Source organism: Emydura macquarii, unplaced genomic scaffold, assembly GCF_026122565.2.
Source record: "Emydura macquarii macquarii isolate MOO-44397 ecotype Brisbane River unplaced genomic scaffold, CSIRO-AGI_Emac_v2 contig_3316, whole genome shotgun sequence".
In the NCBI taxonomy this organism is placed as follows: domain Eukaryota; kingdom Metazoa; phylum Chordata; order Testudines; family Chelidae; genus Emydura; species Emydura macquarii.
This window is the reverse complement of record NW_027133453.1, coordinates 1-71569: the sequence shown is the minus strand read 5'-3', so window position 1 is coordinate 71569 and position 71569 is coordinate 1. Positions and strand designations below refer to the sequence as shown.

Genomic DNA, 71569 nt, shown 5'->3' with positions numbered 1-71569 from the left:
ATTTTTTACCCCACTGTATTTTTTTTCTCAACATAGGTTTGCTCGGTTATTTCAATACTGTGACTGAATAAGTAGCAGCTTCTTTTGAAAGTCTTCACCTCCTTCTACATATAAAGTATTTTCCATTGTAGAATCCTTCTCAGGGCAACCGTCACGTCCTTGTTCCTCAGGCTGTAGACCAGGGGATTCAACACGGGGATCACCACCGTGTAGAACACAGAGGCCCATTTGTCCTGGTCCATTGAATAGCTGGAACTGGGCCTCAGATACATGAAGACTGTGGTTCCATAGAAGATGGTAATGGCCATCAGGTGGGAAGCACAAGTGGAGAATGCTTTGAGTTTCCCTTTGGTGGAGTGGATCTGCATGATGGTAGACACAATGAAACTATAGGAAACCAGAATTTCCACTGAAGTGAATATACCCAGAAATATAGCACATATAGAAAGCACCTTTGCATTGATGTGAGTGTTGGAGCAGGAGAGTTCTAGAAGTGGGGGGATGTCGCAGAAGAAATGATTGATAACATTAGAGTTGCAGAAGGATAATCTAAATGTAGAAATTGTTTGTATCATAGCATTCACAAAGCCAATGAGATAAGAGCTGGCCACCAGCTGGGCACACACTCTTGGGGACATGAGGACCATATAGAGCAGCGGATTATAGATGGCCACGTAACGGTCATATGCCATCAAAGAAAAACATCTGTGCAATGCAGCCTGGGAAGGAAATGCTGTTTTTCTCTGCTAAGAAATTCACCAGCATTTTAGGAGTGACAGCTGAGGAATAACTGAGATCTAGGAAAGACAAGTGGCTGAGGAAAATGTACAAGGTGGGTGTGGAGTCGGGGGTCAATCTTGATTAATACAATTATCCCAAGATTCCCCAGCAGGATGATAAGATACATTGCTAAAAACACCACAAAGCACATGATCTTCATCTGTGGGCTGTTTGTTAATCCTGAAAGAATGAACTCAGTCATCATGGTGTGATTTTCCTTGTCCATGTCCATAGCATACATACCTGACCTGTTCATATAAAGGTGGAATTGGATGAATAGAATGGAACTGAAAGTTAAATTCATAAGAAATACAAATTTGTTTCCCTAGAATTATCACATTTTGACAGCGGAGTCAATCATAGAGTAAGTCACATAGTGGTAGCACGTCATTGCCCTGGGTAATGAGCTCCTTGAGGCATTTGAAGGCCTCTCCATTGGAAGCAATCAAGGAAGAAGCAGCTAAGCCATATTGCTTTGGACACATATTTCAGGCAAACTTTTGCTGTGCATTGATTATTAGGCCCAGATTTTAGGCTTTTCTCCATCCAGCGTTACAAGGGCTAAGGGACTTAGCTAAACTGCCTTTTCAGCATTGACTTGGGTGCTTAGCAGCCTAAACCTCATTGAGACTGAGTCTGCTAAATGCTTATGTCATTTTTGAAATAGGTATTTAACAATTTACATCCCACCCCATGACTGCTCTGGGCCTACAACTGGAGTGGAAGGGGCACCCAGCATCTGTGGGATGTCTAGCACGAGCAGTGGTGCTGTGTTCCTACTGCGAAGGTTCCCATTGATTTCACTAGGACCTGTCTCAGACTCCACACAGATTTAGGAAGTGGCTGTGCTTTATTCACCAGTGCAAGAAATGTATTGGGAGCGGGGAGAGTAACCGCTCACCCTCACACACCGACAGAACCAATCATAAGTTGATGCACGAGAGACATGTAATGTTAGCAATTTGTCTAGCAACTAGCTGTAATGAGACAGAACCAAAACTGTCACATCTGTCTCAGAGCAGGCCCTTGGCAACGCCAAACTATTCCTTTAAAACAGTATTCACTGGGAATTACATTTTTGCTTAGTGAATTGTTTGTCAAATGAGCCTGATTTCCTTTGAATAAAGTTGGTGTTTATAAGTATTTGGACAGTAGTTTGGCCAAATCATATTCATTTGTGTGTTGTTCACAAACTGCTCACTCTGACTATTCAGTCTTTGCTATTTGTTCTTTTGTGAGACAGGACACCTAAGCCATATGATGTACTTCCCACTCCCTGCTTGAAGGGAGGAATATAAAACTTTTTCATCCACAGAAAAATGAAAGGTGGAAAAGTGCTCTTCCTGGGGCCAGTTTCCAGAAAAAGAATTTGCAATAAAATCTGTGGAAAGTTTGGGGTTTGCAAACATTTTCATGAACGCACGAATGGTCATCCAAATGCTGAAATCACACAAAACAAATAACAGAACCCAATGGATGATAGTGACCCAAAGTTGTTACTTTGGTTGTAGAAATATTCATCAGTCAAGCATAGGAGCTGGGCTAACATGGGTGAAGCAAACAAATGTAATTTTGTAATTCTCTTGTTCCAAGTTTACTTCAGTGAGTGGAGATTCCCCTAATTATTATTGTGCATGATTTATTCCCAGTTTGTAACTGAGTAATTACGTGTGTGCAACAGTGAAATTCAATTTACAACTTGCATCATTTGCAGAACTTTTTTTTTTTTTTTTCCAAAGGCATTTTAATTATGCCCACTGGACCATACTCTAAGAACCTCTAAATGTTAGCATGACATGCTCATGTTAGTGTTTATCTGGGATAAGAGCAAGATTATTTAAAAAAAAAAAGTTATCAGACCCTGAGTCCTACTTCAAAAGTTACTAAGTTACCAACAATCAAAAGAAATTGTTAATTGAATCTGCAACCTCCAGAGTTTTGAAGCTCCACTAGATTGCAAACATGCAAATAAAGTATGGAGATTCCATCTTTTGCAATGATTTGTTCTGACATTGCTGGAACCCAGCTGTGCTTGACTAGACATCAGAGCATTTCACCCATATGTTCCATAAGTGCTTAGTATGATTTTGGTATATTTTAGCAAGGCCATGGGGTGCATATGATGCTTAGTATATCCAAAATGTTGACTGTAAAGTTGGTCATAAAATTTTTGTTAAAAGAAATTTTGTCATAAAATGTTATTTCAGTTCAAATGATTTTTTTCCAATGAAATTATATTGATTTGAATGAAAATTCCCATTAAAACAAATTTTTCCAAGACAAAAAGTGCTTTTTGAAATTTAATTTCAAGAAAAAATTAAAACTTCTGGCCTTGGAATCTATGAATCTATGAACCATGAGTCTCACAATGTTGTTCTATTTTTAAGCTTCTTGATCCTTGATTGGGGGGGCTACAAAAATACAAATAATAGATAAGAAAAATGAAGACAATGATGATGTTTTGTCCTTTTTCAAAATGGCCACCGATTCCCATCAGAGATTCGACTGAAGCTACAAAGCTGCCCTTGGTTTGGAAAGCTGCCATTTCCTCACAGCCTTTGCAGGATGCAGAGTGGCTGCTCCAAGTAAAAATGGCTGTTAGTTCCAAGGGGACTGAAGCCAGACAGCCCTCAGGGAATATGGCCACCTCCTATGCCGACAGAAGGTAGGTCACAAACTGTGAGAAGCTGGTAGATACGGGCTACGGGTAGATACGGGGACGGGGAAATATAATATGAGAAGCAAGTTGATGTGGAGTAAGTAAGAGGATCTAAGATTGAAGAGGGTGGAGTGAGGGGAAAGGACACAAAGGGAACAGCTAAATATTAGGAACTGGGAAGGTCACTGAGTCTAGATTAATACAGCGGGAAAGCAAAGGATATCAAGGGGCTTACAGTATTACATTACTGTGGCGCAGGGACAAAGGATGTCAGCACTGGGCCACATTCCTGGGGAGCAGGGAATTGGGCTGAGACTTTGGGCACGAATTGTCCTCCGCGGGACATTTGGCTTGGGCTAAAAGGGCCATGTACCACACAAGCAATGATCATGCGCTGATCACAGCAGCTTTCTGGCCTTGGAGTTAGGGAAGGGGAAAGTCTGGAGCAGAACAAAATTACCTGACCGATAGGTACCATGGTAACGGGGTCATAATACGGGCGGGCTATGTCCCCCCTCCTATTCCTCCCCTCTCAACCTGGACAAAGAATGTGATAAGAAGAGTATTATCTCTTCTTTCTCAGACAGCATGCCTGTTAGGGAAAGCTCAAGATGTCTCCCTCTGGTTCTTCCCTTGTAGTCAGTTAAGGGAATTTATGGTCATTCCTGCTGTCAAGATAGCCAAATTCAGGGCAAAAATGCATATGCCAGGCAGGTTAAGTGATGAATAACAAACGGGGCGGGTGAAATGATATGCCTCCCATAGCCATTAATATTCATTTTATAACCGTTTATATCTCAAAATAAGAGCTTTATGGGGGGTTGTGAAGGTGTGTGTATTTACATATTATTTTAGGTAAAAAGTTGTAAACTAGTGAACTCGGGGCTCATTTCGTTGGATGCGTAGAGGAGGGGAACGAGCGGATTAGAAGCTGTAACCGAATAAACACACCTTATCATTCCACCCGGCTCAATCTTTGGGTATGTCTACACTGCAGAGTGAAGTCGAGTTACTTAAAGTTGACTTTCACCTGCCGATTTTTAGAACTCGCTGGATCGTGTCCTCACAATGCTCCTTTCACCGGGCTCGTGTCCACACTCACCACGATTATGTCGGCAGTCAAAGCAGTGCACTGTGGGTAACTATCCCACAGTGCAACTAGCTGTGGTGGCTGTTGGAACGAGATTCATCGTCCCATGATGCAATGCTCCTTCCCCCTCCCTTCTTCCCTCAAACAAACAGGAAACCAATTTTCATTCCGTTTGTTTATGCCGCGTGCTCGCCATTCCTGCAGAGACATGGAGCCAGCTCAACTCTCCACTATTATTGTGAGCGTCACAAATACATCTTGGCTTATCATCGAGTATTTTCAAAGAAGACTGAGAACCCGAGGCACAGGCAACCGCTATACCACCGAGGCTGCCCTGCTTCAAGCCATCGAGCGGAACAATTCCCGATTGCTGCAGGCCATAATGCATCATCTGCAATCCGTAGAGATCAGGTTCTGGTGCAGGGAAACAAGAACAGACTGGTGGGACCACATCATTATGCAGCTGTGGGATGATGACCAGTGGCTTCAAAACTTTCATATGCGAAAGGCCACTTTTCTTGAACTTTGCTCAGAGCTGGCCCCATCCCTAAAGCACATGAATACTCGTTTGAGACAAGCTCTGACAGTGGAGAAGCGAGTGGCCATCGCTCTGTGGAAGCTGGCAACCCTCAACAGTTACCGCTCAGTTGGGAATCACTTTGGAGTCGATAAATCTACATTTGGAGCTGCCGTGATTCAAGTGTACAAGTCCATTAATAGATTTCTGCTACGAAGGCTAGTGACTTTGGGAAATGTGCAGGACATAGTGGACTGATCTTCCTCAATGGGGTTCCCAAACTGCGGGGGATGGAGGGGGAGCATTGGTGGCACACACATCCCTATCTTAGCTCCTGCCCTCCTTTCTACTGAGTACATAAACCGCAAAGGGTACTTTTCAATGGTCCTGCAGGCCCTTGTAGATCACAAGAGTGGTTTTACAGATATCTATGTGGGGTAGTCATATGCCAGGGACAAGAACTCTCAGCTAAGTATATCTGCCATATAAGTAGTTCTCTCCCACCTTTTCATGGCAAGGTCTCATCCAAAGGTGTCTCCTCTAGATTCTCCTGACAGTGGTGACCCAGCGTATAGAGTGGCTACAGTACATCCCATAACTTAGGGCATTGCTGACAAACTGTGCAGCTGGTGATAGAGTTGCTGGGAAGATCCAAAACTAAAAAGCTTCATGGGTAACCTTAATGCAGGCATTTCCTAAATTTTGAGTGCTTGACTTTCCACCTTAATGTGTTTTTTGGTTTTATTTAATTTTTTTATTTTGGATGTAATTTCCTGTTTTCTAAAAACTTTAAAATAGAAAGAAAGAAAGAAAAAAAAGTCATCTCGTGGAACCATATTCACCCCCACATGGCTCATCAGCAAGGATGGGAGCATGAGATCCAGAGAAATTCCAAAAATCTGAAAAAGAAATTGTTCCAGCTCAAGATGGTGCTCTCAAGGGTTCCAGCTCCCTGCTACAGAGCTGTGAAACCTGTTCATGGGGGCCTGCTCCAGAGCCACGGATTCTTGAAGTCCTGCAGTCACCAGCTTGGGGAGCAGTCCACACTGTGGGCCTTCCTCACAGCCACAACCCCAGAAGCCCTAGGATTCCTGACTTTCATGCAGTCCTAACAGCAGGGTGTCCTGGAGTTACAGCGAAGCTCTGGGCTCCCCCACTTCCGGACATTTGCATGGCATGTCTGCCCCAGAGCCACAGACCCCTGGAAGCCTTGAGATTCCCAGCCACCCTTCAGGCAAGCTAAGAGGAATCCAGGCAGGTTTCTGACAGAACCCTCTGTGTGTGTTTTGTCAGAAGTTCATCTCAATTGATACACAAAAACCTGTTTCATCAGGAAGCTCCCAACCAGCTTTACCTAAGTCACTGGCCAAAATTTTTCTGATGGAACATTAATATAATATAATATAATATAATATAATATAATATAATATAATATAATATAAAAGTTGCAATAATAAAGATGAAACAAAATGTTTCAGTAAGGTAGTTTTGATGTTTCCAAAATGAAATACTCCAGAATTTTTGTTTCATGGTAAATTTCCACTTTATCTTCCATTTTCAAATGAAAGGGAGTTTATAAATTTCAGAATTTTCTGTGGAACACAAATTTCATTTCCTAACCAGTTTTAATCTCCATCATGCAATTGGGAATTGCAAGGGAAGCATAAATGGGCCCATAATGGCATAAAAAGAAAATAGGTCATAAAAATGTGCTGTCAGAGGAGAGGAATGCAGTTTTAAGGAAGGTAAGAAAAGAGCTCATCTGAACATCCGGATCAGCATCTGTTTACAATAATCCACAGCTGGCAGGTATATTTAGGAATGCAGAGGAGCCAAGTCAATAGGTCGAGTGTAAATTAACTAAAATGAGGACATGTTGTGGCAGCTACTGAGCAGAAGAAAAATGAAAGGAGTGTCAAAAGAAGCAGAGCTTATTATGGAGGTGATGACCATGTATCTGTAGTTATGGTTGAGCTCTGTCTTGTTAAAGTCACATTCTGTTAAATAAAATCATAGATAGTGGTGGTCCCAAGATGCAAAATGCCAGTTCAGGTTTTGTGTTCTTCAAAATTTGATGGGTTTTGGTTTGGCCGGTTATATAAATAGGGGAACAAGGTTCAGATCAAGATATGGTTCCAAAACTCCAAGGCCTTAACATTTTGGTTTGGACCTGAATTCCGAGTGTTTAGAGTGGAAGAGTAAAGAGTGAAATGGGATAACACAGAAGTACTAAATATTTTGAAAGGGGGAGTAAACACAGTCAAATCCCTCACCCTCCTTTATTCTCTTAGTCATGATTTCCATATACAAAGAACAACCACATGCTTTTAGTTGAAGGATGTGTATTATAGGTTGAGGAAAAACAATGAAAAAAAGAAAGAAAGAACAAAAGTAATGTCTCCGAAACAACACAGTGTGTGTCTCCTCTGTAACAGGCTGCATCTGAACTGAAAACAAAATGGCAATTGTCCCAAGCACAGAACAGACTTATAGAAATATTTAGCTTGATTTTCAATGGCACTTAGCAACCACAGATCCCATGGCCTCGGTAGGGTTTATGGGTGCTCTGTATCTCTGAAATTCAGGCAACTGAGGGCCAAATTATGAGAGGATTCTTATGGAGCTATTCAAGGTGGTGTCACATTACCAGTCTCTCCCTTCTGTATTCTGGAGACTGATATTTCCTGCTTCCATGCTTCTCCTCCAGTCAGGGCCATGATTTAACTCCTGTGAGCTAACCATAAAGATGCAATGACCAGACAGCAAAATCCCACCTGTGACATAAATTGCAGCCCTGAGGCCATAGTGGAAGGACAAGTGGACAGTCTTTAAATTAAATTACATTAAATTAAATTAAATTTTAAATTACATTACATTCTGGTTCTTCCATACTGGAATTTTTTTTTAAATTCCCTTCCAGAAAAAATTTCCCATTTCTGACATTTTGTTCTGATTTGGAATTAAACGTTTTCTAAACATGCAAAATGTTCTGAAGGATGGCAATTCCACTTCCTGCACAGATCTAGTAATGGCCACTGATAACATTGGGAGGTGCTGCCAACGTGCCATTAGCATTGGCAATTTATCATCAAGTGTAACCCAATGCTTAGTGTGCTTTTCAGGTCCCCTTCTGTGCCAATCCATGGGGAGCGTGAGTTTGTAAAATTCCCCATCAAGAAAAGCTTTCCTGTTTAGCTCAAGCTGTAGTGACTCATGCTTTCAGCACTGGAGTCATTCCTTGTTGGGTTGGCCAGGAGAGGAAAGGGTTTTTCCTTCTCAGGGCCTCTTCCAGCTCCGACAATGGAAAGATACACATTGGCTTCAGTGGGATTTGATAAGGCATTACAAAAAATGACTAAGAATACTAAGGTTCTGATCCAACAAAGCATTGAAGCCTGTGCTTAGTTTTAATCACATGAGTGGTCCCATCGATATCCGTGGAATTATTCTTAAAGTTAAGCACTTACATAAATGCTGGGATGGGGGCTTCAGCAACTCAAACTTAGCTCCTGACTGTGAATCTTTCCTGACTGATCACTCTGCTCAGAGCCTGTTTCACTTCCTTATTCCTCAGGCTATAGATCATGGGGTTTAACAGGGGAGTGATGATCCCGTAGAGCATAGAAATAATCCTGTCCTGATTCGGTGAATAGTGAGAGAAAGGGCGCACGTAGGTGAAAATGGTGGTGCCATAAAACAGGCCGACCACAGTCAGGTGAGAGGCGCAGGTGGAGAAGGCTTTGTGCCTGCCCTTGGCAGAGCTCATTCGCAAGATGGCGAAGATGATGTAAATGTAGGAGACCAGGGTAATCACAAAAGCACTGCTTCCTAAGACTCCTGCCACAATGAGAACCTCCATTTCACTGGCATAGGTGGAGGAGCAGGAGAGGGCTACCATGGGAGAGATATCACAGAAATATTGATTGACTTTATTAGACCCACAGAAAGATAATGTAAAGGTGAATGACGTGTGCAGCAGGGAATTAAGAAACCCTGCAATCCAGGTGCCAGCCGCCAGCTGAGCACAGAGTCTTTTATTCATTATGCCCGTGTACTTCAGGGGATGGCATATTGCAACATAGCGGTCATAGGCCATCACCGCCAGAAGGAATATCTCTGTGCCCACCACATCAATGAGGAAATACAGCTGCAGCACGCAGCCAGCAAATGAAATCTCCTTATTCTCCCACAGGAACATGTCCAGCATCTTTGGCACTGTGATGGTAGGACACAGGATATCCAGCAAGGACAAGTTACTGAGGAAGAAATACATGGGGTTGTGCAGGCGAACATCCATTCCTATGGCGACGAGGATGGTGATGTTCCCTGCCAGCGTGGCTAAATAGATGAAACAAAACAACAGAAAGAGGGGGAAACGCACCTCCGGGAGGTCAGAAAGTCCCACAAGGATGAATTTAGCCACTACAGTGTCGTTGGCTCCCTCCATCTTTCTTTTGCCAATAGGATTTTACTGCAGGGGTTTACATGGAAGAAAGAAGCAAATGCATATATGTCAAAATGTCAGATGCATCAGAACCAACCAGATCAGTTTTTCCCAACCTTCCCAGGTTGGTGACCCCTTATTAGCGTCCAACATTTCAGGACACCTTTCTATTTACTGTAAGAGTAAAAAATGTATCAATGATAAATGTACATCATTTATTTGTGTGTGTGTTTCAAGAGGTTCACCTTGAAGGCCAAAGGTAGGCAAGATTTTGTTTGTTTTAGATTGCTCAGCACATCACAACCCCCCGATTTATTTTCATGACTCACTAGGGCAGTGGTTCTCAACCACAGGTACACATACCCCTGGGGGTACACAGAGGTCTTCCAGGAAGTACATCAATTCATCTAGATATTTGCCTAGGTTTATAACAGGCTATGTAAAAAGATCTAGCAAAATCAGTACGAACTAAAATTTCATACAGACAATGATGTGTTTCTACTGCTCTATGTAATAGACTGAAATGCAAATACTCTATTTATATTTCAATCGATTTATTTCATAATTAGATGGTAAAAATGAGAAAGTGAGCAATTTTTCAGTAATAGCATGCTGTGACTCTTTTGGTTTTTTTATGTCTGATTTTGTAAGCAAGTAGTTTTTAAACGAGGTGAAACTTAGAGTGCCCAAGACAAATCAGACTCCTAGAAGGGATACAGTAGTCTAAAGGTTGAGAGACACTGCTTTAGGGGTCACAACTCAGCCGCTTCTGAAATCTCTGCTTCTAAATGCCTGGGGAGCTCGTTGCCTCAAGGTATTATTGTGGCATAGAAACAAAACAGTCATATTGGATCAGACCAATGATCTATCTACACCAGTGTAGTCCAACTAATCTAATCATCAACAATGGCCAGGACCAGCTGCTTTAGAGGAAGGTGCAAGAAAGTCTGCAGTAGGCAACTATGGGATAACCTGTTCGTAGAAAGTTTCTTCCTCTCTCCTACTGGTCAGAGGCTGGTTTCTGCCTTAATCAATATGGGTTTATATCCCCTCAAAAAAGGTTTTTTAAATTTTTTTTTAACTTTATTAGAAATCTGGATGTTGTTGTTATCCATAAAATGCCCCAATCTTTTTAATTCCTGCCTCAATGATATCTTATGACTGTAAGTTTCATAGGCAAATATATCAGACCCGAGTCTCACACAAACTAGTACAGTAGGAACACTTGAAAAGTTCCTTCTGTTTATATAGAGAGAAAAGGTTTGGGAGATAGTCCCTATAATTTAACTGGGGAATTACTGCTTAAACTGATAATACTGATAGAGTCAAAAGGAACATTTTTAGTGCATTCCCACTGTCTTATTCACGGAGTGATCCACTTAAATAAGAGGGAGTTAAGGGCAGAGGGCAGTTTTGGCTCCAAAGAGTGATGTGATTAATTATTCATGTATTAGCTATTAATTATTACGCCATGTCGAGAAACATAGAGGGGAGAAAAAATCTTTTTTACTATTTTAATTTCACTGATTGTAATTATTAGGACAAGACAGTTCAAATACTATATTATATTTCATTATATAGGAGATGTACAAAAAATAGGATATTATAAAAAGTATAACACTGTCCAGGATAGACACTCAGTTCTGCCCAATTTAAATTCTATGGGGCTTTACTACTGATTTAAATGGGATCAAGATCAGACCCTCTAACAAAAATATTTTGGTTTACAATAATAGCAGGAACCTTTACCTAAGAGAACCATCTAACCCAAACTGCCATTTGATGTGTAGCTAACTCGGTCTAGACATCACAGAACTGCAAAATACTAATAAATACTAATATTAATGCATTAATCTGTTGGCAAAAAATGTAAGAATTTATCTAGACTCTTTTTTGTTTTGTTTTTTTCATTCCCCACATGCATAAAAATTGAATATGACCTGTAATTTTGTATATTCATTTGACAAATTAAACTAATGTTAAACATATAATTATTTGTTGATTTACTTGCACACAAAATTATTAGACAATCAGAAATGCTAACATAAATGTTCATTCTGTAACAAAATAAAAAAACAGCCAGCAGAACTGGGTCCAGAGGTAGAATTAATTAATGATTCTATTCTGTATTAACTAAGAATAATTATGATCATATGTTTTGTTTATAATTGCATAACAACATAAATTTAATGAAACAACAGAGGGAAAAGGTTACTTTCCATATTTATTTCACAATTTTTAATTTCTAGGACAAGCTAGCTTGAACATTATACTATGTTTCTTTATGTAAAAGTTGTACCAAAAATTAGAAATTAAGTTATTACAAAAAATTACCTCTTGAAACACACATCAGACCCTATAAGACTTGACAAATTTCAGTTTACAATAACAAGAGACTTCATTACATAAGACATCTATCTAGTCCAAAGTATCATTTATGGATGATAAGGAAAAGCTACTTTGGTTTAAACTCAGATCAAATACACCACAGACATTCAAAGTATTGTATAGTTATCATTAGTAATTTATAATAATGATATATATTGACCTATAAGTGCATAAACACTAGGAATTTATTTAAACATTTTGTTAGCTTTTTCCATTTTCAAATCTACATACAAATATGCCCTGAAGTTTAGTTTATTGACTAGATGAAAGAAAATGAGCAAATTACCTCAAGCAAATTAGTTTATGTATTTGTAATATGGAAATATTAGTCACAGTCAGAAATAGTGACATAAAAATTCATTCCATTGTATAATCACAATTTTGTTTGCCTACCTTGAGAAAAAAGAGCAGAGTCTTTTTTTGATGCTAGAGGTTTTCATAAATATCTGCTGGCAATTATACCTGAGGACCACAGTCTCTAAGGGATCTCACAATTACTACCATCTTCAGACACATGAGGCTTTTCTTACTCTTATCAAAGAATAACAAAGCCAAAAATTGAACTAATCTATTACCTCATCCAGAATTCTGTGGTTTCATGCCTATTTTATTCCAGAGGACTTTTCGATAAGGTCGTGTTGTGTCCCAAATGTTTGAAAACTAAGCCAGGAAAACAAAATCAATCATGCCCTGACCCCACTGCAACTCCATCAAGTTTTCTTAAAACCTGACATATCTTAATTTATACATTTTCCACGCTGCCCCTTCTTTTGGCCAGTCCTTTGTACATACATACAACCCTCCCGCCTTCCCCACACACAGAATTTAGGAAATGTGTTGAAGGTCTTCATAGTATTGTTGCCCCTCTGCTGAGCAGTAGCAGATGCCAAAACCTTGTAGATCAGCTTCCCATTGGAGGAGAAATCAGAGATGAGGGGCTTGGGTATGAGGGGCTTGGGCTGGCCTCAATTTCTTGAGACAACTTGCACAGGTTTTGATGATTTTCTTGATAATCAAAAGAGCTAGAAACTTACTTTTTTAAATGAAAGATGAGACTCTGGAGAACAATTGAAATGTCTGTCCTCCACCTCGCCCCAGTGAGCACACCCCCACACCCAAAAGGGGCCTTTCAAGAATCCATCCAAATGACCACAGCTGATTACAAGAAACCTGCTGCAGTGATTCAAACAAATGGGAAGTTTAAGTTTTTCTTTGGTGAAGACACTAGACAGACATTGCTACTGTAGTAGGGTTTCTCTAAACCAATACAATAATAGCCTGGTTTTCGAAGGCAGTCAGCATAGCTATCATTGACCTGAATGGAAGTGGTAGGTGCTCAGCACTTCCGGAAAATTATGCCATAAACTAGGACTGTAAAAACTGGTGATGTCTCTGACATGCCAGTTAAATTCAAGACCTTCCACAGAAATAAGCAGGATTGAAATTAGTATCAGATGGAAACATTATATGGGATGTTCCTAATTCTCAAACTTGATTGCATAATTGAATGCCAGTGTGGTATAGCTTGCCCAAAGAGTACTAAATATTTAATCTCCCAGAAGGTGCTCATGTGCTGTTGCAAGACAAAGATTACAGCAGTCTTACTGTAGCAAATCAGGGTGACATGGACAACTGATACAATTAACATACATCTTACACAGAGCTAGGAGTAGATCTTTGGCCTTGCATCTCCTAAAAAGGCAGGTCTGTACCATTTGATCCAATAAGAGCTTCTTGAGGGAGTAGTAACTGCTCTGGCCTGGGGTCCTGGAGCTTGGGCTCCAGCCCAAACTCTAGCATCTACACTTCTATTTTATAGCCCTGAAGCCCAAGCCCTGAGATCCTGAGCCAGCTGTCCTGGGCCAGCTGTGGGTGTTTTATTACAATGTAGATCTAGCCATTGACTTCAAAGGTGAGCAGCTAGCATCAGTGAGACTTACCACATTCTTCATGTTAGGCACATGCTTAAGCGCTCTTCCTGAATGGGGATCCTTTCTAGAAGCAGGGCCTATGACATTAGAAGCACATGGAACCATTTCATGAGACGTCCCAAATTTCCAAATGTGGTTGTCTAAACCAGCTTTACATTTGGGTCGCCAGACTATCATTTAGTTGACAAATACCTACCACTGATCTCTAAATGGTGGCAGACCTGGGTACCCTACCATAGTTGACAAAGTCTGAACATGAGACCTGATGCACAAACTTCAGCTGTGACGTAATTGCATGGAAGCTATAGGAGTTAGTCTTGGCATGAATTGCGCCCAATACAGCCACAGGTTTAGTAGCTGCAGTATACCAGGGCCTAATCATAATCAGGTGGGTAATCATGTGTCTACTCAAATCAAAGGCAAAAATCCCATTGGATTCAATGGCAACAGAATTGGGCCACAAGTCACACCAATACAGATATTAAACTGAAGTAGGCTAGATTACATTAAACTGTTAAAACATTATACTGTTCATTAAGGGTCTGTTCCTCTGAATCAATGAGGGCATCCATGGAATAACACAGCACCTCAGAGAGTCTGACTCTAATTTTATTCCAGAATAATAATAAATAATACCTAGTTCTTATATGATGCTTTTCACCAATAACTCTCAAAGCTCTTTACAAAGGGGGGGGGCAGTATCATTGTTCCAATTTTACAGATGGGGAAGCTGAGGCACAGAGAAGGGAAATAACTTGCCCAAGGTCACCCAGCTGAATCAGCCATAGAATCAGCCATAGAACTTGGATTTCCTGAGTCTCAGTCTGGTGCTCTGTACACTCTGTCACACTCCTGTAGCATTATGCAAATAAGGCATAGCATTAAGAGCCTACTCCACAAGCCTGTATCGCACTATGAGGTTGGCATGCCAGTCACATGATATAGGAGCACTCGGATGAACTGTCCAATTAATGAAGGCAGTGCTAGTCTGGTCTTGTTTAGAGATGGGAATCAAACAGAATCAACACCCTGGAACTAGCCACAGTTGAAGTTGGGAGGTGTTCAGATTTTATTATTAGGTCCTGCCCTTTGTAGAGGCAGGCTAATGTTGTTGGGTGAGTAGCTAATGTTTAATTTCTGCCCAAGGGGTGTCCATCAGTTAGAGGAGGTGTACAGGCACTGAATCCCCAGAAAGAATTCTTACTTACTCTTCCATGTCAATCCTGGGAGCACTTGGACACTGAACAGCAGAGCATCCCCGGCCTGACCCTTGAGATGTGTTTATCATACTCCCCATAAGAGTTGTGAAGGAGCCAGAATTTCCATTTTATGGGAAATTCTGTGATTTCAACAATTGTTTTTATTCTTAATTGGAAACATGATTTCAAAATTTCTCATGAAATGAAATTTTCCACCAAAAAAAAAAAATTCAGGTCTATTTAAACATTTTGTTTTGATAAAATATTTCATTTCGATTTCAACTCTTATAAATGTTATATTATATGAAAAAATTGTAATAGAATATTAAACAAAATAGATCTTAAAATTATAATTGTTTCAAAACAAAAAATTGACACATTCCTTTTTGACAAGGTCAAAACACTTTATTTCTGGGTGTTTGTTTGTTTTGTTGTGTTTTGTCATATAAATATTCCTGAAATCAACACATTCACATGGAATATTTTGATTCTGACAAATCAGAATTTTCTGACAGAAAAGAAGAACTATTAAATCTTAAATCTCCATGCGGTTCAATTGCTGTTGTTACTAGCCCACAGATTACAGAGTGCATATCTCTATGTCATGGCATTGTTTTCTCTTTATTTCACATTTACATTTCTAAAGAGTCTGCTATCTGAAAAGGCGGCTGCTTTCTTTTTTTCTTAAAGACATAATTGATGGAGCCTATTCCAGAAGAGATACACACGTCATGCTCTTTCATGGAGACTTTACTTTTGTTCTTTCTTGTTTTGATTTTTCCCTTCATGTTAAGTGACATTTATTCTGACTGACATGATTTTTCTTTGTTGGACAGAGGCTGTATGGATTATCACATCTTTGAACTATCCATCATGGAATGTCTTCAGTGTTGTTAGTCCAAGTACTACTAAACCGTAACACTGCAAAGCAATGATGTGGTATTGCCAGCACAGACTGTACTACACCTTAAGCCTATTGTCAGTATTTGAAGATCATGTCTCTTCCAAAACTTAAGAATCTTTATGCCTGCAATAAAGTACCTCTGTGGCACGGCTACAAAAGGACTGTTAGGCACAGGCTTACTGCACTGCCTGAGCCGGATCCTCAGCTAGTGTCAAGCATTGTAGCTAAGACTGTCAGATATAAGGCTTCCAGTGCAGTGTCTGTGTGGGGTGATAGCTTAAGTAGTCCCATTATTTATGTGTATTATGTGGTTTTGGATTCATATCTGAAGGGCGAAATGTGTTCTGTTGCTTGCCCAAAAATTATTAGGTTCTTATGCCTGTGGGGCTGTACCAGTGTGGTATTGCTAAAGATTTTTGGGCCTTTCTAATTATTAATAACTATTATTATTATCATTTGCAGTGTTGCTGTTCCCGTGCTGGTCCCATTCATTCTGAATGGCTTCTTGCAACATATGTTAATTCTTTATCCTTAGCAATCTGTTCCATCTTGTATGTAGCTGTGACATTCTGAGTATCTTTCCCAGACCAGAAGAAGAGCTCTGCAATAAGGCTGTCTCTTTCACCAACAGGAGTTGGTCCAAGAAAAGATATTACCTCACCCACCTTGTCTCTATTTTTCCTACGGCAGAAGATCACATCCTCTGATCAAACAGGGAGTGGGATCCCCTTGAGGGAGCACAGAATGTATTCTGGGAGGGGGGTGAGAAACTTCAGGGGGGAAAAGACTTACTGCACACATTTTATGCACAGCAATGAATTACTAGCAAAGTGGATTCCTCCTGAAATATCAGATCCTCAGATAGCACTGTGCAAAGCCGTCCCTAAGCTACAGCAAATAGGGGCAATCGCCCCAGACCCCGTGCTTTGGGGGGTCCCGACACTTCAACATTGCAAGAGTTGCCAAGCTCCGCCCTAAGAAAGAACGGAAGTACATCCAAAAACGAGACCAAATCTGCCCAATTTTTTTTACTGCAACAAACATGGCAGATTTTGCATTTCCGGCTCTGGTCACATGGTCCAGGAAGCCAGAAATTCAGGAAGCAACCAGGCCCAAAACACACAAAAACGACTCACGATGTTAAGGAGGGCCCACACAGTGTGGTTTGCCCCAGGCTCTGCACCCCCCTAGAGACGGCCCTGGCGTTGTGCATTTTGACGGATTTTTGTTAAGCTTGCATAGCATTACACAAAGTCATTGCCATCTGTATGTTAATCCATTTGTTGTGATGCTGTGTGCACTTTTAATTGTAAGGATCGACCACAATCGCAGTTTTGCATTTTCTCTCATTAAAATGGATTGTTGGCTCTGTTTGAATCAATGCCTCACAGTTTTTAATATTTAGTGAGATTTGTATATTGATTTTTTAATGGTATATGAGGATGGGGGGGCAAAGCATAACCTACTTATCAGGCGGGCGGGGTGTAAACTACTACACACACAAATAAGGGATCAAAATAAGTGTGAGAACCACTGCTCTACAGGAATTTATGCAAGAAAAGATGCATTGGGTCATGCGACTAATCATTTACTAGGACTTAATGATGTTTCTAGCCTAAAGCCATAAGAATTTTGCCTACAGGACCATGCTTGTGGTGTGTTGCTAACTTCAAGGTTATAAAACCTGATGCTGGCTATGTTGTGTCACCACTTCAAAGATTATTAAACTTTATCCTTCCAGAGCAGTGGCTGTGTTATATTGGTAGCTTAAAGATTAAAACAGATGCTTGTGAAATACACTAAATTAGTGTGTCTGATAGTGACTTCTCCCAACCATTACAACAGCCTATTGCATTCACTTAGCTAAAAGCATCTTCTGATGTCTTGGGTTTGATCTCTGTTGATTATGCTAGTCCTGCTTTCACAGGAAAGGCTCATCACACCTGCTCACTGGTGTCTTTGTAGTATTAATAGCTCAAAGATTATGAAGGCTAATTTCTGCAGGACAGTGTTTGTGAAATGTCTCTAGCCCAGTAATTGTGGCTGTCTGTCTGGCCAGCAGGTTCAGTGTGGCATTGCGAGTCCCAAAAATATTAGAGATTAAGCCTATATGGCTGTGCCTGTGGGATGCCTCTGGTCCAAACGTTATTATGCCTTCAGAGTAATTTGTGCCGGTGTCATGTACTAGTCGGCCTTAGCTAGTCAGCCTTAACTAACAATTAGGCCTTAAACATATAGGAGAATCGATACTGTTGCTAGTCTAGAGTCTACCAGGTCTAAAGTCTTCTGGACAGCCTTTGTGTAGTGCTGGTACCTTAACTAGTGCCATTTCTTTTGTGTGCACTGAGGCCTAATAATTTTTAGGTGAGTAATCCCACACAGGCATTTCCATACAGACTTGAAGCTTTATAATCTTTAGGTGAACATTACCTCACAATGGTGCCAACTCCCAAAATGCTATCCGCGAATCCGAGGCACAGTAATTATGTGGTGTTAATAACTTAAAGATTACTAGGCTTTATGCCTACATATTACACTGGCTTAGTGTGTGTTCATGTGCACGCATGCTCACGCATGCATGAATGAATATATGACCTTCCAGTAGCATGCCTGAGCACCAGTATCAGTCAAGCCATGTCTTTCAGCTCAGGTAGTATGAATCTGTTTGGGTTTTTTTCTGTGCTGAAGACCTCATAGTGAGTCTTTGTTGATCATCAAGATGTCTGTTTGAGTGCCATAATGGCTCATTACATCTGCACAGCAGCTTCATATATATTTGCCTACGTACAAGTTATTAGGCTACAAGTATGCAGGGCAGTATCCATGAGGTATGACTTACCTACAGTTATTAGTAGCATGAATCGGAAATTTTCCTACAGAATGGGTTTTTTTTTAACCAGAACATTTCATGTTTTTCAGCACTGTAATTTCCATGGGAACATGCTGATTTTGGGAAAAAAAAACACCTCATTAAGAAAAGGAAACAATTAAAATGATGTGTTTTGATGGTACTGGGCTGGAACATTTTGATTTGCCGTTTCAAAATGACCTTTTATTTCAATTTTGTTTCTTAGGACACTATTGTATTGCCTATGTGGTATAGCACATCTAAAAATGATTAGACCTTAAGTCTAGGTGGGAGCATCTGTGTGGTATTGCTCTCCAAAAGATTATCAGGCTTTGTGTATTATCGGTAACATAAAGTTTATTAGGGCACAAATCTGCCTAGCAATACTTATGAATTACTGCTCACCTAAAGATTATTAGACTTTGAGCCTAGATGGAAGCACCTGAGAGATATAACTCACCTAAAGATTACTAGGCTACAAACTTGCATGCTAATACTTGAATAGCATCCCTCACGTTAAAATTAATAGACACCTCATGCCCGCCTGGCAATGCCTGCGACTTATTGCTCACCTAAAGTTTATTAAAACACAAGCCTGTATAGCTATAACTGTGTGCTATTGCTCACCCAACTATTACTAGGCCACATGCCTGCATGGCAGTACCTCTGTGGCATTACTCATCTAAAGATTTTCCAAGGATACTGTAGGAAATTCACATTGAATTAAGGTTAAATATCTTTGGATTCCATCGTATTAAATACAAAGTTCATTTATTAACGTGGGCCTGGATGATCAAAAGACCATATTGAACAATGTGGCAGACAAGAATGATCTTTTAGGACAATACATGTGAAGTGGATTTCCTGGCAAATATCTAGGGGACAGGGAATGCAAATTTCCCACCTCCAGTTATGCAAAAACCCAGCCTTCTGAAGCTATGGCCTGAGAAGTGGGCCTTTGTCTGCTGACTACCAGACATCCCTATTCACAGGGGGGTGTGTTCTGAGCCCTAGGTGTAGTTTGAAGCACTGACTTCTACCAGAGCCCTTGCTGAAGTTGGGAGATGGTCTCTGGTAAACTTAATAGCATGTGTGTAGGTTGTGTTATTGTTTTTCATGTTTTCTCTGAATGCTTTCACCTTAAGAATAAATTTGCTAGTTTATCAAGGTCTGTGTAATACTTTACAACTGCTGGCAATTACACTGTTCATAATATTGAAAAAGAAAGCAAAGCACAGATGCTGCTGGCCTGTTTAGGCCATCTGATTGCTGGCGATATCACAATGCAGGGAGGGAACTGGAAAATCCCCACTCAGAAGGGAGAGAGATGCAGATCTCTATCCAAGAGAGGTGATGGCTGGAACCCTCGAAAGCGTGCCCTTGGTGGACCAGGGAGGGAGAAATACAAGTGCAGTTGCTCTGATGGTGGTATTGCTCACCTAAAGATTATTAGGCCTTAGACCAAGACGGCATTACCTGAATGTTATTTTTCACCTAAAGAGCATTGGACTTCAAGCCTATATGGGAGTATCTGTGTGGTATTCCTAATCTAAAGATTATTAAACTTTATGCCTAGATATCAGCATTTGTGTAATATTGCTAATCTAAAGATTATTAGGCCGCATGCCTTCATGGCAGTCCCTGTGTGGTAATGCCCACGTTACTTTGGGTGTTTATTAGGCTTCAAACCCATATAACAGTACTTGTGTGGTATTGCTCATCTAAATATTATTAGGCCACAGGCCTGCCTGGCAGTAACTGTATGGCATTATTCTCCGAAAAATTATTTGGCCTGAGGCCTAGTTGGTATTACCTGTGTGTTATTTCTCACCTACAAGGTATGACTGTATTTTGAGCGGGAGGTTGGGGGGTAGGATTCCCAGCTTGAGGACACATACCCATGCTAGCTTTGGCTGAGCAAGCACACTATATATAGAGCGTAGCTGGGGTGGCATCCACTGTAAGTGCATGCCCAGCATCTCGGATGGATATGTACTTGGGGGGCTAGCCCCTCCTGCTGCTTGCACCACTGTAGCTACACTCTAGTGCACTAGCTCAGTCAGAGCTACTGAGGATATGTCTCCCTGAGCTGTGAGTTACAGCCCCAGCTCGAAGTGTAGACATACTCTTGGAGTGCTAGGCTTCAAGCCAATATGGCAGTACCTGTATGCTGCTGCTAACCTAAAGATAATTAAACCTTAACCCTAGATGTCAGTATCTGTGTGGACTTATTCACTTGAAGATTATTAGGCCACAAATCTGCATGGCCATACTTGTATAGCATTGCTCAGATTGCTAAAGATAATCAGGCCTCATTCCTCCCTGGAAGGACATGTGACATGATGCTAACTTAAAGTTTCCTGCATCACAAATCTTCCTGGCAATATCTGTGAGGTATTGCTTATGTAAAAGTTATTAGGGCCACAAATCTGCATCGCAGTACGTTGTCAGGTATTGTCCACCAATGAATAGTCCTTGTTATGGCTCAAGTGCTTATTATGGGGAAAATTGATGGCATGAAAAGTGATGTCAAAATGATGTTCTAATTTTCACATTTTTTTTTTTTACTTTGAGCCAAGTTCATCTAAGAGGAAGCTCTGCTGGGTTCATTTGGGGTTACACAGGGAATGATTGTGGCCCAAAGTTTTTACCCAAAAAGCACTTTTATGTTCAGGTTTTTTACTAATTTGAATGTTGTTGATTTTAAAATAAAATTTGCTCACATTTTCTACTCACAACCTTGTCCCTTATTTGTGTCTCTTTTACTGCCCCCTCCTAACTAGTGTCTTTAGTGCCACAACCTGCAGTAGAACCATATTGTCAATTGTTCTGTCAGGTGGGGTGAACTGTATGAGAGTCAAACAAGAGGAAGTGTGCAGAACAGCAGTGCTGGGAGTGATGAAATAGCTTGTGCAGCATGACAGATATTAGACAGTCTTGTCTTTGCAAAATATACCTCTGCATTTATTCTCCAGGGTTTGGGAACTGTGGGCCAGATTCATCAGTCTGCTCTGTCTGCTTTGGGCCACTCTAACAAAGCAAAGCATCTAGAAACCTAGTTTAGTGAAGCCTAAATTTACAGCTGCTTTGCATTCTTAAAATGGCAGAAAGCAGCCAGATTAATATGATCTATAGTCCTTAAACTGCTTCTCGTAGTGGTTAGTACAGTGGGGACCCCACAGTGTTTAGCACAGGGCAGGGACTTCTAGTTTTTTTTGAGATGAGAAAGCACTGTATAAATCCTTTTTCTCTTTCGACACGACACTTTCCCTTTAAGGATGCCTTTCAGAGTCACCTAAATTAGGACAGCAATCAAGCCTGGTCATTTATTTCTGGGAGCTGCTAGTTTCAATGAATGTTGACAATGTCTTTGAAACACATTCAGATTTTAATGATGCACAGTGGACCCAATTTAACCGCACTTCCAAACTTGCTTGCAAAGTTACGTAACCACAATTTGGCAGGCACAAACTTTCATATCATGTCCACTGAGAGCATATTAAAATTGTCAGAAGCTAATACTGTTTCTGGAGAGATGAGTCAATTACATTAAATTGATCACCTCAGGTCCTGAGACAGAGACACCTGAAAGTGTAACCTCCCTGGAATTTTTATTTTTGTTTTGTTGCCAGAGTCAGGGTGATTATTTTGAACCAGCACACATAATCTCCACACTGAATTACCTTGTTCCTCATAAGGGAGGTTAGGAAATTACCAGCAGAGAATTCCCTAAGAGGGAACATACAGAGAAAGAAACTAATTATTTGATCTGTCACTGCAAAACTGCACAGAAGATACATTTGAAATTCAAAACTTTTGTTCCAGTATCAGTCAAGTATTACTATTAATTCTATTAATGTCCAACTTACATGTCCACCTCTCTTTCTGTATCCCACATACCCTCTGCCCAGACTTTGTAGATCAGGACAGACACATATTGATTGGAGGCACCTTAATGCCTTGGGGAAACAGAGTGCAAAGCAGTGAAAGAATATGGACAGAATAATCATATTTTAAACTGAAAATGGTATCACAGCCACAGGTTACAAAACTGGTTCTCCCATAGGACAGATAATTCCCTTCACTGTAGGAATGATTGGAATTTTCTGACCTTTGGCATGCAGGACATTAGATTATCTGATAATCGTGATCTCTTCTGGCCTTAAAATCTATGGACCTGTGGACTGTCTTCATTTTCTGTTTAAAAATAATGTTCATAAGCATTTGAGTGAATACAGAGCTGAATTTAAAAACATAATAAAACCAGTTGCTAAAGACAGAAAAGGACATTTTGAAAATCCACCCATGCCCCAAAGAGACAGTGCACTTCATTTCAGATCTGCAGCAACCCTCCTAGGGCAGTCCTGTCCATCTCATCTCTAATCCGCAACACCCCTCCTATTCTCTCCTGCTCCCCATCCCCCCAGCTCTGTCAATGCATCACAATCCTGATTTGCATCACCCTGGTTTACATTAAATTAAAGATGTAGGACACCTTCACACGTGCCCCCACACACACATCTCTACCAACACACTTTAGTTGAGAAGATAGATAGCCCAACATTTAGGGTGATAGCCTGTTAGATGAGGTGGGTTTGTGTCCCTGCCCTGCCACAGACTTTCTGGGGGACCTTGGGAATGCAACCTAGGCCTAGACATTTAAAGGTATTTAGAAATTGTTGCACTCAGTGTTGCAATGCCTAACTGTTTTAGGAGCCTAAAACTCATGTTCAGAGAGATTTTGGGGCACTTAGAAATGTAAATACTGACTGTCGAGGAGATTTTTGCCTCCTAAGTGCCTAAATCCCTTCTGAAAATGAGACATAGGCTCCTAAATCAGTTAGGCATTGCAACGCTGAGCGCTGCGATGCATAAATACCTTATAAATCTGGGCCTTCGGCTCCCTCTGCCTCAGTTCCCCATCTGTAAAGGGGGATCACAGTTCTCCCCTACCACACAGAGATGGGGTAAGGTTAAATACAGTAAAGGGTCACACACTTTCTTCTCAATTTAGGCCTAGCTCTGTGTGTGATCCAACTTTTCAAGTGCACATAGAGGCCTGGCTGGGGAGCTGGCTGGAGCTGGGGGGTGAGGGGCCCCACTAGAAGTGTGGAGAGCGGCTGGTCATAATGAGGGTGAGGCTCCATCTTCTGAGTGCTGACCACAGGGCACGAAGCGCGTAGGTGTGGGGTCCTGGCTGGAGTGGGGATGATGGGCCCAGCTGGGGGGTTGATTCCTGGAGAAGAGGAAAGAAAGGCCCAGCTGGAGCGGCGGGGGGCTGGCCAGAGGGGAGCGATGAGAGGCCAGGCTGGGGGGGCTGGCTGGAATGGGGGCGAGGCCACAGCTGGAGGCTGGGGACTGGGTGGAGTGACAACGAAGAGTTCTGCGGGGTGTGCAGCTCGCCCTACATAAGCTACAAAGCTCTAGTAAGTTGTTGCCTGATACGTTCAGGCAGCAGCAGAGGGCGCCAGAGAGCTACTTATGCCTGAAGCACCTAATGCACCAAATACAGATTGTGAGGTGCTTCGACACTGTGATAATGGGGTGCACTTAGATAGATAGTCCTGACCTGTAATAACCCCTTTAGATCTCTTCCTGGATCCCCAGCTATTCCTGTCCTAGGCTGCCCACACAACTTGCAGATGCCCCTCAATTCTGTCATGCTACAGCCCCGCCAGGTAGTTCAGCCTTTGTTTCCCCCTTCCTATACAGCTCTATGAAAGTCTTTTCCATAAAGTATTCCATGCATAAGCGCACTGAGTTATTTTCAGCTGACAAAGCTTTATGTGCATATGACACTATGTAGTGGAACAACATGTGCAGAATTATTTATACACTGAGAGCTTCGTGTACTGAAAGGGGCCTCGTTTTTCCTGCAATCCCTATCCTAAAGAAAGTCCAGTGTACCCAGGCCATTTTCTTCCAGAGACTCCAAGCTCAGCGTGGACCAATATTGAGCACGGAAGTGCTGCGTGGACTGGGTGTCCTGAACTTCTCCCACACCCTCCATGTGCACCACACAGATTGGGCTAGCTATGAGGGAATGTGGAGCAGAGAGTGTCAGGGGACAGGAGTGGGAGCACATGTTAAGGTGTTGGGCCCTATAGAGAAACCTAGGATAGTGTTATCAACTTGCTGACTCATTGCCGAGACCCACCTCCCACCCCCTTTCCAGAATTAGCTGGAGGAAAAGGATTGGGCCACAGCTCATCCTGGGAGGGGATCCGGTTCATATATGACATCAGAAGGCCCTGTCTTCCCCAAATTCAGCATCATGACAGTAGAGAGGTCCACGTGAACAGAGGCCAGAAGAGGATCAGGCTCAGCCAGCGAGTTGTAGGCCAGTGGGCCATGGCAGGCCAGAGGCAGCAGCCTGGGAGCTGGCTGTGGAAGAGGAGGACAAGTAGCAGGCAGCCTGAGAGCAGGCTCAGATGCTGAATGAGAAGTTGCAAGCAGAGCATCAAAGCAACTAAGGCTCACAAGAAGGTAAAGTTTGATAGGAAGCCACCAAGGGACGGAGAACCCACCAAGAGCCCCGTACTTGGAAGGCCTATGGCGCTAACCTCTGAACTCATGCTACACAGAGCTCACTAGAAGGGGCTGGTAAACTCGCAGCAGCAGCCTATGGTGGGCACAATGGGTTAAATAGAAGCAAAGGAAGAGTTGAACTGTTCGTTGCCTTGTCTGAGCCCAGATTGTGCCTGTTAGGCACAGCCAGCCCAGATCCTTCAAGGCATTTAGATGCCGAACTCACATTGAAATCACTGGGGCCTAGACTTGAAGTCAATAGACCAGTGGTCCCCAAAGTGTGGGGTGCACCCCCTAGAAACATTTGGAGCCATAACTCCAGTCCACCCCCTGCTCTGGCCCGAGCCCACCCAGCTCCAGCCCCAGCTGCAGCTCTGCTGTGGCCGCAGCCCAGCTCTGCCCTCATTCCCTCTCTGCCCCCAGGCCAGCTCCAGCCTTCAACCCAAGCTCCTCTGCTGAGCCAACTGTGCAGTAATGTGGGGGGAGACAGATTCCATTACAGGTAGGGGGGAGGGTGACAGGAAAAGTTTTGGCACCACTGCAATAGACTTATTAACATCAGTGGGACTTAGAGCAGGCCCATAGGGAGCAGTACCTCTTTCTGCCCAGGTCCAGTCATCTCTGCTGCCTTCTAAGGCAGAGGGGGAACATGACCCTATCTCCCCCCTGCTTTTTCCACCCTTTTTGGGACAACTCACACCCAAACGGGATTAACAGTAAGCAGTGCTTGTACTCAGGAAAGCAAAGAGAATGCAGTTGTGCCCGGTCTCTGTGCTATGGTGGAAACTTTCCTTGCATTGTCTCCTTAACCCTGCACGTTCAAGCAAAGACCAGCCACAATCTGATCATTTGCAGACAACTACTCTCCTAGCAATTTATCTGCGCACAAATCCCCAGGCCTAGAAAACATTTCCTGCACCAAAACACTCATGTGCTGACCTCTGCTATGTGTCATAATTACTTATAGTACCCATGACCTTCATCACCAAAGCATAGGCCCACACCCCTTAAGCATAGTAACTCCATTTGCTGGTCTCTGTAGTAGATTTTTATCTTCTCTGTGGACCAGCCTCTAGATGGGGGCAGGGTGCATTTAGCTAACATGTTACATTCACTCAGAAAGTGTTCCCTGCATCAAATGCTCCCACAGAACTTTTAATGTGATGGAATCTTGATGTTTCCCATTTTAATAGAATATTTCTCCTTCAAAACTTGTTCACATAGAAAGTATCAAAGTCTGGACTGATGAGGCATAAATGAACAACAATGAAAAATGCAATTCGTTTAGACCCAGTCTATCCTAGAAAAGGTTTGCCAGCATAGCTATACTGATATAGGTACAATGGCAAGCCCCCCTAGTGTAGCCTCAGCTTATACAAGCAAAAGAGAATTTTTGCCTGTATAACTTATATCTATTCCCACAAGAAATAAACTATATCAGCAAAAGCACTTTTTTGCCATTTTAACGGTGTCTCCACTAGGGGCTTGTCTACACTAGAAAATTAGAGCTATCCAGCTACATCACTATGGGGTGTGAAAACCCGACACCCTGAGTAATGTAGTTAAGCCAACTTAAGTCCCTGTGTAGACAACACCAGGTCAACTGAAGAATTCTTCCATTGACCTAGTTACCACCTCTCAGGAAGGTGGCTTGCTTATGCTGATGGAAGAACCCTTCCCGCCTGTGCTGCTGTAGCATTTCAAGTATATACACATCCTATGGCTTTTGCTGGTATAGAGATGTCATTAAAAAAAACCACATACCTAACCAACATTACTATGCTAGCAAAAGTTTCTAGTGTACACCTGGTTTAAAGCTGATCAAATGCCAAAACCTAATTTGTGAGTATTCTAATAAATAAAAGTGCCATTGTCAGCTGGCTATGATTCATATGTTCAGAATAGAGAAGTTAGCCAAAGTAGGCTGTGCATTGCTGATTCTTAGGTCAGATCCTCTGCCGGTGCAAACTGGCATAGGATTCACACCAATCTAGCCCATTGACTTCGATGAAACTGCTTCACCCAGTGGTTCCAAATGAGAGATGTCAATTCCCCCAGAAAAGACTCTGGTATAGTGACTTCAACAGAGCTTCTTTGATTTACACCACCTGAGGATCTGACCCATTGACTTCAGTGGCTCTAAGCATATTTATGCCAGTTGCAGGGGGATCTGGCCCCATTGAATTACATAGCGTTTATGGCCAATTTACATCTGCTGGAGATCTGGGCAATGAACTACAATAGAGTGCATGTGATCCACGCCAGCAGGGGATCTTGCCCATTGACTTCAATAGAATTATCTGATGCAGACCAACAGGGGATGTAGCCTTCACGTGGCTGAGTGGGAAGAAAACAGTAACGCTTGAAGAATCCTAATACATTTTCCCTCAAATCTTTTCTTTTTGAAAAAGAGTGAATGACGTCGTGTTTTGTTTTAAACTTCTGCAGAATGTTTTGTGCAAACATTTTTAAATTTTCAAAATCCCTCTCTCAGTGTGGCTGGTTTTCCTTTGCCTTGCAGCTTGTATAGTCTGGTACACCTTTGCGTGGTAAGGCCTTAGATCCAAAACCCACTGAAATCAATGGAAAGATTCCTATTTACTTCAGTGGATTTTGGACCAGAACCTCATATTGCACAGTTGTAAGTGACAGAACAAGGTGCTCAGAGGTCGAGAATTCAGCCCATTGAAACTAGAAATGGTAAAAAAAAAAAAAAAAAAAAAAAGAATTTTAAAACAATTGGATTAAAAAATTCAAAGTTCTTGTGGGCAGGTTTCAAAACACACTCATTTTAAATGTTTGGCAAGATATTTTTCTTTACCTTTTTCAGATTTCGAGCTTTCCTCTTTTCTTTTGCCCTCTTTCTTCTGAAATTAAAAAGGAATGACAAAGAGAAGGGGAAAGGGAAGGGGACAAAATAAGAAAATAGGAAAAAAATTAAAGAAAAAATATTGGCAAGCAATATTGAAATAAAGATACCATGAAACATTTTGAAAGTGGACAAATTTTTGTGAAAATTATCAGTTTAGGAAAATAAAAAGGCTATTTTTGACTAAAATGGTTTTCATCTTTTAAAATTTCTGCCATCTCTAATGGCAACTTTTCTCCACCAAAAATGAATCACATAGAAAGAAAAATTTCCTGCCAAATCCTGCTCACATCCGAACATTCTTCCTGAAAACACCAGTCATGAGTAAACCTTCTTCAAGCCACATAGTAGGTCTTTGTACCCCTCTTGTAGTTAGTCCACATAATAAATTAACAAATCTACATCAGCAGCCAAAAACAAAGGGGCTTAGTATTTAAACCCAAAGTGTAGATGCTCCTGCTTTTAGGACCTAATCCCAGATAGCCAAGGGAAATGGGAAATTTACCATTGACTTCAATGATCACTGGATCTGGTCCTTGGTGCAGTTGGTCCTGAGTTCAATCTTTGCTGATGTACCATGTCAGGCGACTGCAGTATTGCCAACTCCAAACATTCAAAAATCATGAGACAGTCCCCCAAAATCATAAGATTAAGAAAGAAATACAAATAGTTGCGTTCTTTTTGTTGGCCTTCTGCTTTTTGAGCCTTTGTGAAGCACTTAGGTCATATTTACAAGTTTCTCTTTGTAATCATGAGGGCTAGACAATTAATTTTCTTTAAATGAAAGCTGAGATTCACCTGACTCTGGGTGCTGGAGCTTTAAGAAAAGCACCAAATGTCATGAGACAGGCAATAAAATCATGGGGGTTGGCAACACTGAGTTGTCACACATCAGTAGTGACACAGATGTTAGTAACTTCATGTATTTGCACTTTATTTTTTTTTTACAAAATATCCTGGGCATGAAAATGCAGGTTTACACGTTTAGAAAGTGTCAATTTACTATTTCTTGAGCTTTTGGAACCCAGAAAAATTCTGGTAAAACAGATCTAATTTTTATTTTAAATATTTTAATTTTTAAAGTCTAAGTATCAAAATGACATGCCAAGAGAATGCCCTGCCTCCTCACTGTCAGCTCTGCCCCTTCACATGAAACCTCCTCAGCTGTGCCTTTCCTACCTACTCCATCCACGTAAAAGCCAGGAACAGTATTTCCCTAAAACTCTCTGTTGTCTATCCTTTCTCCACTCATGCTAAGCACAGGCAACCTCTGAAAACTGTCTGTAAAAAGGGCTCCGTACTACACCACAGACCTGCCCTCTGTCTGCATAAAGTCACATCTTCTATCTTTAGTGATATAAGTCAGTTTTTACTGATGGTTATTTCTGTTAGCGCTGTAGAACTGACACAGCTGAGAGAGAAGAAGCTGGACTGTTTCCCAATTTCCCACTCCCGTTTCACATCAAGAAAATTGTTTCTTCCATTCCAACTGGGTTACATCTGTGCAAACCTGCTGAAGTCACTGTGACTGAACAGGTGTCACTGAGGACCAAGTGGGCCTAGTGATGAGGATACATGAAGCAGAAAATGCTCCCATTTGACTCTCAGAGATTAGATTAAATTTGCAGAGGTGGCAATGAGATAAAAATACCCAGGATAGCCGTGAGATATAATCTGAGCATTCTTGATATAGATATTAGTGAGAGACAATAAACACAGAGAGCCATGATTTCGTTTTTACAAAGTGACTTTCCAAAGAGCTCACTACGCTTTAAAGTGAACATAGTGCAAGTGACAGGTGTCTGACTGACAGCTCTGGAGACTGAAGACTGCTGTCTGTCACCCCCATTCGATACGTTGTGGGCAGCGACAATAAAGACTTATACACAAGCTAGTTCCAACCAATGTGCCTCAATGCTGACCTACAAGCAACACCTCTGGGGGATGATAGGAGCATTCAGACTCTGTGGCCTAGTCACCCCTTTCTTTCTCTGATGAAGTTGCCCAAAAAGTACCAGTAAGCACTAATTGCGATGACGGAATTTGCAATGTGGGTAGAGCTAGTCAAAAATTTTCCATCAAAATTGTTTTTCATGAAATATTAGGTCTTCAATTAAACGGATTGATTTTTTTTTTTTTTTTTTTTTTTTTGGTCATCCAAAGCCTGAAAACCTGAGAGCCCAAATATTTTTTTTTATTTATTTTGAAAACTAAAATACTTAAATTCTGAAATACTGCTATAGTGCCTCATGGAAGCTGTGGCTCTGGTACTTCGTGCTCTGATTCTCCTCAAGGGACCCCGTTCCCCAGCCAAACTTCATCTCCCATTATGCACTGGGGTCATGTGTCTGTGATGATACATTTCCCCTCACCAAGAAAGGAGACCACAGTGCATCAGGAAACATGTAGCCCAACAAGGGAGTCCAGCCTGTGGAGAAAAATGGGAGCAAGAGGCTCTTGAACTACAACTCCTATGAGGCACCACCACAGAATTTCCAAGTCAAAATCTTTCAATGTATGTCCAAAATATATTTCAGATTATGATTTTTCAGTGAAAACTTGAAATTTTCAGTGGAAAAAAGATTCCCAACCAGCTTTAGACATAGCCACTGTCATGCTAGCAGATGCAGTGCTGGACCCAACTTGTTTCACAAAGGCCATCCATCTGATTTAAAATAAATCACAATTTCTGATGACTACCAACTAGGCTTTCTAAAGTGGAGAAGATGTGTAACTCATTCCCAAGAGTGACTCTGTCCTTCCCTCTCCAACCTCCTGATTGGTTTATTTTCCTACAACAGTCACTCAAACTAGCTGCATTTGATTTTAGCATCCCCCAGCTAGTGCCCTGCTCTGCAGGATACACACCTCTGAGCATCTGCATTTCCTTTTGAAATTTTAACATGAATTGAAAACAGTCTGTTGCTAGACTGCTTTGCTTAATTACTTAGTGCATTCCATAAGGGAGATTAGGGGTTTGAGGAAGTCTCCTCTGTGGTTCCAGAGTTCCCAGGGTAATATAAATATTACTGCATGAATCAAAACATGAATCCTTTTGCAGATCCAGTTGCTCTTTCAAGTTGTCGGTTTTACTAGCCTCGGGAGTAGATATGAATATTCTTCAAAGCTGTAACACCAACATCATTAGCACCCCCTTTGCTTTGATGGAAAGATGAGAAAGAGTTTTTCTTTCAGATGCCAGCATGAACTGAAGTTCTGGTTAGATGTTCCGTACAACATGGAACAATATGTGAGCAGTGTTCATAGTGCAATTGGGATCCTGGTAAGTCTGACTCTATCAGTGAAATTTAAAATGCATTGTAGCCAACTGTATAGGAATGGGAAATTATGTGAACCTTTAGGTTTAAATGAAAAAAATATTTTAAAAAATCCAAACTGTTCACTCCTAACTTAGGTTTAGTTTCTATTTGTTTGGGAAAGGCTGGGGTTAAATAAAATAAGCAATCTGCTTGGATTTTGACTCTTCTAATGAGAAGCTCTCTGAGTTAATTATTTGTATTACAGAATTGTCTCAACTGAGATCAGGTCCCCATCAAGCCAGGCAATGTACAAACACATAGTCAGAGACAATGCATGCCTCAACGAGTTTACACTCAAAATGGACAGGACAGACGCAGGATGAAAGAAAAGTATTATTATCCTCATTTTACAGATGGGGAACTCAGGCACAGAGAGATTAAGGATGAATTTTTTCAAAGGGCCTAAGTGATTTAGGAGGTTTTGTCCCATTTTCAAAGGTGACTGTGCACTTTTGAAAATGGGACTTAGGGTCCTAAATTACACAGGCATTTTTGAATTTTTTTCTCTGTGTGATTTGCATGTGTGACCATATAGGGTATTTCTGGCAGAGCTGGGAATTGAATTCAGATCTTCTGAAACCCACTCTAGTGCCTTAACTTTCAGACTTATCATTACTCTCTAATTAAATTGATGTACATTTTTGTGTATAAATATAGTAATAATGTAACAGTTGGCATTTAACATAATGATAAATCTGAGGTGTTTTGCTGAGGGAAAGAGCTAGATTTACGCATCTATAACTAAACACAGTACCTATAGTGCTCTTGTATTGAATAGTCCTGGGTCCTTCAAGTTCTCTGTTTATTCACAGAACAGCATCGCCAGCAGCAGAGCAAGTTTCCCTGCCGCACTGTTCCAAAAAGGACCACTTCCCAGGGTAAAAGTTGAATTTCTAGGCTTTCACTCCTTTGCATGTGCAATGGGTGCTAGTTGATATTTGTCATACAGAACATTTTCCCCTGTAAAATAGACCCAAGAACTTTTCCAGCCCACTCAACATCTACATTTCCACTCACTCACCATCAATCCACCCATCCTCAAACACTCTCGCTCATCTGTCTACCGCCTTCGAAAAACAGGATATTACTTGGTAATATCTTCTACTGGACTAACATCAGGTCTTTGTGTAGCTCTGTGTAGCTCGAAAGCTTGTCTCTTTCGCCAACAGAAGTTGGTCCAATAAAAGATATGATCTCACCCGCCTTGTCTCTGTAATATCCTGAGAACACCATGGCTACAACACTACCTGCCTTACATTTCACTCTCCCAGTCACCTTGTCACTAATCCACTCCTACACTTCTACATATTCAATGACTCATCCATTTGACTACACACTGACTCACTCATCCATCCACCTTCTCAACTTCCTACACAATCATGTACTCCCCAGCTTCTTCTTATACCAACTATATACCCACCCATCTATCAATCCATCAGTTTACTAACATAGCCGATTGTCCATCAAAACTGACAGAGACTCCCATCCAGTTACAAACCAATTCACTCTTCTAACCACCTATTCATTTACGTCCATTTATTCATGCAGCCACCGATTTAGAGAGTATACCAAATACAATAGGATACATTTTAGAAAGCATCCAAATTATTGGCTGCATAAGACTGAATTGAGCACTCAGTTGTTTTGTTATCTGCCTGTCACTACAGAAACCATTTTAAGCAAAGCCCAGAGAAGAATTTGTTACCTTCTTTATATACTAGAGGGTTGAATGTTTGTGAATAAATATCATTGAAGCCCAAATCTCAAAGTAGTGTGCATGCAGAAATATATATGCATGTGTATACTTTGTATTCAACATGAAAACTGAGTATGAAATAGTTCACCTTCTCTTTATTCATTTTTCAGCAGGTATCAGAAGTGGGAATAATGGAAGAGAAAAATTGTACTGTAGCAACACAATTTATTCTCATGGGATTAACAGATAATCTAAAGCTTCAGAACATCTTCTTTGTGTTGTTCCTAGTGATCTATGTTATCACCCTGGTGGGGAATCTTGGGATGATCATTTTGATCAAGATCAGTTCCCGACTTCACTCCCCCATGTACTTCTTCTTGTGCAACTTGTCCATTGTCGATATCTGCTATTCATCTGTTGTCACCCCAAAGATGCTGGCAAACTTCTTAGCACAGAGCAAAGCTATTTCCTACTCTGGTTGTTTTGTTCAACTGTATTTTTTTATTATCTGGCTCAGCACTGAGTGCCTGCTTCTGGCTGTGATGGCCTATGACCGCTATGTGGCCATCTGTAAACCATTGCTCTACTCAGCAGTTATGTCCCATAAAGTCTGTGTCCCATTAGTGGCTAGTTCCTATTTCACTAGTTTCATGAGTGCCATGATTACTACGTGTTTACTCAGCAGGTTAACATTCTGTGGCTCCAACATCATCAACCATTTTTTCTGTGTTACACCTCCACTGCTAGCCCTGTCATCCTCCAATAGCTCCATTGCTGAAAATATCATTTCTATTTTAGCTGGTTTCACCAGTGTCAGCTCCCTCCTGATAATTCTCTTCTCTTACCTGTACATCCTGGCTGCCATCCTGCGGATCCACTCTGCTGAGGGCAGGCATAAAGCCTTCAACACCTGTGCTTCCCACCTGACGGCTGTCACTATGTTTTACGGGACTCTAATCTTTACGTACTTACGCCCCAACACCAGCTACTCATTGGGCCAAGACCAGGTGGCCTCCGTGTTCTACACAGTGGTGATCCCCATGCTGAACCCCCTGATCTACAGCCTGAGGAACAAGGAGGTGAAGGACGCCCTGAGGAGGTCACTGGGAAGGGTAACTGCTTCCAAGATGAGTGCATTTATTAAAGTGACTAGGAAACAATAACAAACATATTCATCTCTTCTCTTTATTATTTAGAGGAATGTGGCTGAGCTGGCTGCTCTTTCAAGTGCTCTTTACATCGGCATTGTACATAATAGCCACATCTCATAGAAATGATCACTTAAAGCTAGGAATGAAATCACTGACCTTAAAATAGTTTTAGAGACCCACATTTGCTCACCTTAACAGTCTGTAAGGTTCTCGACTTTTACGGCGATGAAACCTGTATGAGACTGTAGACAGATAGACAGACAGACAGGCAGACAGATAATATTAGAAGTACATATGAATGATCATTTTGTAAGCATGAGAGAATAAATATTTTTATTTTAAATTCCGGTATCAGCCAAGTCATACGGCAGGATGACATAGAGTAAATGTGCTTTTATAAAAAGTGCTTTTTATAAAAAGTGCTATTTAATGTACTTTTATAAAAAGAACACAATATGTAGCTACACACGCCATTAGTTTAATAACGAGACAGCAAACCCTGAGATCAGCTGTCGCTGATCTCCCTTCCCATAAACATATATTGCTATTATTGTGTTTGATCCTGTTGCATTGTTATTGCTACATTAAATCCCAGGGTATAAATACTGTCAGATGACAATACTTATGTTCATGTGTTATATCTGTAATGGAAGTTATGGGCATATTTGATGTACCTGTATTTCAAATTGTGCTGGCTGGGATACACCCCAGACAGAGAGGCGGCAGGACACTAGCCTGCTTAATGGCCCATCAAAACCTTTACAGAAGCAAAGGGCCCAGGAAGAAACTAAAGGCATACCTGAAGAGTTACCAGCATTGGCCCATGTGACTCTAGACTCCATTTCAGATCCTGTAAGTTTCCACAGGCTGCATGGCCAGGGACAGAGGGTATATAAGATCAAACCACAGAAACCATTTTGTCTTTGTTCCTATCCAGCTGCAGACACACACCTACCTCTGGATCTATTCACTTTGCAACTGAACCGAAGGACTTAGACCCATCCAGATACTGGATGTATACCAGAGGAACTGTACAAGCCTGCAACTCCATGATTCTCCTAGAAACCTGATGTATATGGACTTTGAGTCATTTGTATGTATCTGATTTGCTTTGACCCTTTAACATTTCTCTTATGGTTTATTTCTTTCTTTTTACAATAAACCTTTAGTTAAGTTACTAAAGGATTGGCTGGCAGCATGGTATTTTAGGTAAGATCCAAACTTATATTGAACTGGGACTGTGGCTGACCCTTTGGGGTCAGAGGGAACCGTTTTAGTAAAGAACATAGAGTTTAAATAACTGGTCTCTTTACTGGACCCAGTGCTGATTTGGGAGCCAGAAGCTGAAATGCAGTAAAGGGGGCTGTGAGTATTTGTGTACTGGCTTCTGTGGGGATTCAGAAGTGCAGTTTGTGGCTGGTTGGAATGTCTGGCTTCAGTGCCACCCACCAGTGTTGGGAGAATCTGCTCTCCTTTTACAGCCTGCCCTGACCTTGGCATTTTCAGGTGGCTGCCCTGGGCATGGGAGGGGTCACAGTGACATAGAAACCTTCACTGCAATGGAGGGATTTACAGATTTTAAGGCCAGCGGGGATCCTCAAGCCTGACCACTCCTGCATAAACCAGGTCATAGAATGTCAAGCAGGCTTCATTCTCCTCTCACATAGACTGGTGTAAATCAGGAGTGATTCTGTTGCAGTCAATGGCTTAGTATCAGCGTTAAAGCAGAGTATGTTAGAGGTGATTCAAACAGATCTGAGAAAAATTGAGAATTTCCTTCCATGAGGAAATTCTACAATTTCAATATTTAGCCCAAAGCAGGATGACAAGTTTGTTTTAAAAATTTCTATGGAATAAAAATGCCAAAAACATTCAAACTGAAAATTTCAGAACATTTTGTTTCAATATTTCTGATCAAAATGAAAAATTTCAACATATCTGAAATTCAAATTTTTTGGTTTGAAATTACCTGAAACGCTTTCCTGTACCTAGTTTTATTATCAGGCCAGACACCCTCTTAAAAATGGTGTCTCACTTTTGTCTGAAGGGGAGATCATTCTGTGACCATGTCTACACTTGCAATGGTGTGAAGGGTCCATGTAGCTACACACTGCAGTGAAAGGCAGGCTGCGTCCATACTCACTGTGATGTGTCATTACATGCGGCAGTGAAAGCTTCCAACAGACAGGTGACAGCAAAGAAGGGTTCTGGTGAGAAGTTGATATGTTTTATTGAAGAGTCAGGGAGGGTTCCTATAAAAAGCATCTTTCCTTTAAAACAGTTTAAAAGGAGAAATATGGCAAATCATAACCCCTCCTCTGGATTAAAAAAGAAAAACAAAACAATGCAAAAAATTGGTCCCAACCCCAGTGCAAGGAGTTCTCCATGAATTACTTCATTGATGTGTGTAAAATCTCGTAACCTGCATGTCTCCTTATTCTCTACAAAAGTGCCTGAGTACTACTACATGTCTGAGGAGGAGACTACCCACAATCCCTTGCTTACAAAATTAAAAGCACTATCTTCATTCATAAAACACATATATATTAAATGCAAAAGTCACCCAACTGCTAAACTGCATTTTCCAGAATATCTTAGACCGAGGCTCAAATATGGGTTCATGCCGTCTTCCACGCTTCCCACCCCATGACCATGCTTCAGCAACTCTTAGGTAGAAAAAGAATAAGAAAGGAAACCAGACTGGCCCTGAGGAAGGAGGTGGCGCCATTTAGAGATATAACCAGGAAATAGCTTCAACTTCTGCATGAGCAATGCTCCCAAGAGCTGCCACAAATTATATTTGTCTAAGAGCCAAAGCTGTCAGGTATGTGATGTATGAAAATATTCTATGGAGACATGGAATGGGAAAGCAGTGTTAGCAACTGTCCCAGGCATGCTGACCCAGATATGGTGAGATCTACATTAGAGAAAATTGTCCAGAGTGGAGGCAAACCAACAAAAATTCATGTAATCTTCCTGGAATTCCTCACCAAGTCCTTCATCTTGAAACTGTTATGTTTCATGGTGCACAAACAAAGGAGATAGATAAAAGCATAAAATACTCTTGCTGGAAGGTTGCAAGGTAACATGACACACTATCTTCTTAGAATTCAGAATAACACACAAGAAACCAAAACAGAGAGGTACAACACACCCCCACCTTAATCTAGGCTGTCTACCTATAGTGCAGGCTGACTGCTGGTGGGTCCAAGTCTCAGGCTTTCCTACAGAGCTCCTGATCCTACAAGGAAGGCCAGAAAAACATCTGAGAATTTAAAGTGATAGATCACATCTTACCACAGTTTTCAGTATACCACCCACACACCACATACACACACGCCCACCACAAAAATAGAAGAAAAGATGCTAGAGAAAAGTTGTCTTTCCTGCTTTCCTTAGCTATTAGGTCATTTGTGGCTGGATCCCAGGTTTGGCAAAGACGGGAATGGAATCATGGAAGAATTTTCTACAAGTCAAGCACGTCCCTAGGATATCCTGTATCTCAAAGGACCATACCTGAATCTGGAATTTGGGAGATACCAGCAACTGGACCCAAATGCATGAGATCTTCCAAAGCATCGGCATGGGATGGAGCCTCTGAGTGGATCTGATTATCTCAAGCCTCAGTGTTCCAGGGGAGACTGGACCAACAACCACTGGCTATATATAATGTGTTTCACAAACCCTGTGTGAACAAGGGGATGTGCCTTGTTCCTCTTTCAACAGAAGTGAAAGGATTAGTTGGACAAGGGGCCAACACAGATTGTAGCCTCGGGAACATTAGCATGGTACTCAGTACTGCCAGACATTTGGGTATTAGATCCATGGTTCCTACCCTTAGCCAGAGCTTTAGCCATAGACATTCACTGCAACCCATTCTCACCAGGTTCCCACTCAAATGGTGACATGATCCTGAACTTTATCCTAAGCCTGGGCCTTATCTTTAAAGCCATTAATGTACTAAACCATGATGGTTCTGTAAGAAATTCCTCCCTCCATCTCCTGTATCATGAGCTATGTTTAATGGGGACAGTCTGGATATAGAGTCCAGGTTTGTATTCATGGGTGCTGGAAACAGGACACTATGATTATGTCCTTGACAAAGTTCAGCCTATCAGCTCGCAAAGTAACAGTGGCATGGCCCAGAAGAGAAGACATTTTGAAAACTTCTACGGGATTCCAAGCCTGAGTCACCTCTTATTTACATCAGTCTGCTACCGGCGTAATAACTCCATGGATTACTGTGGAGTTATTCCTGATTTACACCCATCCGAGTGCAAAATTAAGCCCTCTCCATATAGATTGCTTTTCTTATTGTTTCTAATGTCTTACATGTTTTAGCTTCAGCCAACACCAGCCTCCGATTTTTGCCAGAAGATTTCAGTTTCCTTATAGCCAGCAGCATTGAGGGACAATTCACAATTTTCTTAAAACTTACTCCTTGCCCGGGCAAAATTGCCAATGAAATAATTGAGGAAGAAGATTCGGAGACTTTCACACCCACTAGGTAACACTTTAGTCCACCAGTAGCCCCACTGATCCTTAAAGGCACCAAATTCTCATTGAAATCTCCCCTCTCTGTTCAGGAAGCGGGGGGTTGCATAAACAGGACCTTTGCTCTTTGACCTGGTTCCTTGCCATGTGATACAGCCCTATAATTCTATTACTACAGACTATGCAGATTTCAGCTTTGGCAGGCTGGCATGAGGCACAAGGAGAATAGGAGGCAATAAGCTGGAATAAGGAGGGTTGGGGCCTGCATTCGAGACAGAGGATGATATGGGACTGTGGGATCTAAAAAGGGACCATATGAGGTGTTTACAAACATTGGGATTTGGGTTTTTTATTTTTGTTTTATTATTTTAGTTGTTTGGTGTCTGTGTTTTGACTGACTGGATTGGCTGATTAGGAAGATGCACTATAATAAGGAGCACCCGTGTTTTTACTTAAAACATCATTTTTCCTTCCAGGGCAATGTAGGACAACCACATCATTCAATGATGTTGGGCCCTGCCTCATAGTGTCTGTCTACACTGCACACTGAGCCCAAGCTCTGACTTAGGTTTGAGCCCAAGCCCCCTTTCTTTTCACACACAAATTGGGTCAGCAAGCACTAAGGGCCCAGGTCCCTACTGGGGGGTGGGTCAGAGACCTATTCCCACTGCAACTTGGGTCCAAGCCCTGTCGTCTTGTAGCACAGTCACTGCTCAAGCCACAGACTTGAGTCAAAAGGTGTGCATAGTGCAGTGTGGATGTGAGACCTAAGTCCAGCAATTGTAAACCCAGGTTTACAATGCAGGGTGGATGCTCAAGAACAGGCTTGAAAACACCAAGTCCACAAGTCTGTGTCCCCCAGACCTGGATTTAGTGTGCAGTGTAGACATATCCATAGGCAGTGAGCTGAAACCAATGGTATACTTCACCTGGGACCCCGAGCAGCTGTAAACAACAATGAAATTGCTTTAGCCACTGCAGGGATGTTATTCGATGGGAAGGGAATTGCCCATGAGAAAATTAATTAAGACTGACTCCCCACTATGAAGATGTTTAAGAACCTCTGCACTGAAGAATCGGCAATGAGGAAAGCTGGCGGATGTTTGACCTGAGAGCAGTACAAAGGGATTGCAATGAAACGGCTGTCCCCAAGACTAATCACTCAGTTCTGTAGGACTTTTCAGCAGGGAAGAATCTATGAGGAGTTCAAGGTCCCAAAGTTTCTGTTTTTGCATACATTTCCTGTATCATCTAAGCAAGAATCCTTGACAACAAGAGGTTGTGGTGATGACGTCTTGCACTTTGGCTTAATATAGAACCATGTTGAATGATTTCAACCTTTGCAGCTGGGTGTGATTCTCTGTCCGGTAGCAACATCACTTAAAGAGTCTGGATTCTTGGCGAAGAGTCTCAGTAATTTATCTGAACAATTTAGAAAAAGCAAGTAATTTTCAGCCTGCTGACTAGATGGTATGCTGTTAATGGTAAGTTCATTAAAGACAGTTTGTTTAATTAACCAGGTTAACTCACAACTAATGAAATGGGAAATGTTTTGTTGATTGGAGATGAAGCTGGTTTGGCATGATGTGTTCTTAGTAAATCCATACTGAGTGCTGGTGATTATCCCTTCATCCTCCAGGTATTCTCAAGTTGAATGTGTTATACATTGCTCTAGTAGCTTTCCAGCTATGGAGGACAGGCTGAACAGTCTATAATTCCCTGGCCCCTCCTTTTCCCCCTTTTTAAAATATTTAAGTGGCTGAAGTTGCACCCTTTGAAATCAATTGAAGTTAAGTGCCTGAGCTGCTTAGGCATTTTTAAAAATACTAGTTGGTGCCTATCTGCATCTTCCAGCACCTAATGCCCTTGAAAATCTGACCCAAAGTGCCTTAATTCCGTAGGTCCAATTTCTGAGATTCTAGGAAAGCTGGAGAGGGAAAGAGAAGAGAGTAGCTTGATATGTATCAGAAATCTTGAAGGAGAGATGTGACAAAAGGTAGATGTGAAAAGGGGAGAAAAGCAAGAACTAGGCATCAGAACAATGATGCATCTGATAAGATTTTCTTCTCCAATAGTAGAAAATGCAACTGAAGAACACCCTGTAACATCTCCAGAATAGTTTTAAATGTGAAATGGTAGGTATTATAGTCCAGTTCATACAGGGGTGAGCACTTGCTCATACGGATCCTGTCTCATTGACTTAGTGGAGCCACTTAGATGAATTCAAGTGCTCATCAGCATTTGGGTTGCAAAATTTAGCCCCATGGTGGACACTAGAGCGTGGTCACATTATGCCCTGCAAAACTGGGACTGGTAAAGCTTGTAATTGCTAATCATGAATTACTAAAGTATTTCCCTTGTGTGGCAGTGACTTCCACAGGTGACTTATATGTTTCATTTAATGCTTTTCTCTGTTTCAAATTTGCCTAGCGGGAGGAAGTAGAAATGGTTGCAGACACAAGGACCTAACAACTATTTTCCTTGTTTGGCTTCGAATACCCCGGAGGGTGCAGATTTCCTTAATTTCAGCAAAAACAACGAGAGTTCTGTGGCACTTTAAAGACTAACAAATTTCATTTTAGCAGGCATAAGCTGCTAAACTTAAATTTGTTAGTCTTTAAAGTGCCACAGAACTCTCGTTGTTTTTGCTGTATACAGACTAACACAGCTATCCCTCTGGAACTGTTAATTTCAGTGATTTCTACTTCACTCATAAGTCTTACCCCGTCAGAATCATGAAGACATTTGCTACCACCAACACAAGGATGTTTCATGATCCATTTAATTTCTCAGCAAAAAATGACCAACGTCCCGATCCAATGTACAGTGAAATCAATGGAAAGTCACCCCTGGACTTCAACAGCCTTTGGATCAGGCCAATAAGAAGGAGTTTGCATGCCTCATCCCCTGCTGGGGGTTAGTTCTACTGCTGGTTTGGCCAACAGATTAACCTCCCACCACCATGTTATAATAGCAAAGGAGCCACTTGCTTTCTCCTATTGGAGTTCTGAATCGCTTGAAGTGATGCCTGAGGTTCATCGTTCCATTGACTTTAAAGTCAGAAGGAACCATTTACAGTCTGACCATCAGTCCATCACAGGCCTTTAAATTTTACCCAAATATCCCTATATTAAGCCCAAAGACTTGAATTAGATTAAAACATTTCAGTCCTTAGGAGACTAAAGTGGTGCCACAGACAGAGAACAGGAGAGACCAAGGTGCCACCAATGCCAAAGAATCATAGAATATTAGAGTTGGAAGGGACCTCAGAGGTCATCTAGTCCAACCCCCTGCTCAAAGCAATGGCAGGGAAGTGATTAGATGAGCCATGCCCCAGGGATCCCAGCAGACAATCCATGCCTCATGCTGCAGAGGAAGGTGAAAACCCCAAAGGTCCTTGAGTTAATGCTGAGATTATATGTTTCAGGAAGAAGATGGCCATTGGCCTTGATGAACATTTGGATCACATTGCTCACAGCTGGACACATCTAACAGCAGTTGCACTGGGGAGGAGAGGCAGGGATGCTCAGTGAACTGTAGGTATGCTGCCTAATGAGTCTTTCCCAGCCAGGCTGAATTGCTCAGTTGGTCAGGGTAAGAGTAAGGATGGTCCAGTGTTTCACATACTAACTTGAGCCTTAAGGGACCAGGAAGCAAGTCCCAACTCTGCCACAGTTTCTATGTGTGTCCTTGGACAAGTCATTTAGCCACTCTGTGCCTCAGTTTCCCATCTGCCCTGCCTTATAGGGTTGCTATGAGGACAAATTCATTAAATATTTTGAGGTAGTTAAATGCTACAGTAATGAGGGACATATAAGTACCTTGGCTATCCAGAACAGAAATGAATCTGAGTCCAACAGTTCTCCCTTCAGTCAACCAGGTAGAGTCAATCAGCAGATAACATCTGTGTACTGACAAAATGTCTGAGGGAAATCATACCTTGGTTACTGAGTTTGTCCTCTCAGGACTAACAGAAAGTCCAGAGATGAAGGCCATCTGCTTTCTGCTCTTCTTAGTGATGTATCTGATCACCCTGGTGGGGAACCTCGGGATGATGGTGTTGATCAGGGTTACCCCACGGCTCCACACCCCTATGTACTATTTCCTCAGTAATTTGAACTTTGTGGATTTCTGCTACTCCTCAACCATCACCCCCAAGATGCTGGTGAATTTCCTAACTGAGAAGAGAACCATTTCATCTGGTGGGTGCATCACACAGTTGTTCTGTTTTGTGCTCACTGCGAGTGTTGAATGCCTCCTGTTGGCCGTGATGGCCTATGACCGTTATGTGGCCATCTGTAAGCCACTGCTCTATAGGGTCATCATGTCCCACAGAGTCTGTGCCCGACTGGTGGCTGGCTCATATCTCATTGGCTTTGTCCATGCACTGGCACAAACTATCTCCACCTTTCGACTGTCCTTCTGCAGCTCCAATGTCATCAATCATTACTTCTGTGATATTCCCCCACTGATACAGCTGTCTTGCTCTGATACCTACAGCAATGAAATAGTGCTTTACACTTTTGGTACATTTCACGGCATCTTCACCTCGTTGGAGATTCTGATCTCCTATATCTATATCATCTCCACCATTCTGAGGATCCGCTCCACAGGGGGCAGACGCAAAGCCTTCTCCACCTGTGCCTCCCACCTGACGGCCGTCATGATATTCTATGGCACTACAGTCTTTATGTATGTCAGGCCAATTTCCAGCTACTCCTTGGATCGGGACAAAGTGATCTCCGTGTTCTACACTGCGGTTATCCCCATGCTGAACCCCCTGATCTACAGCTTGAGGAACAAGGAGGTGAAGGATGCCTTGAAAAGGTTATTAGGCCAGGTAAAAGTTTCTTGATGGGTGTCAGTGCAGCAAAATTGTTGGTGAGATAATAAAGAAAAAGCCTTGGGCTAAGTTTATTTTTTTCTCTGTTTACTTCATGTAACTGGGTATTTTCTGGTATGAAAATCCATCTTAATCAGAAATTTAATGGAAACAAATTAAAGGAATTGGATTCACTTTTTCACCTTGAACATTAAGATGGATCCAAGCATATCTGCAAGTTTATTTCAAGGCACCCTCATGTACTTGATATATAAAGCACACATATGTCCTAAAGAAATAAATACAGAAATGGATGTCCTAAATTTGAATCACTGGCTGCATTTTGCTGCTTCATCTTTCTGCCTTTGTCACCCCATTTGTAAAATGTGGATATAAATAGCTAGATACCAAAGGACAGAAATGTTATAAAGACTAATTAATTATTTCATGAGTACAGCTGGGTCAAAATCAGAGTTTCCATCCCTTCAGCGGGGAGACCATGGTGCATCATGAGATATGTAGTCCAAGCAAGGGAGTCAGGCCCATAGGAGAGAATTCAGTAAAGACTATAACTCCCATGAGGCTTCATGGCACCCTAACTAGATGCAATTTAGTGTCAAATTTACTTGAAACAAAATATTTTGTTGAGTTCAAAAAACCAAAATGTTTTGATTCAGGTTGATAGAAAATCAAAAAATGTTTACAATATCAAAATCTGTTTTGATGGAAAATTCCCAACCAGCTCTACTCATGACTAGACTTTGAAGATATAAGGTGGCATAGGGGCATATGGCAATTAACTGTGGGACTCACTGCTGCTGGATATTGTGGAATCATGTAGTTAAGCGAGAATATTTTTTTAAGAATTAAATCTTATTATGAATAAATCCTCACTTTAAGATGGAAAAAAAATGTGTTGGCAATAGTGACACATGGTAGAGATTGGACCCTCACAAAGCCTACATGATATGTACTAGTGCTGGTACAGTCTATATTGAGGGGATTAAGTCAATTTACTTACCAATTCTGTACTACAAAATTCCTCTAAATGACAAAGTATTTGCACAGACCACAATTTCATATCCTGGTAAGAGACTACAGCTGGATTTTCTAAAAGAGTCCTCTAAATACTAAAAATGGAAATTATAAAAAGATTCTTTCTTTCTTCTTCTTCTTTTTCTTCTTCTTCTAGGAATCCCATACCAGTCGAAAGTTACATACACACTCAATGAGCAGTTTCACATTTCTTTTTACTGAATAACACTCCAAAGATAAACCGTTATAGTTCAGCAGTTACAATGAACCCTTCCTAATCTAACATCACTATATAGAGATTTGTTATTTTCCTTTAAAATGAAAAATATCTCACAAGGCCCTAAAAATGTCTCACAAACCCTAAAATATATATTTAAATCTGACAAAGAAAATACAAGGATTGGGACTTCTGACAATCAGTGAGCCTGTGCTTTCATGTAAGGTCACCCTGGGTTTTATAATGGCAATTAGATAAAACATTTAGTTGGATCACATAACCAATTGTTTCAGCATCCACAATATTGAGCACATTCACAACTTTAAGAAAAGCTGACAATGACTGTAGCTATTAGGCTCACACAGTGTCTTTGGTTCAGTGATGTAATACAACTCACAAAGACATTTGGCCTCCAGTCTGTTTCTCCTTTATAATGTTTTCCCTGTCTCCATCCTATTGATTTCTGTAAAATCACAGGAAACTGTATTGAGATTCAACCCACAGATTCAGCCTGGGTTACCCCTGACAGCACTATCTTCTGCCTGCCGGGCTGGGTGGCTTCTGACTGGTGCTCAAGCTGGCTGCCAGTTTTGTCCTATTGATAGAACTCACCACTGATTGGTCAGGCGCTTCCAGCTTCTAACTAAGGGTGTGTACATATTCAGGAAGGTCTTTATGAAACCTTCCATACCAGCTTCCATGGTTACCAACTTCCTACACTCCCGCTAGCATGCTGAAATAGCAACTACTTGTTTGCAGTCACTCAAGCCTCTATACTGCTACCTTGCCTGGGCATCCCATCCATGGCCCCACAAAGTCGCGGGACCTTCTCGTCAACCTCCTCCTGGCCCTGGCCAAATTGGCTATCTACAAGACCAGGAAGAGGAGGTTGGCAGGGGGGCCACTCTGTGACTGTGGGGCCTACTTCCATTCCCTTGTGCACTCTCGTATCCGGGCAGAGTTCTTCTGGGCAGCGTTCACTGGCTCCCTTGACACCTTCCAGGAGCAGTGGACACTGTCTGGGGCTCTCTGCTCAGTGTCCCCTTCTGGTTTCCTTCGTTTACACCTGTGACCTCCACACCCCTTCCTGGTTTTTCATTTGTTGTCCCAAGCGTTCAGTTGCATTCTGGGTCCAGTGGCTCCTCCCCTTGGGCTGGGGGAAGGGCCTTAAGCAGTGGGTGGTCACTAGCCTGCCCATTTCCCAGTTTGCAAATAGGCCACCTTGCCTGGGAATGTTTCTACATCATCTCATAGCAAGTAGAAACAGCAGCCATAATTACACCAATAAGGTTTCTGGCTGAAAACAGAACGTAAGAAAAGAAAAGAGAAGAAAAGAAGGTTACACTGTACACTGGTAAGAATCTTTTTCAACAAAGAATGCCATTTTTTGGTCAAAATTTAAAATTTTTTAAAAAGTGTCAATGTCAACAAAATTCTGTTCTGAAAAAACTGAAACATTTTGATATAGTCAAAATGTCTGCTTTCAACATTTTTGGAAATGTAAGATTTCATTTCAAACAGCTTTTTTAAGCAAAATTCCTTGTTTTTTATATGAACATTTTCAAAAAATGTTAAATGGTCAAAATCAGTATGAAATGTTTCAGTTTTTCCTGATATTCAACCTAAATTTTCCCCTTCTTAATTTAATTTCATTATATCAAGTTACAGTAGGCAAAAAATGTCTGATGTAATTACAGTGAGAATGTTACATTGATTCTGACTTCCATCTTACCAGGAAGATGGTGGCAAATCGGAAGCAGTTTGGATGGATTGTTTTGATTTCAGTAAATTAAGGAAGAGAATAAAAACTGTATTTATAATGAAAAACAATGTCCCGACTTCCATGATTCTCACCATCTGTGGAATCCAGTGCAAAAGGTATGTATATGATCCTATTGAACAACATCATCATCATTCATCACCATAATCAATAGCTCTAAAATGGAGAGAGGAAGATAATCTTAAAATCTAAGCTATTTTAAAAATGAGCAGGTTTCTCAGATGCTATGACAGATGACGGGTGTGGTTTAAAACAAATTAGATAGATAGATAGATTAGATAGATAGATAGATAGATAGATAGCAGCATAATGGGAAGAAGATACACTATGGAGGGACTTTAATAATAATAATGGGAAATACTTGGAAAACCCAGTGGATCTAAGTTCAAAGAGAACTTCTGCATCTCTGTGGGGGGGGAGCCCAGGGCTGGGATAATAGGGGGCTGAGGGTCATCAGCAGAGCTTAGAGGGAGCAGCTTAGAACTCAACCAGCAGAAGGGTATGTATTAGGATTCAGAACTGTATCTAGAATCAGAACTGGAATAGCAGGGAGCTGCATGTCAGGACTGAGTGGTATCAGCAGAGCTGTGGGGAGTGGAAACCCTGGGGCTGATATTTCAGAGGAGCTGCAGGTCAGATTTGAGGGGCACACAGTCATATACAAGTTGGAGTTTGGAGTGCCCCTCAAGGCTGCAACAAACTCCATCAGGGCCTGGAGAAGACACAGTAGCACAAGCCGGACCCCCTTATTCCCCATTTTATTTAAATTAAAAGGGTTAAATTGGTACCAAACCATCGCGAATGAGAGTGAAACACTACGGAGGAGCCAGGAAATATTATACTCCTTGGGCATCTGACGTTGCTCATTTCATCACAAATAAATTCATTGCCTTCTGAATTAGGAGATACCACAGCTGGGAAATAGTCCAATGGACTGGAGTAGTTCATAGTGTCCTTACACACAATAGGGGTCAGCAGGAAGGTCATGGGTGTGTGGGATCTCTTAAGTCTGTGAGCGCGATTATAAACCCAGAGCTGGGCTCCCCGTATTCATGACTTCTGATCCCATGTTGGCCACTGCCTCGCTTTGCATTTTTTAATAAGAGTTTATCTAAACCTGAAAATTAATCCAGAATAAGGTAGGGTGTGAATTTAAAGTGGATTAACTATTCCTGGTTAACTACATGTATGGATACTTTTATTGTGGAATAAGAGTGCCTTCAGCTGAATTAGTTTCATTCACTTCCAAAATGAAGTGAACTAGTTTGAAGTAAAACATTTATTCCAGAATACCATAATCCTCACAGTTAGTCAGGAATAGCTATTCCAGAATCAATCCCCATATAGACAAGCCCTTAATCACCCCACTTTCATCGGCTTCCTGTTCCCTGTCAGGAAAGTGGAGATAATAATCATTTCCCACAGAGCTGTCCTTAGAGTTAATGAATTAAAATGTGTAGAGCACATTGCAAGTGCACAAGGCGTGGTCTTAGAAAACCAATCACAGCAGTGTGTTTGTTGCAAGTGTGCTGTTGTAGTTAAGAATTATCAGTGAAACTAGGCTCATCCATTTTTGATGACTCTCATCCAACTTCCAGATGGCATGAAATTACTGCCCAGGTGAAACCACCTGCTTTTTCCAACAGGTGTCTGTGAGGCCTAATACTCTTTATGATACCTCCCAACTCCCCCAGGCCATCATGTTTTTTAATCACAATAATGCACATGCAATATCTTTTTTCAGCAGTTTAGGCCAATGAATAGGGCACCACCTGGAAATATTAAACTTGGTGGCATCTGAAGCTGCTCCCTTTTATCACAAATAAATTCTGAACCTGGAGATGCTACAGCTGGGAGCACAATGCAGAAAGTGTGAAAGCAGCCAGAAAGTGTGAAAAAATGTTGGAGTGGGAACTTACTTTTAATTACATTCTAATTTAACCAGTGAAAGGTAAACAAACAGTAAAGCAACGAAACAACTCTGTTTCTTCACTTCCTTTGCCCATTGGAAAACAGTTACAAAGTGTTGGAAAGTGAAGAAGAACCCACAATTTCAAATAAAAACATTCTGTAGACTCTGAAATATTTGCATGAAAAAGTTTGATTGCAACAAAACCCTGTTTTCCAATGAAAAGCTATTTTGCTGGAATTTTCGGTTTTGTTTTGACTAGCTCTATTTCTCATTGATTAAAGTGCTGTAGCATTCAGTGGAAATGTCCTTGCAAGGGTAGCATCACTAGCTTTGAAGATCTGCCAGGCCTTGCACATGCAGATGAACCATTGGTCTGACCCAGTAGGGCCGTTCTTATGTTCTGATGCACTGTAAAGTTCTCAGTGGCAGGCTATTTTATGTGTGTGGTGGATCTTTTCTTTCCTGGATCAGCCTCCTCCCTGAAAATCCTCTGGAGAATCAACTTAAGGGGCTCTCTCAGTTGCTGTCTCCCATGTTTCCCGACTAAGAAGTAGATGAAGGGGTTGATGCTACTGTTCACGCAGGGCAGCAGGATAACTAAGCATATGACAAAGAAGTGTATTGTTGTATGACTAAGGAGGGACATCAGCACTATGACCCTCAGTGGAAGGGCGGACATGAGGAAGAAAAGGGTGGTGACCATAATGACGACATAGAGCTTTGTTGATTGGTGTCGTGGTGAGTTGCAGTGGACTTTGATGAACAGGGTCATGCTGGACAGAACCATGAGTGGAATGAAAATCAGGAAGCTCAAGACACAGCTGAATATGGTAATTTTGGAACAGTGGTAGTTACAGACGCAGAAATAGCACTCCAGTCCAGTCACCAGGATGGAGAGAACCCAGAGCAGGGCACACACAATGGCAGACAAGTTTTTTGGCCGATGACATCGGAACCAGATGGGATTAAGGATGGACAGACATCTCTGAATGCTGATGGCTGTCAGGAGATACAAGCCAGTGTTGTATATAAACAATGCAATCCACTGGATCATCTGTATGATGACAAACCGTCCAAGAAAGTAGAGATGTAAATATAAGATAATCATAACCAAGAAGGCAATCATGCACAGGAGAAAGCCAAAGTCAGCGATGGCCAAGTTCAGGATGTAGACAGTGAAAGGGTCCTTCTTAATGCGGAAGCCAAGGAACCAAAGAACAATCCCATTCCCCACCAGCCCGAACAGGCAGATGAGCAGAGAAATGGAGCTGAGGATAACCACTGGAGTTAAACATTTATCCTGATCTGCATCTACGTCCGTATCATTAAAGCTACTGGAATCATTAATTAATATGCAGTAACGCAGTCTTCGCTCTCCAGGAGGCAAGGATGTTGTGATAAGCTCAGTCATATTGAAACCTCTGCTGCAGAATGACAATTTCCAGCTCCTTCTTTATCTCTCTTTTGTAAACACACCTGCTAATAGAGATAAGAAGGACGTGTATTAGTGACTCTGGGTCATGGCGGGAACTCAGATTTGCTAGTAATTACAGCCCCTCCCTCCACTCCTGAGCTGAAATATCCAGATACTGATGAGCATTTATTGGAAATGCACAGAGAGATGAATACAAAGGGGAGAAGTTAAGGGATTTTTGGTGCAGAGGGTGTCTTGATTGGTCTTTCTTCTTTGAAAATCTCAGGGCAAAAGCAAAATAAATGTCACAGACTGGAGAGTCACAAGTAGATCAGGAGTGAGGTGTCAGAACTGCATGTGTGTACTGGGGGGAGACCAGGACTAGAATGGAAGCAGGGCTGCAGTTCAGTAATGAGAAGCATTGGGAGAGGAAGAGGCAGGGAGCCCAAGGTGGCAATAGTAGGAGGGGGTCTCTGAGTCAGGATTAAAGCACATTGGCGGGGCAAAAGCAAAGCCCAGATCTGGAATAGCAGAAGGATGGGAGTTGGGACTGAGGGGCATGGGCAAAGCTGGGGGAATGGAAGAAAATATAGAAAACATCAGATGGCTGAACAGAGAATAATTTTCACCCACAAAATGCTCACCTTTCCTCTGATGCTCTGAGGCTTGAATGACAGTTTTGCAGAAGCTGTTGTGGAGCAGATCTATTAGAGAAATTCCTTACCTCTTGCTTCTTATCAGTTGCTCCGTGCAGAATCAATTCCTTGAACGTTTTGTGACAGAGCAATTGTTTTTATGAGACTCAGAAATACCCTGTAATTTCCTGTTCCATGTCCAACAAGTCAGTTCAGCCCTAAATCCTGGCTGCCAGATGCCATGTTCACAATATGTAGAGTCAGACACAGCAATCTTACCATCATGATTTCTTCTCTTTGTTGCTGAAAGCTCTCAAAAAGTTGGTAGCAGAGCACTGCTACTTTAATTGCTTCTTATCTCCTTTTATGGGCAAAGAAAACTGACTGACCGGATTTCCTAAAGAAACATAGAGCCACTTGAAAAACCAAGACCACAAAACATTCAAAAAAGGAAATTCCATAACCAGTCAGAGAGCTTCTGGCCTTGCAAGCTACCAGCCAGTGTCTCACATCCCAGTGCTGAGCAAATTAACTCAGAACCTAGCAAAGAACCACCTCCAACTCCACCCATCCACTGCCGACATCATGGGACCCTGCTGGGTGGAGACATTACACAGAGACAGCATTGGTCACTGTCCTGGGAGACATACTTCCTTTGTGCTAAAGTGCTGTAGCTTTAAATGAGCAGACTTACTGCACGGGTGACTGCAAAGACCCTCGCCTTCCTTTCTCTGAATGGATCTCCTAGGCTGAGCACCAGGAGATTTCAGACAACCTTCTCCACAGCATCCCCGTTCTTCGTCAGCTCCACCTCATCTACAAAGTCCCTCTGGCGTGCAACCTTGATGGAATCCCTACCTCCCATGGATCCTGACTAGGAAGTAGATGACAGGGCTGAGGCTACTGTTGAGGCAGGCCATCAAATTAACCATGTGAAAATCAGAGCCACTTACATTTGTCTGACAAGCTATCATGAGCAATGGTAGGATCCTCAGGGGAAGGGAGAAGATGAGGAAGAAGAAGATGGTGAGCAGGATAGCTAGACAAAGCTTTGCAAGCTGACATGACCTCGGTGAAGAGGGTCAGACTGGACAGAATCACGGGTAAGTGAGAACCAGGAAATTCAAGACACAGCTGCATGGTGTCATTGGATGAAATCGTTTCAGAGTAGCAGAAGTACATCTCCAGTCCAAGAAGCAGGAAAGAGAGGACCCTTGGCAGGGCACAGACAATGGCAGACAGGTGCTGAGACCTGTGGCTCTCAACCTTTCCAGACTACTGTACCCCTTTCAGGAGTCTGATTCATCTTGCATTCCCCCAAGTTTCACCTCACTTGAAAACTACTTGCTTATAAAGCAGACATAAAAATACAAAAGCATCACAGCACACTATTACTGAAAAATTGCTCACTTTCTCATTTTTACCATATAATTATCAAATAAATCAATTGGAATATAAATATTGTACTTACATTTCAGTGTATAGTATACAGAGCAGTATAAACAAGTCATTGTCTGTATGAAATTTTAGTTTGTACTGACTTTGCTGGTGCTTTTTGTGTAGCCTGTTGTAAAACTAGACAAATATCTAAATGAGTTGATGTACCCCCTGGAAGACCTCTGCCTAGTTCCATGAGTACACATGCTTGGAACCCCTCTTTCTGTATCATTGCAGCCACTGGAATTATTAACACACCCCTGTGATGTATGCCTATCTTAGTAGGAAGCAGGGATATTGGGCTCACCTAGGTAATAATGAAACTCCCTTTCTAGGATGTTAGTGTTTTTTCTCTGACACGCACACACCTGCTGGTAAGGGTGAGACAGAGGTGAATTAGTCATAGGCACTGGGTTCCAGCCTGACACTCTGCGATATCAAGTTCCCAGTGAGACTAAATGAGAAATATACACTCAGGACACGTCTACATGATGAGTGCACTGCAGCTATGCCACTGTAGCGTCATGAATTAGACGGTTCCTACATCAATGGAAGGGTTTTTCCATCAGTGTAGGTAATCCACCTCTCCCAGAGGCAGTAGTAAGATCAGCAGAAGATTTCTGTCGAGTTAGCCACATCTACGCTGGAAGTTAAGTCAATTCAATTATGGAGCTCAGGGGTGTGAATTTTTCTCACCTCTGAGGAATGTAGCTAGGTCAGGCTAAATTTTAAGTGTAGACCAGGGTTCAGGAAAGTTACTCTGAATTACATTTTGTAATGGATTGGTTAAACTGCATTAAACCCCTGTGTGGATGCTCTTATTCAGAATCAAATGGCCTTAATTTGATTTAGTTTAATTCACTTCCAAAGTGATACAAACTAAATTGAATTAAGGACACTTCTCTTCTAAATAAGAGGATCCACACAGGGATTTAATTTGGTTTAACTAATCCACTTTAAATGCACATTTTTAGATAATTCTGATTAACTGTCCTGAGTGCCCCATGTAGACAAGCCTCCAGAGAAACTTTACGGATGAGAAGAGTTAGGGGGTTGCTGGTGCCGGGAGTGAACAGACAGATTTGTTTCTATAAAGGACCTTAGGGCACAAAAGAGAATGATCTTCAGAGATGGCTACACTGCAGTCAAAGACCTGTAGTTGGCTCATGTTACCTGACTGGGGCACACATAAAGCACACTCTACCCTGGAAGCCATTTGCAGCACACAACAACGATACAATTTATTGGTCTTACAAAATCCAGCAACAATGTCGCCTATTCTTGAGCCTCATGTACTGGCACCTTTTCTATTAACTATTTACATATATTTCCCTTTTAGACAGTGCTCTTGTAATGCCAGGGACTGCGCTAATACACAACTGCTCACAGCTGTCCACTGGCTGTTCTGCAGACCAGAATAGCTGACGCGCACTATTGGCATTCCCCTTCAGTTTCTAACCATGCGGGGCTTCCCTGTTCTCTGCTTGGGAGGAAGGATCATATGGTTCCTAATGCCACTCCTGCCCAGAGGGATATTCTCTGCTAAGGCTGCATTAGTAAGGCAAGCAGAACATGGGGCCTGATACCCAATGGAAATACATTGGTAGGAAACTAGAATGAAGCTGAAGGGAAGCAAGGAAGAGAAAGAAGAACTGAGAGACACACAGCATGACAGGCTGAGAATAAAAAGCCACGTGGCTCAGAGACAAAACCAAACCAGGGTACCATGGGAGTAGGGCCCCCACATGGGGGGGTGAAGGGTACACTTTTCTGGAGCCCGGAAGCCCTGGGGGCTCTGGCCCAGGCTGCAACCCCCATGGGTATGTGTATAGGAGGGGGCCCATGTTACAAGTTTGTATTGGGCCCGAAAAAATTATGCTTGAGCTCTGCATGGGAGAAAGGGGAGCGAGGGGGAGGAATGTAGAGGACATCACACAAAGGAGAACAGAAATGTTAACATCCATCCACAGCTCACCTGCCTTGTGATTCCCTGCTTGGTGGAGCAGATCCACGGGGCAAACCTATGGTTTCAGGCTATGGATTCAGTTCCCTGCTCAGGATTTTCCTTTTGAAAATTCCATGGCCCAGTAACCGTTGTCAAGAGGTGGTTTAAGACCTACCCCTTCAATACCCTGTGTCTTGTCAGTCAGCCAGTCTCTACCCAAGCACAGACGCATAAATAACCTCTCCACAATGTTCAGGGCAAGATACCCTGTCAGTAAGATTTCTGCTTCCTGTCACTTGTAGAATCAAGCCTAGTCTACACCTAAAACTTGGGTCAACCTATCTACATCACTCAGAGCTGTGAAACATTTCAAGCCCAGTGCAGCATAATTAGGTTGACCTAACCCCCACTGTAGGCACAGCTAAGTTGGCAGAAGATTTCTTCCATCAAACCAGCTACTGCCTCAGGAGGAGGTGGATTTACTACAGCGATGGAAAACCTCTTTACGTCGATGTACAAAAGTATTTCTCAGTGTTTTTCTTTAATATTTCTTCTCTTCTCAAACCATATTTAGAACTGGAGTCAGGACACATAAGATCAGACCCCAAACTAGCATAAATCAGTGTAGCCCCATCAGCCCCTGATACTCAGATCTGCTGCTGACTCAGTATGTGACCGCGAGAAAGTAACTTCACTTTCCTGTGCCTCAATTTCATTATCTTCAAACTAAAGACAACACTATTTATCTGACTCTCTATCTATCCACTGTCAGCTTTGGTTCTTTCATCTCCCAGTTCTGGTCAGTGGTCTTTGGGTATTTCCTGACCATCATTCAGCTTATAGGAATGACACTTGCTATGGTGGATGATTCCTTAATCAGGGCCCTTTGGACTAAGAACTGTGAACTTTGGACTCAAATCAGAATCAGTCTCACCGGTCTGAGGGCAGAAACAATCTGAGCATGTTTTGATCTGAAAACATAGGGGCTTATTCTTCTCTCAAACTAGTTCAAATGAGGAGTAACTGCACTGAAATCAACCGAGTTACTCCAGTGGGAGAGGAGACAATTGGCCATATCCTCAGCTGCTATAAATCAGCTCTACTAGCTTCATTTGGCTTACACCAACTAAAGTTCTTCCCCTAGGTACAGGTGATCATGCTCCTTATTGAGTCACCTGTAGGTATTGAACCCATGTCCTCTGGATCTAAAAGAACAAGCTTGAGCTAAACAGCCATTGCCTTTGTCCCCTTCTAGTAGCTAGACCATATACCGAGGTTTGGGAGTTATTTACTAGCAACACTCAAAGTGGAATCATTTGCTTTACTCCAATCTCAGCAAGCTCAAACGCTGCAGTGTGATCTAGAGCAGTGGTTCCCAACCTTTTTAGCTCGAGGGCCACAAATATCATTATTACAACCCTGAAGGGTCACCAGTCTATCAGCTCATAAAAAATGTATTGACGTATACATCATTAAGGACTACAAATCACTACATATTTAAAGTAAATTTTTGATGCTACTGTGCTCATTTTTACATTCACTATTTTACACCTACAAATTACTCACAGTAAGTCACGGTGGGTGGCCTGCTAAGTGCAGGCCTTACCGCAAGGCACTGATTTTTAGAGTCCAGCCCCTCCTTTAAGCATGGTAGAGGTCCTGGCTGCTCTGTCAGTAGTCATCCCAGCTTCCCCCTTTCTGCCTCATCTGCAGCCAGATGGAAGGAATCTACTGTGCCCCTGGCGGCAGCAGGGAAACTGCATGCGTCCTGTAGCCCCGTGCACTCCACCTGGGTCCCTAGGCAGTGGCTCCCTTCTACAGCCAGGGAAAGGGAAATCAGTGCTCCTCTCCTTCTGACTCCAGCAGGGACTCCAGTGGCTAGGGACCCAGGCGGAGCCCTTTGCTGTGCTCCCTGCTATAGCCAGGGGGAGGGCAGCGCTGATCTCCCATCCCCTCGGCTGCAGCAAGGAGCCTGCACCAGTCTTGCAGCCCTGCAGTGATGCGGTCCACCTGGGTCCTTAGGCAGCAGCTCCCTTCTGCAGCCAGCAGGAGGGGAGTGGCTGGCCACCTTGAAAGCCCCCACAGGCCACTTTGGGCCCCTGGGCCACAGGTTGGGAACCACTAGTTTAGCACAACCTAGATGATCAATCATGTGAAATGGTATGTGGAATCCTCAGTAAAAAAAAAAAAAGATGATCGCTTCCAAGAAAACATGCTGCTGCAAACAAACCAACATTTTATGATGTTTCCCAAAATAAGAAACCTGAACGATTTTGACCACAGTGCCAGCTGTGGCTAAGAGACCCCAGCCATGAACTCCTCCAGCTAATCTAGTTGTCTATGAACCCCATACCTGCTACAGATAGATTTTCCTCTCTTTTATCTGGATCCTTCTTGATGACCCTAACTTCCTCATCATACATAGATGGACTTCCAGGGGAACCCTACGGGATCAGATGCCTAGCCAACTTCAGCTGAATTGAAGGAAGTCTCTCTTAACCCAAAATAAAAAATTCCACAAGAGGAGGTTCCGATCTAAGTAAATAGATTTCAAATCACACCTTTATTTAAAATGGTGCAGCTTTCTCACATAAACAAGGCCTAATCCTCACTGTTTCATTGCTCTGGCGTGTAAAAGAGAGGGATGTGTAAAGCACAAATCACAAGCACCAGGAGACAATAGCAACAAATAGTGAAAGAGGTGAATGGCATTGCCAACACCCAGAAACTTCCGTGAGAGCAAAAGTCCATGGAAGGAAAGTAAAATCCAGCATGGCATTAAATTATAGACGCTCTTTGAATCTGGCCTCAGAGCACAAAGTGTCCCCATTGCTGTTCTTTCACCTGTAGGAACAACCTCTAGGTTAATCAAGATCCTTGATCCAGTCACTCTTTGACCTGTCTGCTGTCAGCTAAAGGCAAATTGTAGTGTAGGTACAGGTTCCACTAGGAACAGGCTGAGACTGTGTTCATTTCACACAGGCCAACAAATGGTTTCAAACAGGTGACTAGTTATTTTGTTTTCTATTGCCCAATTCAATTTTTGTTAAAGGATCCTGATTTCCCAAGAATGAGAGCTCAGCACTTTCTGAAATTCAGGCCACTTGGAGGTGTTTCAAGTTGAGCAACCAAAAAACCAAGATACATAAAATCATTGGTCAATTTGAACAGTCTTGGCCTTCCAAGGATGTAATCAAATTGGTCTGAGATGATTCTCATCCCACCCCAGAGATGCTGTCTAATTGCTTTGGTTCATGTACATCCTTGAGGATCAGGAGCTCTGGGGACAAGGGACGTCTCTGTGGATCTTGTCCCAAATATCTGCTTTTTAATAAACATAACCATTAATCGCCCAGGACAGTCTTGTTTTAATCAGCATCTTGGGTGTGACATCAATGTCTTTTCACAGATCCAGATTCAGCGGTAGAGCTAGATACCACAAAAGAATCCCTGTTCAGTGAAGACACCAGAATAAAAGGGAACCTGGATTATTAGTATATAGACCTGAACAGTCTCTTTCATTTGTTTTCACATTTCAGGGTACCCAATCCCTTTCATTCTCCAGACTGGAACCTACACACCCACAAATTGTGAGTAACATTCTTGGTCAAATTCATTCACGATATAAATGCTTTCTATTCAGTGGATTACACATCAGAGGTGAATTTAGCCTTGTTTCTTTAATTTACCTTGCTGATTATTGAGTAAGGGGAGCATACTGCTTCAAAGCAAACAGACTGTAATTTTTGAAAAATGAAGGGGTATTCAGAAAACAGACTACAGAGAGAGAAAATTAATACAATTGAGGATGGGGGATGATTTAAATGAGAAACTATGAGATAACTGGTTCTGTGGAGTACTCAGGTAGGATTCCAACATCTGCTAGAAATGCATTATGAACAGCTTGCTACAATAGCCATTTAGTGAAGCTAAAGAGCTGTTATTCCACAAGCCACACAAGTGTTTTAACAAGAAGCAGCCTTGACTCTATGATTGTGTATCTACACAGTGTGATTTTTTTTTATGAAAAATTAAAAGGCAGTACAATAAATAGCCATTGAAATTGTAAGCCAGGGTCTCAAGGAGCTCTCCCCCTGACATCCAAGGGTGTCCAAATCCAGCAAAAAGACCTCAGGAGTGGACTGTATTTCTGTAGATGCACCTGCTCTGTCCAGGTGATCAGTGGACAGACCTGCTTTGCCAAAGTGATCAGTTTTAGATGGTTTTGGTTAAAATTTACTTGACTCCGGAACACAGGGTTCATTTAATGTTCTCATTCTTATTGTCTGAGTGAAAGGCAAGAGAATCTTACTTACTATGCCCAAACTGAGGGGGTGACCCGAAATCAAACATCACTAGCTAAGCCGGGAGTAGTCGTGCTAAACCCAGATAAAAGTCAGAGAAGGTGAAGACAGGGTGCTCTTATTTGTTGGTGTGGCCTCTGTTTCAAGAGTACTAACTACCATTTGATTCCCCCGCTCAGTTGAGAGTCCTTCTTTCTGTTCAGTTGATCACTAGAGTGTAGATCACTGATGAACAGGGCTTGGGGGCTGAACTTTAGACCTGGTATGAGGGCAGTTGTGCCATGAAAGAGAATTGCAGAGGGCACAACAGCAGTGAGGTTCCCCACTACCCAGTGAAATCACTGAAGAACTGGGCTGACTTGTGAATCCTCAAAACACAGCGTTGCAGCTAGAGCTGGGGGCGGCAGCAGCAGTGACAGTGGCTAGCAGTGGTAGAGGTGAGCAGTGGCTGGAGCAGACGTATTGCTCAGTCCCCACTTCCGGGGTGGGAAGGTGAATCCCCATGAACGTGCCCTTGAATTCTGGGACTTTGCTGACTTTGATCATTTGCGCGAGTGGTGCAGTGGAGGGAAAGGGACGTGAATATTAGCCTGTCAGACTTTCACACCACAAGATGGGAAACTGAGACAAAGGACTGCTGCTCAGGGTATGGTGGGGGGGAGGTGTTTACTTATGGTTTGCATGCTTTTGAACTGTTGTGGTGTTTTCCCAAATTAATGCTGCATTTCATCTCCCTTTTTCATAAACGTTTTCTTTGATTATACTAGACTCAGTGGGGAAGCAGTGCCTCTTAGAAGTGCCTGTGGGTGATGATTAGTTTTACCAAATTTCTGGGTGGGGATTTGAGCCAGTTCTCCTTTGTAATGTTAAGAGGAACCCCTAGATATTGAACCGAGCCCTTGCTGCCGCTCTCCTCACCTGGCAGAAGGGATATATTAATACACACACTACAGCAATTCATTCTTTTTCCTTAAAACAGTTCCTTTGTCAACACATAGCAAGAGCCACACTTACACATTAACCATTTAAAATGTAAAGGACAACATCAGGGCTACAGTATTTTTTTCTCTGTTTCCCAACGTAAGCTTATGATGTTGACATTCCATGGCAAACTGATTCAATTAGTAATTATACGCTGGACTTAGTAGCAGGGGCACTGTGAGGAAGGGGAAGGATATTATGAGGAGGAGTCATCGAGTCATCCAGCAGAGATGAGAGCAGTGAGAGGAAGAGAAGGGTGGGTTTGGGGAACAGATGCTATGGGGGTCCCAAGGCTAGAGACAGTGGCCGGAAAAGCAGAGGTGGTTGAGAGAGCAGGTGCTCCAAGGGAGGGAGGGAACTGATAGTGCTATAGGCAATGGGAAGGATAGCAGTGCAAAGTCATGGAGCAGGGCTCCTGGGGATCTGAAAGAAGTAGGGTCAGAGGGAGGCAGTGGGGAGGGTCAGAGGGAGCAAAAATATCAAGGAAACCAGGGCATTCTGCTGTCAAAATGTGATAATCCTAGGGAAAGAAATTTGTGTTTCTCATGAATTTAACTTTCATTCAATTCTATTCATCCAATTCCACCTTTATATCAGCAGGTTAGGCATGTGTGCTATGGACATGGACAAGGAAAATCACACCATGGTGACTGAGTTCATCCTTTCAGGATTAACAAACAGTCCACAGATGAAGATCATGTGCTTTGTGGTGTTTTTAGCAATGTATCTTATCATCCTGCTGGGGAATCTTGGGATAATTGTATTAATCAAGATTGACCCCCGACTCCACACCCCCATGTACTTTTTCCTCAGCCACTTGTCTTTCCTAGATCTCAGTTATTCCTCAGCTGTAACTCCTAAAATGCTGGTGAATTTCTTAGCAGAGAAAAACAGCATTTCCTACCCAGGCTGCATTGCACAGATGTTTTTCTTTGTCCTCTCTGGAAGCACAGAGTGTCTCCTGCTAGCCATGATGGCATATGACCGTTACGTGGCCATCTATAACCCGCTGCTCTATATGGTCCTCATGTCCCCAAGAGTGTGTGCCCAGCTGGTGGCCAGCTCTTATCTCATTGGCTTTGTGAATGCTATGATACAAACAATTTCTACATTTAGATTATCCTTCTGCAACTCTAATGTTATCAATCATTTCTTCTGCGACATCCCCCCACTTCTAGAACTCTCCTGCTCCAACACTCACATCAATGCAAAGGTGCTTTCTATATGTGCTATATTTCTGGGTATATTCACTTCAGTGGAAATTCTGGTTTCCTATAGTTTCATTGTGTCTACCATCATGCAGATCCACTCCACCAAAGGGAAACTCAAAGCATTCTCCACTTGTGCTTCCCACCTGACGGCCATTACCATCTTCTATGGAACCACAGTCTTCATGTATCTGAGGCCCAGTTCCAGCTATTCAATGGACCAGGACAAATGGGCCTCTGTGTTCTATACGGTGGTGATCCCCATGTTGAATCCCCTGATCTACAGCCTGAGGAACAAGGATGTGACGGTTGCCCTGAGAAGAATTCTACAATGGAAAATATTTTATATGTAGAAGGAGAAGACTTTCAAAAGAAGCTGCTACTTATTCAGTCACAGTATTGAAATAACTGAGCAAACCTATGTTGAGAAAAAAAATACAATAGGGTAAAAAATATCAGGATAAGATTTTATCGTTCCACTAAAAGATGAATGCTCTTCCTGGTGATAAAACAGTTTGAAATAGGAGGGGCAAGCCACCAGTTCCGACAGTGATATGTCATCATAGATGTTACTGTGAAGAGACTTTGCCTCGTCATGTGTCGTGGAATATCGTAAAAGGAAAAGAATGAGAACAAATTACTACATCAATGACTAGGTTTTAACACAGAACTTGTCTTTGATTTATGGAGAGATTTTAAATTGGGTTGATAAAGGCAGCTGTGTTGACATAATATAAGTAGCAAGGTGGAAAGCATTTGACTTAGTACCCCATAACGTTTTCATTCCAAAATGAGCACTACACAAAGCCAATATAGAATATATTAAATGGGTAAACAGATGCCTGAAAGAGCTCACTATTTAATTACAGACGGGGAGCCATCACATTTCCAGTGGGTTGCAGAGTTTCTTGCAGGTTCTGCAGGGATCTGTCCTTGGCTTAAATGTAATGAATATCTTTAACAATGATCTGGGGGGAAAAAACCATTTAAAATAATTTCTGGTAGCCTTTGCCAATGACTCCAAGATTGGTGAAGTGCTAAATAAAGATGAGGGGAGGTCCCTTCATGCCTCAGGGGGATTTTGCATGTTAATCTACAATAAAAGTCACGCTGACTGCAAGTGGTTTGCTCTTTTGTCTGGGAAACATTACACCCCAGTTGTACATTTCATGTAATGGCATTGGATTTCCAAATGACTTAGGCAGCGTCTCAAGTCTCAGCCCCTGTGTCTAAATCCAAAACTGGCAAGTTCTGATTAGCTCATTGAGACAGTTTTCTTCTGTGGTCTCAGCCTGTGTCCTCATATCTAATAAAAATCTGCAAACACTATTAATCCCATCTGAGGGTCATTAAAGGTCTTTCATGCACCTAGAAAGTAGGTCAGTATCATTATGCCCACTTTACAGGTGGGCAAGCTGAGACACAGGTGTCATGGGACTACCTCATGGTCAAATAGCAAATAAGCAACACAACTGAAACTGGAACCCAGTAGTTCTGAGTCCCTTTCCATTACCCACAAGGCTATCCTTTACCCCATTTGCCCCTCTACTATCCCCTTCCCCCTGCCCTCTTCCAGCCTCTTGTTTCCTTCCCTCGTTGTCTGTCTTTGCCTCCCAGTTTGGCCCTTTCCCACTCCCCCTTCCCATTTTCTTCCTGCAGTGGTCCAGCCTTCCTCTCACTGACTGTAACCTCTGGCCCCACACCCCATGGCCACCTCCTGGGGCTGTTTTATGCCACACGTTGGGATCAGTGAACCGCAGCACTGGCTTCTGATTCCTCTTTAGTGTGATGCATTGAGAGGAGCTAGCAGGGTGAGGTGTGAAAGGGGAAGAGGAGGAAGAAGGAATGGGGAGGGAGAGGGGCTGCCTGCTCAAAAACCCCAGGAGTATTTGAAGTAGAAGCCTAGCTCAATTCCTTGCAGCTCTGCTGGTGAGTGGCTTTTCCAATGGCATGTGTGTCACTCCAGATGGTGACACTTGGGTAAACTGTACATCCCCTACCTGTATGGCTTTGCAAACCTGAGCCACAGCTCTTTGAGCTAAGGTGGGTCAGAGAGCAAAGAAAGCATCCACAAGCTTTATATGCAGGTAACTTCACTTTCAGTGCTCCAGCCTAACACAGCTGAGTTCAAGTCCCCAAACCAAATGGTTCATCTGGTCTTCTGCCCTTTATGCTTCTCATTTCTGAGAAGTCAGTGAAGCTGCACCCATTCACCCCAGCAAAGAATTTGCCCCTGTGTGCCTTAATTCTTAATGCATTAAGGACAAAGGGCCTGATTCTCATTTCCACTGCAGCTGGCATAAAGTGTGTACCAGGTGGCATAAAGTGGCCTTAGTAGATATAAGAATCAGCCACAGAATTTTCAGCAGTGGCTAATAATATGTAGAACCACAGCCATTGATTAGCAACAAGAACAGGACCTAGAATTGCACCACTTAAAGGGTCCTGAGCTTGCATGGTGCAGAGCATGTCCCTAATTCTGTGCAACCAGGCTTGGCACAGTTCAATTTTTTAAAATAATTTTGATAATATCAAAGTTTGTTTTTTAAAATGTTCTATATTTATTAAATTGTTCATAGGTGTGGAAATTATGGGGGGGTCAGACAATGGGAGAGTCAGACAGTAATTATTTAATGACAGTAGTCGTTGAGATTCAAACAGTTAAAGCTTTATAACATTAAAACAGAAATTGTCAGCATCGTCTGTTAAAATATACAAAGTAAATAGCCTTAAATAAAGTTCTCAAGCAGTATTTTTCTTCCTTCGCCTATCTGTAAATTTCAATTATTTTCAATGGAAATATTTTTCATTAGTCTGTTAGTGTGTATGGGTAAATTGACGTGTATTGACAGTTACCAATAAAAATCGAATCCTTCCAAGCGTATCATGCAAGTTGCATCATTCTAAAATTAAGATTGTTGGAGGCCCAGTACAATTTGAGTTGCTTGACCACTGTCCTACAGGCCTAGCATAGCTTCAGTTGCTTGCTTGGCTATTCTGACTCCTGTAGCATGACATCTTCCGGTTGGCAGAGATGAATAGGACTACTGAGTAACCTTGCAGATGTCTCAGTTTCTGCATACCACAACACATAACAAGACAAAATTCACAACATGTATGCTTGCAGCTGCACATAGATAACAGTGATGGGAACAACAAGTTATCCTTGAACCTCTGGGAGTACGTCTGGCAGTAGTTAAGGGTGAAATCCCAATGTAGGTAATTAATATATATAATAATGAGTAGAGAGGTAATTAGGTGAAAGTTGTTTATGGAAGGGTATAAGAAGTCACTACTTAGACAAAGGGGCACTCCATTAACACCTGACTCTCTGGGAGGTGCTGCCAGTCGGACCAGAGGCCACTGACACCCTGGCGGCGCCCCTGAAAAAAGCCGTTCCTGTATAAAGCTTTCTGAGTGACTGCTTAGCTCTCCAGGCTTAGTGAGTATGATATATTGTAGTTAATTTTAGGTTTTGTATTCAACTAGAATATCTATAGAAAACCTTGCACATTAAACCTTATTGACCTGTAAATCGGGTGTACCGTGTCTGACTGATATTCACACTGATCACAAAATGTCCAGTATCAACAACTATCTGTGCTGCCTTTGGGACAGTTTAATTTAGTGTATTGCTTTTTATGCCTGTCCTGTGCCCAGAGAATTATGGTAATCAGTGGATTAAAAAAATCATTTAAAAAGTTAAAAATATAAACCACAAACAACATTGTACCCCTGAGATCAGGTGCTCTCATATCTTTCAGGGATTATGTCCCAAATGCCCTGAAGTGCTACATATACATATATATATAACCTCCCTTCCTAACAGCAGCAGCTTCTGGAGTCAGGGAAGGAATGCTGATCTCAGCCACAGGTAAGTTTGAGGATACTGCAGTTTGTACAGAAAACTGAAGCAATGTTATTTTTTGGATACTCAGATTTCTGTATTAACAGCCTGGATGATGTATCCACCAACTGGTTACCAGACATTAGGGCACCATTTGCTGAGTCCCCTAAAAGGAAGTAGGATTTGAATATCTGAACATGACATTCACACAACTGATGTCTAAACTGGGACCTTTTAGGGTAGAAAAGTAACAGCTGTTTCAAGTGACTAAAGAGGATATTTTCAATCCCATTTTGTCCTAACTAAAATAGATGAGATCAGTGTGTCTCAGCTATCTATCTATCAACAATAGGTGGGATTTTCAAAAGCATCTTGGTGATTTAGGTGCACAAGCGGCATTGAAAGTCACCTAACATTTTTTAAAACCCTATTCACTATCATGTTTTTAACACTATCCCCATCCCTATGGCATATGAACTAGCAGCTAGCATTAGAGTACGTGGATACTACCTCCAACATATGTGAGCACCAGAATTGATGTCACCAATAACAGGAGCTTGCACTAGAGAGATTTTCTTTATTAAGTATTATTATTATTTATTAAATAGGGGGAAAGCAGCTATGCTTATGTAATGTTAATGGTATCCATGTAAAAAGTCGATAACTGAAAAAGTTACAGTTATCCTAGCAACAACATGATCATAGTGTACATACATCATATTTTTTTATCACTAATCAGACTGGTAAATGTAGGCTTAATGTAGATATGTGTGTGTGAAACAGAGAGAGAGAGAGAGAGAGAGAGAGAGAGAGATGAGTCTGATTCCCAGCTGTAATTACGTCAGTTTTACATCATTGTAATTTCACTGCAATCAATGGACTACTACCTGGAGTGATGAACAGCGATGAATAGAGCCCACTATGTGCAATATGGGAGAAATTAATGTTACTATGGGAACCCTACTTTTCCCATGTCCTGACTTTGATACATAGCACTTTGTAAAGCTAGTATTGCATTCACATAGTTTTTTGCCTTTGGTTCCTTTTTTCTTAAAAGATCAAGGTTGGAGGGGGGGGGGAAAGGAATAGGTTGCACTTGAGAACATTTACTAATCCCAATTAGCTTTTAAGGATAAGACCTTCCTGGGATGAATGGGGCTAGAGAGGAGCCAATCTGCATCTTGGTTGCTATGACTGTTAGGCTGGAGAGAGGTTGTGAAGCTGATTTAACAGATGCACCACACACCAGCTGTGACTGTGATGACTGTATCATGATAATGGGAAAATATTAACCTAGAGCCATCTCCTCAGCCAGTGTAAATTAGCACTGCTCCATTGGCTTCAGTGTTGCTATACAGGTTTGCACCAGCTGAGTATCTCAACCCTTTATCTTTATAATGGGAAAGAAAGAAATCTAGGACCAGATGCTCAGTTAGCAAAAACTGACCTAGCAACATTGACTTCAGTGGCGTTACACCGATTTATACCAGCAGAAGATCTGGCACAGCTAGCTTCTTTTAGATGGAAGTAATTAATTGGGAATTTGGTAAAATCTTTCCAGGCACTGTTGTCTCTTCTCATTGATGCTGGAGGGTTTTGCTGCAGCCGTGTCTTCAGTGCATTTACCCAGATTCCCATGTTTGCCCAGCCTCCCACAGCCCAGCTTCTCTCTACCTACAGCAGAGGACATGTTGCTAGGAGATGCCTTCAGCCAATGGCACCACAGTGACAGAATTCATTCTCCTGGGATTCCCCAGCCGCCCGTCGATCCAGGTTGTCCTCTTTCTAGCATTCATGGCACTGTACAGTATGATTCTGATAGGGAATGTTGGGTTGATGGTGCTGATCAAGTCTAATGCCCGCCTTCATACCCCCATGTACTTCTTCCTCAATAATTTGTCCTTTGTTGATCTCTGCTATGCCTCCGTGATTGTCCCTAAGATGCTGGCAAACTTCCTGTCAGAGAACAAGACCATTTCATACGCTGGCTGTGGGCTGCAGTTTTACTTCTTCTGCACCTTTGCAGATACAGAATCTTTCATCCTGGCCACCATGGCCTACGATCGATACGTGGCCATCTGTAACCCACTGCTCTATACGGTCATCATGTCCCCCAGGGTCTGCATCCTGCTGGTGCTTCTGTCCTACATAGGGGGCACACTGAGCGCACTGGTACACACGTGCTTTGCCTTCAGATTGTCCTTCTGTGGCCCCAACGTCATCAATCACTTCTTCTGTGACCTCCCTCTCCTCCTCAAGCTCTCGTGCTCTGACACCTCCCTCAATGAGCTCCTGCTCTACACCTATGGCAGCTCCGTGGAAATCATCTCCACTATTATCATCTTCATCTCCTACATTTTAATTGTCATCTCTGTCCTGAGGATCCGCTCCATGGCAGCCAGACGCAAAACCTTCTCCACTTGCACCTCCCACCTGATATCCGTCATCATCTACGAAGGGACTTTGCTGTTCATCTACTCCCGACCCAGCTCCTGGTACTCACCCAATTCAGACAAGTATATCTCTGTCTTCTACTCCATAGTGATCCCCATACTGAACCCCCTGATCTATAGTCTGAGGAACAAGGATGTGAAAGATGCTCTGAGGAGAGCTATAGACACCAAAGTCCTTGCTCAGTGAGTCTCTTGATTAACGTGGTAAAGAGTCACCAGTGAGGCAGTGCAGAACACAAAGGGGATTGGCTGAGCCAGTGAGATATAATTTCCTATAGCAACAGACATGAGCACATAACAGATGTAAGGGAATATGGGAGATGCATGTGTTTTCTCTGGGTATTAAATTTGACCTGATGTGTATTTATTTAAAGATTTAGGGTCACAGAATCACAGATTTTTGGGGGATTGGAAATTATGAATTCATTGCTGAGCAATGGGGGCAGAGCAAGGATTTTAAGGAAGACAGTTTAGGAGAAAGGGAATGGGTCAAGGTTTCGAGGCTGAAACATGGTGCCTATTCCCTTTACATCACTAATTCCAATGCAGGGATGAGGGGATTGGAAAGCAGGATTTTCTAATCCAAGTCAAGGTCCATGAGCCTAGACAGATGATGGGATTTGCAAAACAATACAATTGTTTTCAGCTCTAGGTCACAGATCTATGTTTTCACCTTTTTAAAAGGCCATCCTGTTAAATGGATGGAATCAACATGCCATGTAAGAAAACAGCACCACAGAGAAAGACAATGACATTATCTCTGCCTCAGAGGAGACACCAAGGTCCATTTTAACTGCCTACGCCTCTTTCCAGAGCTTTTTAATTTCTCTAAAAAATGGGAGAACATGAGAAAGACAAGTATTTGTTTGCATGTGATTCTATTATAAAATGTTATGGCTGCTCCTGGGAGAACTGAAACAAGGAAATGAAACATGTTTTGGCAATAAATAAATGAGTGGCGACATCTACTGTTTCTGGTGGATTTGAATAAAGTAATAAAGAATGGTGGTGGAAAGGAAATGGTGTTCATCCGGTTTATGTAAACGTTTCACTACATGCAGGCAACAGTCCTCTGTCCTCAGAAAAGTCATCGAATAATAGAAATTACAGAGAGAAATTCTTTCTGTATGTTGAGTCCTGCAAACAGAAACATTGTGTTGAAGTCCATATTTCTGTGCCCTAATGAAGAAGTTGGCTGAAGTCTGGATGCAGTTGTGATCACTAGAAATGCCTGCTTTTATATATAGGATAAAAATACTAACTGGTATTTTTGAGTTTCTTAGTGCCTACAGAACTGGATTGGGGCTCAGGAAACCTGGTTCAGTTTCCAAATCTGCTACTGCCTTACTGGATGACCTTGGGCAAGTCATTGTGATGCTCTGTGCCTCAGTTTCTCCACATGGGGATAATGCCTTCCTTGTAAAGCATTGTGAGATCTCTGGTTGAAAAGTGCTATATACGAGCTAGGTGTTTATTATTATTTATTAAGAATGTAATAAGAAAGAATGTTAAAACAAAAGAATAAAGATGCAAAATGGCCTCTGTTTGTCTTGATTCATTTTCGTGCACTGGAACATATAACACTAGACAGACATTTTGAACTCTTGGTTTCTTAAAGCGAGGCACCTAAATCCATATTTAGGCACTCACATGAAAATGGCCTGGTTTTCAAAGATCTGAGCACTGTTGTGATAATTGGGCCTTCAAAATTTACTGTAATTGCGAATTCAACTGTAAAAAGTGAGTAAAAGTTCATAAAATGTCACAATAACCTATAACAACAAATGTTGATGGGAAAAGATGAAAAAGAGAGACAGACTCTGCATATGGGGGTGGAGCCTCCCACCTTGGGTCCACTGACTTGAGTTTAGCATGAGTGCTCTAAAAATAGCTGTATAGACATTGCTTTGACATTGTGGTTCAGGCTTTCAAGCCTGGAGGGGGCAGGGAGGGAGCATTTGAGAGCATGATTGGCAGCCCATGCAACAGGTCAAAGCTATGTCTACACGACTAATTTTAGCATGCTTGCACAAGCGCCACTCACACAAGTCTATTGACCTGGGCTGGGAGTCTAGCTCCCAGACGCAGTGTAGAGATACCCACAGATTGAATTAATCTAAACAAAAAGGCCTGCTTGATATAATTCAAGCGCTGTATTAAGAGCATGCCTGATAAAAAGAGAAGTGTGGGACCAGAGATCAGTGAACCAAAATTGGTGTGCCAAAAATTAGGCATAATTGATGGACAAAACAATGGGAGGACGGGCTATTCCGCCCACAACTCCCATTTGGAGTCCTCAGAAAGAGACTATGGGCAGCAGCAAAGAAAAGGGGAACACTGGCTGGCTGAAAGATGAGGGAGAATGAGTTTCACCCTCATGGTTGCAATACCCATCATCTCCTGGGATTCCAGACCATGTACATCCGAATCCTGAGAGATGTCGTAACCTGACTGGGCCAGCGAGAGGGACCCAGGTGACATCACCACCTCCACCAGCTCTTGCTAAATCTCAAACGCTATCTGGGATGTGAATCTGTCTCCCCACCAAATGTATCCTTTTCCTTCCTTACCTTGTTTATCTCTCTCCTTTTCCTTCTCATAAGAGGCTAGTTTATGAGAGGCTAGCTTAGAGAGGCAGAGCCAATCTACCCCAGGGGCAGCTCAGAAGGGGTTATACCTCAAGAAGATCAGCCAGGTCCCTGTGTGCCAGGACTGCTCCATGGGCAGGTGCATAGGTGGGGAGGGGCAATAGTTCTGCCTCTTCCTTCCTAGGGTGATTTGTGCCCCCTCAACCCCAAGTGCATCCCTTGCACTTTCCCGATCACACAGAAGGTGACTATAACTTAGCTAGATCACATCTATGATCTGGAGCCTTCACAATAGCTTTAGTATAAGACAGGAAACCTCTGATTTCTCCCCGTGCTTCTTAAAGTGCTCGATTTATTTCTTTACAAGGGTTCAGAGGGGGGGTTCATAGCCCCATGCACTAAAATATCATCTGCAAAGAAAGAAAAAACATGTCATTTACTTCCAACTGTCTTCTTTCAGCGAAGATGTCCTGCCTCCTTAGGGCTGGTCCGGACATAGACAATTCTAACACTTTTTCTCCACTTCTGGTCCCAATGAATCTAATAAGACCTCTCCTGGAGTACAGTTATACCCTCCCTGAGTAAGAGTATCAGAAACTGTCCCTTTAAAACTAAGGTCACTGGCCAAGCAGAAAGCAGTAGTGAAAGTATGAGTAATGGTTGCTGCTTATAATTTTTAGGATGAAGTTTTAAATGAGGCCTTGAGGGTCAGATACATGAAGGGGACTTCAGCATCTTAGCCCAAATTTCAGATGCTCAAAAAACGCCACTCAGCATCTGCCTAGCCCTGTGGGTGCCTAACTCCCACAGCACCTGTGTTTCCACCAGTAAAGCACTCCTAGACACCGAGAATTGTGCCACGAGCAAAGCAGCCTTAACCCTCAGACAGCTGAGCAGCTCAGGGCTTAGCCCTGCCTCTCACACCTGCAGGGTCTTATCAACTAGGCCTTGTCAAGGACTGCACGTAGGATCAGGGCTTGCACGGAAAGCCACAAGAGAAGAAGGCTCTGCTCTCCTTTTACCCAGGGGTCAGAGCTCTCACCCAGGAGCTGTGGGACCTAGGTTCAAATCTCCACCATACCTGAGAGTCACATGGATTTGAACTCAGATCTCCTAAGAGGCAGGTGAGTGCCCTAAACGCTAGGCTACGGGATACTCTCTGAGGGGGCTCTTTCACCCTGAGCTGTTCCGCTTGGATAACTACTTAAAAATTCATTGTAGCAGGCACTTGAAGTTGGGTCTCCCACATGCCAGGTGAGGGCTCTAACCACTGGGCTGTTGAGTAAAGATGGAAATGGCCTTCACCCCATTTCTTCTCATGCCTATCTCCAGGGAGAGGGTTCATGGCTGTGAATTCTGAGTGAAGACAGGTGCCTCTCTTTGGTCTAGACTTAGGTGTTTATGTCTCTTTGACGGGCAAGGCTTAAGCCACATCCTGGTCCTTGGCATTTCCTATTTGTCAGCTGAGGCAGCTCTTTACTCCGTGTATTGGCTTCCGCAGATCCCACTTTTATGCCCTTGGCTCTCCCTGTGCACTCTACGGGGAGTTTGGGTGCCTAACTCTGGGCTGCGAATTTTCCTGGGCCCGAGGGTGCCTAAAAGTTAGGTGCTGCAAATCTCAGCCTATGGGCTTGTCTACATGACACAGGCCGCAAGAAGCCACAGGATAAAATGACCATGCACTAATATACTGCATGTCACTGGGTATGTCCACCCATCCCCCATGATTAGAGCTCACCCGACTGGTGTTGGACCCAAGACAGTACAGCCTAGTGGACAGAGTCACTATGGCTGCCCTGGAGATCAGGACTGTGTGGCTGATGGCCAGAGCCAGGGGCCACCACCAGCTGGGATAAGGGGACTGGACCCTCCCTACTCCATCGGGTCCCAGCATAGGGCCCTGGCAGTGGCAAGAGTGTTCACCACTGGGTCAGTGGGGAATCTGACTGCAACACACTGACCCTCCCCAGGGGTCATGGCTGTCCCCCTTCCTTGGGCTACTTCCTACCCTCTTTCCTAATGTGGTGGTCCATAGGTCGTCGGGACCTCCAGACTCCTCCGCATGGGTAGTTCCTCAGTTGGAGGTCCATAGGCACCAGGGATCCTGGCTGGCTCTCTGAGTCTCCATCAGCCTCGGACAAGGGATGTACCAGTTCCCTGGGCTGGAGCCTCC

The 71569-nt window shown here is 42.4% G+C and overlaps 6 protein-coding genes and 1 pseudogene across 7 annotated transcripts; 4 read left to right on the top strand and 3 right to left on the bottom strand.

The window, feature by feature from the left end:
• Nucleotides 1–104: 104 nt before the first annotated feature.
• Nucleotides 105–1006, bottom strand: LOC137143317 (olfactory receptor 5AP2-like; annotated as a pseudogene).
• Nucleotides 1007–5800: 4794 nt separating this feature from the next.
• LOC137143316 (olfactory receptor 5V1-like) lies at nucleotides 5801–9493 on the bottom strand. The gene is made up of 2 exons (XM_067533055.1): nucleotides 8585–9493; nucleotides 5801–5833 (listed from the first exon to the last, which is right to left on the bottom strand). The coding sequence occupies exons 1-2, from the start codon at nucleotides 9491–9493 to the stop codon at nucleotides 5801–5803; spliced, it is 942 nt and encodes a 313-aa protein (XP_067389156.1).
• Nucleotides 9494–33364: 23871 nt separating this feature from the next.
• On the top strand, nucleotides 33365–34336 carry LOC137143323 (olfactory receptor 5F1-like). Its single transcript, XM_067533062.1, has one exon. The coding sequence runs from the start codon at nucleotides 33365–33367 to the stop codon at nucleotides 34334–34336; it is 972 nt and encodes a 323-aa protein (XP_067389163.1).
• Nucleotides 34337–42737: 8401 nt separating this feature from the next.
• Nucleotides 42738–43673, top strand: LOC137143315 (olfactory receptor 8U3-like). Its single transcript, XM_067533054.1, has one exon. It carries the CDS (start codon nucleotides 42738–42740, stop codon nucleotides 43671–43673), a length of 936 nt encoding a protein of 311 aa, XP_067389155.1.
• A 5341-nt stretch (nucleotides 43674–49014) lies between these two features.
• On the bottom strand, nucleotides 49015–49995 carry LOC137143322 (mas-related G-protein coupled receptor member H-like). The gene has a single exon (XM_067533061.1). The coding sequence runs from the start codon at nucleotides 49993–49995 to the stop codon at nucleotides 49015–49017; it is 981 nt and encodes a 326-aa protein (XP_067389162.1).
• A 6019-nt stretch (nucleotides 49996–56014) lies between these two features.
• LOC137143318 (olfactory receptor 5AP2-like) lies at nucleotides 56015–60861 on the top strand. Of its 2 annotated transcripts, XM_067533057.1 has the most exons (2): nucleotides 56015–56029; nucleotides 59932–60861. In XM_067533057.1, the coding sequence occupies exons 1-2, from the start codon at nucleotides 56015–56017 to the stop codon at nucleotides 60859–60861; spliced, it is 945 nt and encodes a 314-aa protein (XP_067389158.1). The 2 variants fall into 2 exon arrangements, with proteins under 2 accessions (XP_067389158.1, XP_067389157.1); XM_067533056.1 differs by lacking the exon at nucleotides 56015–56029 and having other exon boundaries at nucleotides 59908–60861.
• A 5195-nt stretch (nucleotides 60862–66056) lies between these two features.
• Nucleotides 66057–66995, top strand: LOC137143320 (olfactory receptor 5I1-like). The gene has a single exon (XM_067533058.1). The coding sequence runs from the start codon at nucleotides 66057–66059 to the stop codon at nucleotides 66993–66995; it is 939 nt and encodes a 312-aa protein (XP_067389159.1).
• The last annotated feature ends 4574 nt before the right edge of the window (nucleotides 66996–71569 follow it).

Excerpts from the sequence above, each read along its gene's own strand:
- LOC137143316 (XM_067533055.1), bottom strand. The coding sequence starts at position 9,493 with ATGGAGGGAGCCAACGACACTGTAGTGGCTAAATTCATCCTTGTGGGA. Across the intron at positions 5,834-8,584 it reads TGAAACAGGCTCTGAGCAGA|TTTTTAGAAAACAGGAAATT; the intron begins GTGATCAGTCAG and ends TCTATTTTAAAG.
- LOC137143323 (XM_067533062.1), top strand. The coding sequence starts at position 33,365 with ATGGAAGAGAAAAATTGTACTGTAGCAACACAATTTATTCTCATGGGA.
- LOC137143315 (XM_067533054.1), top strand. The coding sequence starts at position 42,738 with ATGTCTGAGGGAAATCATACCTTGGTTACTGAGTTTGTCCTCTCAGGA.
- LOC137143322 (XM_067533061.1), bottom strand. The coding sequence starts at position 49,995 with ATGACTGAGCTTATCACAACATCCTTGCCTCCTGGAGAGCGAAGACTG.
- LOC137143318 (XM_067533056.1), top strand. The coding sequence starts at position 59,908 with ATGTGTGCTATGGACATGGACAAGGAAAATCACACCATGGTGACTGAG.
- LOC137143320 (XM_067533058.1), top strand. The coding sequence starts at position 66,057 with ATGCCTTCAGCCAATGGCACCACAGTGACAGAATTCATTCTCCTGGGA.